Source organism: Pteronotus mesoamericanus, unplaced genomic scaffold (genome assembly GCF_021234165.1).
Source record: "Pteronotus mesoamericanus isolate MK-2021 breed Mesoamerican mustached bat unplaced genomic scaffold, CSHL_Meso_final contig_2, whole genome shotgun sequence".
Taxonomy (NCBI): Eukaryota; Metazoa; Chordata; class Mammalia; order Chiroptera; family Mormoopidae; genus Pteronotus; species Pteronotus mesoamericanus.
Genome location: NW_026555084.1, coordinates 28,767,979 through 28,837,883, shown reverse-complemented (window position 1 = coordinate 28,837,883; position 69,905 = coordinate 28,767,979). Strand labels below are relative to the sequence as shown.

General features: G+C 53.2%; 1 protein-coding gene and 1 pseudogene across 2 annotated transcripts; one reads left to right on the top strand and one right to left on the bottom strand.

Annotated features, from left to right (window-relative positions):
• Positions 1 to 39,593: 39,593 nt before the first annotated feature.
• Positions 39,594 to 46,549, bottom strand: IRF1 (interferon regulatory factor 1). 2 transcript variants are annotated; one of them, XM_054567996.1, is made up of 10 exons: positions 46,349 to 46,549; positions 45,212 to 45,303; positions 43,893 to 43,992; positions 42,977 to 43,153; positions 42,801 to 42,850; positions 42,568 to 42,700; positions 42,261 to 42,383; positions 41,780 to 41,829; positions 40,836 to 40,971; positions 39,594 to 40,564 (listed from the first exon to the last, which is right to left on the bottom strand). In XM_054567996.1, exons 2-10 carry the CDS (start codon positions 45,296 to 45,298, stop codon positions 40,440 to 40,442), a joined length of 981 nt encoding a protein of 326 aa, XP_054423971.1. In that variant the 5' UTR covers positions 45,299 to 45,303; positions 46,349 to 46,549; the 3' UTR covers positions 39,594 to 40,439. The 2 variants fall into 2 exon arrangements, with proteins under 2 accessions (XP_054423971.1, XP_054423970.1); XM_054567995.1 differs by lacking the exon at positions 46,349 to 46,549 and adding an exon at positions 46,030 to 46,092.
• A 19,569-nt stretch (positions 46,550 to 66,118) lies between these two features.
• On the top strand, positions 66,119 to 69,495 carry LOC129066328 (cell cycle progression protein 1-like; annotated as a pseudogene).
• The last annotated feature ends 410 nt before the right edge of the window (positions 69,496 to 69,905 follow it).

The following is a 69,905-nucleotide window of genomic DNA, read 5'->3' as shown; positions in this document are numbered from 1 at the left end:
GTTGGCCCTGGCAGGCATGGAATGCCTATGAGAATAGAATATTCCTAGGCTTTTAGATTAATTCCAGCACAGTCATTTTAAAACCCTCTAAATACCAAGTTCTGGGTAGATTCTGGTCTCTATTTCAGGAAGACAGATCTGATGTTTCCAGACACTGTCAGAAGTGTATGGTGCACAGGAATGGACAACGAAGGAAAAGAAAACCAGAAAGAGGGGGAAAGTGCATAAAAAGAAATGTCTCAAATTAGAGTACAACACTGAACTGGGTTACTAAAGCTGAACTTGAACGTGACAACCTCTCTGATTTTGACAACCTTCTACTTCTATTTTTTTTTTTTTTTAAGTTCTGGCCACAATTATAAGTAGGGAACCATGTCTGTTGACACTTCCCAGGGGTTACATAAATAGTTTAGATGGTTTTTTTTTTCTTTTTTTTTAAACAACAGTTTCTGAAAGCACCAAAAAAAAAAAAAAATCCCACACATTTAACAGTCGGATGCCTGAGCCAGCCCTGGGAGTCCCTGGGAGGCTTGAAGAATCACTTCCTCCTGCCTGCGGCGGGGCAGGGCCCCCGGCTCGTCAGGACGCCCGGGGAGTCTGGGAGGAAGAGCTGTGCGCCTGGGGAGGGAGGAGGAGCCCTGGATCCCGCTGGCTGCCGAGGGCAGCCGCCTCCCGTCCCCAGCAGGGGGAGGGGCCCAGGAGGCAGCAGGCACAGGTCTTCTGAGGGCTTGACCCTCGCTGGAGGGAGCCTGTGCTCCAGGCAGGCTCTTCCAACCTGAGATTTGATAGGACAGCAGAAACCGCATTCCTGGGCCCCAGCGTCACGGTGCAAATCGCCTGACTTTTTTTTTAAATGCTCCCCTGAGGTTATGTTTATTGATTTTAGAGAGAGGGGAAGGGCAGGGAGAGAGAGAGAGAAACACTGACATTTGAGACACACATCCATCAGTTGCCTCCCACACGCGTGCCGACCCGGGATCGAACCTGTCACCTAGGTGTGTGCCCTGACCGGGAATCACAACCAACCAGCTGAGCCTCCACCGGCCAGGGCTCCGTCTTTCACAAGGTCTTAGCAGCCTCAGTAGCCTTGAGGGTTTCTCAAACCTGAGGGCCTGGGCTTTGTGGGAAGAATGCGTCTGTCTCTTTTGACCCATTCTAGTCACCAACCCTTGTCCCCACTCCAGTGGCCTCTGAAAAACCATCCAGACGGAAAATCCGACCTTCGGCACCAGTGGGAGGGGCTTCAAGGAGAGAGAGCAAAAAGACTCCCTGGCTTCAAAGTCACCCTCCCCGCAGGTTTCAACAGCAGCTCCGCTTTGCCACTGGGAATATATTTTCAGTTAAGCATTCACCTTCCCCAGGTGTTATTTTGGGAATGAGCGTAGCTAAAGATGCATGACTCACTAGTGTAAATTAGCTTTATCAAACTGATACACACTATATAAAAAGGGCTTGGTTCCTAGCCTCTTTGAGGTCACACATTCCTTCTAGAATCTAAAAAACCTAGATGGACCCATTCCCCAGAAAAATGCCCAAACAAACAGAATGGTGCATACCACGTGTGGATTTCAAGGACTCCTTTGACCCTACCCTGGAGTTCTGAATTCTTCTTAGGAGAGGATGGTAAATGGGAAAAAGTGGTACTGACGGGTGGGGAACAGAGGCAGACCAGGAACCTGGGGGCTGCGAGAGATCACTTTGTGGTTTTCCCCAAGACCTGTAATGTGAACATGTCAGAAGCGAATGAGTCACCCAGCCGTCATCACTGCCCTGCCCTGGAGAGAGGTGAGCCCCGTCAGCAGTGATGCTGGGGACTCGTGCGCCACACTTCGGAGCCGCTGGGGCCACGCGCAGGCATCTCCATGAGCCGGAGGGACGGGGAGAAACACACTGGGGCTGCGGCAGCTGGCTTTCTGCTGGAGGAAGCAGAAGACTATATGTATCGTTTAATGGGTTGGGGTCCTCTTGGCAAGGTGACAGGGGCCAGCATCCGGCTATCACTGCCCCCCAGCAGGAGAGGTGGGGGCTTGTTCATTTCAAACTGTATATTCATAACCTGGAGTCTGAGACCTCTCGTATTTTCTTTGGGGAAGTCAAGTTTAAGAGGCAGTCTGTGATTCCCTGGGTATTCAAACTGGGGGAAACGTGGGGGAAGTTTTTGGATCTCAGCCTCACCCAGCAGCCTCGCGGGGATTTTGGAAGCGAGGCGGCAGAGTGAAACAAGTGCCGCAATCAGCTGGAGTCCCGTGCTCACTCCACAAAGCTCCTCCTGTCTGCGGTGACTCAGGGAGGGGAGAATTTCCCCTTCTTGAGCCAGCTGGACCCACATTAACACTGTTCTCTCTGCAGGCGCTGGCGCAGGGCAGCAGGGGCAGGCCTCGACTAGGGGTGCCTGCAGGGTTTGGGGGGCTGGACCCAGTTTATTTAACACACATGGAGAGAGGTGGTCCCTCTCTTGACCCGTCAGCCAGAGGCTCCCTCCCGCACAGACCATCTCCAGCAGTCCGCGTGGCACCCGTTCCAGCTGGGCGCCACGCTTGCTTGTCGAGCTGGCCAGAGGCTCACCTAGCACCTACATCACGTCACAGGACAAAGCCCAGGCTTTTCACGTCGTACTCAAGCGGGCACGCTGTCCCGATCAGAGGCCCTCCTTCTCGGATGCCATCAAACTTTCTCCTTCACTTCTTTGTGCTTTTAATATTGGGTGGGTTTTGTTGTTACTTCTATTGTCGCTGGATTTCTTGATGTTAAAATAAAGATTTCTTAAACAGGCTACTAAAAGCACTAGTCATAGATGGAAAGATAGATAAATTGTTCTTTCATGAACTTTTGTTCATCAAAAGGATCATTAAGAGAGTGAAAAAGGCAAGCCACAGACTGATATTTTCAGTGAGAAACCACGGCAGAGGACTTGCATGCAGAATGTTCAACGAACTCTTACAAGTTAGTAAAAAGAAGACAGACAAAAATGAGTAAGAGTCTTGAACAGAAACATCTTAAAGTGGAGAGTAAATTAAACTTAGAAGATACCACTATACACCCACCTAAAGGACAAAAACTTTAAAGATTGGTCATACCAAATCTTGGCAAATCCTTACATGGCGCGATGGGAGTGTAAATTGGTATAAACACTTTGGAAAACTGTTTAGCAGTATCTACTAAAGCTAAGGGGCTACCCATGCCAGTTCCCATCAATTCCACTTCTAGGTATAAACTCAAGAGCCATGAGAAAAAATGTCCACCAGTATTGGCAGTATTGTTATTTGTAGAAACCCCAAAGTGGAAACAGCCCACATACCCATTGATAAATTGTATCATAGCCATACAACAGGACACCACACAGCAGTTTTGAAGAAGAACAAATCATGGCAACACCTAACAACATCGATGAATCTCACAGAGATGTTGAGTGAAAGAAAGCAGAGCCCAGGAAGTGCCTATTCCACGATTCCGTGCCGCTGGAGGACAGGACCACACGCTTCTCTCTGAAGCCTCAGGGCCCAGCACAGGCCCTGCCGTGTTCAGCGGGCCCTCAGTGGCTGTTTGTTGACTGGGTGAAGCGAAGCGTGGGCTTTACTCCTAACCGTGTCTTCCGAGTAGTGTGTGTGTGTTAGAGCAGAATCGGCCTGGGAGACCGTTAACAAATGAGCCCAGTTCACTGCAAAATGAAGCAGAAAACTCATGCTGCAAAGAGAAGCAGAAATGAAGTCCTTTCACCAGAATGGGGCTGCGGGTTCCAGGAAGAGGCACTCGCAGGTGCCTGGTGGATGACACAGGGCTTCCTGAAAGGGAGCCTGCTGAGCTGAGCTTTGAAAGGTGGTTGAGACAGCAACAGGCAGCCCGGTGCAGGCCACGGCACAGCCAGGTGGCTGTCAAGCTTTGGTGCGTGTCTGAACTGCCTGGAGGATTGGTGAGACCACAGATGGCATGGCGGGACCCCGCCCTGGACACTCCCGGATTCCATGGGTCTGGGGGAGGGCCTGAGAATCTGCATTTCTAACGAGCCCCCGGTGGTGCTGATGCTGCTGGTCTGGGAGCCACACTTAAGAGGAGCACTGGCTTCAGCCTCAGCCAGCTAGTCCAGGCGGTGGCATCTCACCTGAGCCACAGTGCTAGGGAAGAAAGCTGCAAGGTGTGGAGGGTGGGAGGACAGGTGGACCGGGCTGTGGCCTGGAGGCCTTTGGCTGCTGATGAGGAGTTTAGACCTAATTCTATAGGCTTGATTTAGGGCCACACGGATGGATGTGTGATAACTGAGCTCCGGGATATCCCCCTCCAGGCTCTGGGTACCCTAAGCCTGAAGCTTAAGGATGCACAGATGTGCAGGTGAGAACGCAGAATGAGTCTGGCTTTGTAGAGACAAGCCCGGTGCACAGCCTACCTGCAGAGGAAGCCACGGTTTACCCTGATGGACAAACAAGGATTGAAAAGAGGCATTCTTTCAACGCGCCCTCAGGACTCTTGCAGGCACATGATACCTGCATGCTGTGGGGGTGGCAGCCTCGACAAGACTCCGCTGGCTGACCATTCAGGCTAAAGCAGCAGCTTTGCTCTCAATAAAGAGACAATTGCTCTGAATTCTTCTTCCTCGTGGCCACAATGCTCCCAGATTCTCAAGGACAAGGAGGTCACACCGCACGCCCTGTCCATTTCTGCCGCCAGAGAGACACGCAGAGCCAGGACACTTCCCCACATGGTCTGTGTTTGGCTCCAAAAGGGGAGACAGTCTCCCGAGTGGGCTTTGGGAGGAGGGGTGAGCCCTGTGAATGCCACAGGTCAAGAGTCCCCACTCCTCCCCGGGGCCATTCTGGTGAGGACACTGGACCAGCAGGCCTGGCCCTTCCCGCATGACGCAGGCATGGAAAGCAGATGCCGTCTTTCATCCAGAGGCTGCCTCCAAGGACTTCTCCCATGAGCTACACTTATGAGTGCGCACTGTCTGCAAAGTCACCTAGTGGAGAGAGAGATGCATCCGCCACAGAGCTGCCCGCCAGAACCTGCCCTGCGGGGTGGGGGAGGGCTGGCCGAGCCACTCCTGCTCTCTCAGGGCCCTCCTGCCCGAAGCCTTGTTCCCTCCTCTGCATCCTGGGCTTAGGTCTGGCTGCCTCCTCTCTCCTCCCCACCGCCTCCGCCCCGCTCCCCCCCCCTCCCCCCCCCCGCCGCCTTACTCAGCAGGAATTTGGGGTCATGGAGATGAGTAAATCAAATGCTTGTGGTCTGGTGAGAAGCCCTTCCTGTCCCATAGCTGGAGACAGGTCAGCCCTGAGCAGGCCCCTTCAGCCCACTACCTCTGCGGCTGGGACGGAGACTGTCAGCTTTGGGCTGCGGAAACCCGAGTCTGCCTTCTGGTCGGGCTGCACAGTGACAGAGGGAGCCTGAGGGCCGGCCTTTGCAGCAGCCTGTCCCAGGCCAGCCAAACCACAGGCCTTCGGGGGCCGCGGCTGCTGCATGCTTGACGGTCTGCAGGAAGATGAAATGGGGCTCGGGAGACCGCCTGTGTCCATCCGCTGACTCCCCGAGGGCCTCCCTCCCCCTTGGAATTCTGCCTGCCTGCCTTTTCCGTTAGGGACGCGAGACTGGCTTGCTTCCTCCTCACCACCCACCCCCTGCCCCACCACTGCCAGTTGCAAGAGAATCACCTACAAGAGAACAGGAGAGAAGAAATCAGAGCCGGGTTTACACCTTGTTCTGCTGCTCCTCAGCTGTGTGACTTAGGACCAGGCATCTAACCTTTCTGATCTGCGTCCCCATCTGCAGAGTGGAGATAAGGACCTCGCTGACTTCATGGTATTGTTCAGAAGCACAGAGGACACTAGGCAAAGTTCCTGTCTCTAAACTGCCCTGAAGACACGCAGTGTGATGTGCTACCATACCAGAGGCCCATCTGGGGTGTGAGAGCGGGCAGAGTGGGGCCAGACTAATTCTGTCTAAGGAGGGGAAACTGCAGAGCTTCCTGCCCAGGCTGTGGGCGTGTGGCAGGGTAGAAGCAACTCTTCAGGGCTTTGTTGCACACCAGACACTGTGTTAAGCATTTCACCCGTTTCCCTGAGTCCTCAGAATGAGCCCACAAGATAGGTGTTATTGTCCCCATTTTACAGATGAAACTAAGGCTCAGAAAGGATCATGCACTGACCTGGCATAGTAGACACTTATTGAGCACCTACTATGGGCTAAGTGTTGCAGGTACAACAGTAGACAAAACAGACCCAAGTCCCTCCCTTCATGGAACTTAATCCCATGAAGCCACTTGCCCAAGATAAGCCTGGAATGTGCCAGAGCTGAGATTCAAACTCGAGTCTCGTGGACTCCTGGGCCTGTGCTCTTCCTGCCTCACCCTGGAACTCACTGCCTCTGGGGACACTGCTCCCAGCGGGGAGACCGGCTCAGGCTTTGGGAGCAAGGCTGGCCTGGGGCCAGGAGAGGAGCTGCCGTTCTTCCAGAGCCCTGCCCCAAAGGCAGGCTGAACCCCTGACCCCTCCGGCATTTTCCCCAGGGAGGGGGAAGGCGGAGCTTCCCCGAAGGGGTATCAGAGGAGATGGGGCACAGCCTGCGTGTGCTCGTGTGTGCTCGTGTGCTCGGTCAGAGAGTGACATCCTCTTCCTGGCTGAGGTGGGGAATCCCTTTGGATTTCACTGGGTTGATGGGAGGGGCCTACTGTTTGTCTACTGCTCAAGCCCTCCAGGGAGAAAAACAGGACAAGGGTAAATCAAAGGATTAAATTAGCCTCTGGCATCTGAGGACCTCTGGGCTCCGCTCTGCTCTGCTCTACTCTGCTCTGCCCTCGGCCTGGGCTGCCCCTTGATCTCTGCGACCCAGGGAAACAATCGGAGATTTGCAAGCTTCCCCCACTAAGAAAAAAAGATACAGAATTGTTTAGTATAGCATTTACTCAGAGTAGCAGTCACTTGGAAGCAATCTAAATGTCCAGTGTTTGAGTATTAAATAAAATATGATAAAAGCATACATTCAAGCCCTGACTGGTATGACTCAGTTGGTTGGGCTTTGTTCCACAAAGCGAAAGGTCACCAGTTCAATTCCCAGTCAAGGCACAGGCCTGGGCTTTGGGTTCAGTCCCCAGTCAGGCACATACTGTCGGGGCAGAGACAGAGGCAACTGCTTGATATTTCTCTCTCACATTGATATTTCTCTCTCTCCTTCCCTTCCCCTTCTCTAAGAAGAAATAAAATCTTTTTTTAAAGTATTCATTCAATGAAATACCATGAAGCCATTGAAAATCATCATGCTGGAGAAAAATTCCATGAGAAGGGTACTCATAAAGGCTTAATCCAAGTTCATGACTCAGACAATACACACAAATCAGAATGTACAGCTGGATCTCGTTTTTTAAAATATGTGTCTATATATGCATAGACAATGTCTAAAAGGGTGCATACCAAACGTGAACATGCTTATCTCTAGTCAGTAGAATTATAAGTGACTTGTTTTCTTCTGTGTTCAATTTTTTCCCTTTCCTCCAGTGAAAATTCATGTCTTTTGTAATCTGGAGGGAAAAAAATCCCCACAGTGTATTTTAGAGATAAAAGAGAAAGAAAATGTCATCTTTTGGCCCTGTACTTGGATGCCCCAGGCCCCACCCAGCCTTGGGAGATTTGGAAGCCCCAGAGTCACAGGGGAAGGACCAGCTTGAGGAGAATTAGCCGGCCACCATCATCCAGGCCTCATCTTATGCCATCTCCCAGAGAGGCCACCTGACCACACGACCTGGCTGAAGGAGGCCCTTCCCACACCTCTCCCTCCTTCACCCCATTTGATTGTCTTCATTGCACTTTTCTGCATCTGAAGTGACCTGCCTGCTCACCTGCTTCCTGGGCGATTATTTGTCTCCTCCATCAGAAGGCAAGCTCCCAAGGGCAGGACCCGCCTCTCTTGCTCCCTCTGACTTACCGTCTGGACAAGGCCCCAGTGAGATCTTGGCTTGTGAGGAACACACAGAGCAGCCCCAAGCTGTGGGCCGTGATCCCAAAGCTGCATGTGACAGTGAGAACATGCGCATAACCTCGTGGGAGCCCAGAAACGGGCAGGGAGCCAGCTCCAGGGGCCAGAGCTGCACGGAGCTCGGCTACCCGCGGCACCTGGTCTGAGCGTGGTAACAATGGCTGCCATTGACAGGTGTTGTGAAAGTGCCAGCGTTGTGCTTCACGTTTTGTAACTGGGTGGAAGGAAGGTAGAAGCAACTTACCTTCTCACCCCTTTCCCCTTTGCTTCCAGCACCTCTGCTGCGGCCAGAACCTGCCCTCCAGCTCACGATGTCAGCCCCTGTTCCAGTCGGGTTCTCATCCGAGCCATTCCGCTGAATCTGCCCTTGACCAGGATCACTTGTGACTCTAAGATGCTAAATCCAATCATTTACACTCTGTCGTTGTATGAGTTGACCTATCACAGAGGATGGCCCTGTTCTCCTTGAAGCCTTTGCTCCTGGTTTCCCTCCTATTGTACTTGCTACTCCTTATTCTTTTTGGGTTTGTTTTTTTTTAATCCTTACTTGAGGACATTTTTTTTCATTGCTTTTAGAGAGAGAGAGGAAGGGAGAGAGAAATCCATGCAAGAAAGAAGCATCGATTGGTTGCTTCCTGTGCGCACCAAGACCAGGGATCATAAGCCAGGACTGGGGATAAAACCCGAAACCTTTTGGGTCATGGGGTGCCACACCAGCCAGAGCCCTGCTCCTTCCTAGTCTCCCTGGCTGAGCAATTGAATGGGGCTTAGTCCTTGGACAGCTCCTCTGCTGACAGTCAGCCCCTTGGTGCTCTCATCCGAAACAGCTACCTGCTGGCTCTGGCTGGTGTGGCTCAGTTGGTGGGAGCGTCATCCCAGAACCAAATTGTTGTGGGCTTTCTCCCCAGCCCGGCACGACGGGAGGCAGCCAATGGATGTTCCTTTGTCACATGGTTCTCTTTCTTCCTTCCTACCTTTCTAAAAGCAATGAAAAAATGTGCTTGGGTAAGGATTATTTAAAAAACAAAAACAAACAAACAAACAAACAAAACCCTACCAACTGAACACTCGAAAAATCTTCATTTCCATCCTGGACTTCTTCCCGGAACCCAAGACTCAGATATCTGCCTGCCTACAGGCCTCTCTACTTGAAACATCAAAAAGATATCTCCTACTTCACATGCCTGAGACTGATTTCCTTATCTTCCCCCAAACATGCTCCATCAGCAGCTTCTGCAGTTCAGTAACGGCAAGTCCATCCTCCCATTTGCTCAGGCCAAACATCTCAGAGTTCCCCTTGATTCCCTTCGTTCACACCCTACTTCCAATCCCTCGGCAGACCCTGTTGGCTCTGCTTTCTAGAACCTGACGGATCTCGGCCCCGCCATTCTATCCCTGGAGCCCAAGCCGCCTTTGCCCCTTGCCAGGATTTCTGCCTGTGTTCTACCTCTGCTCTCCAATTTATTCTCCTTGAAGCATCCAGACCGATTTTGTTAAAATGTGAGTCACAGCCTGTCACTTCTCTGCAGCACTTCCCAGTGGCTCCAAGCTGTTTCAAAGCTCAAGCTCGCACAGGGCCTTCTTTCAATGCGCTGCCCACTCCGGAACCTCCCACTGCCTCTCTGATTCCCTGCCTTCCTTCCCTTCGTTCGCTCCGCTCTGGCCACACCGCCCTCCCCACCCACCTTTACCGCGTGAGGCAGGCCCCCGCCTCCGGGCCTTGGCGCGTCCTGTTCCCTTCACCTGGAAAGCTCCTTTCCCATTAATTCTCAGGGTTTGTGTCCTCCTTTCTTTCAGGCCTTTATTCGTAATTCACCTTCCCAGCCGTGTGCGCTCTGTCCCCTGGCCTCCCTGTTTAGAATTTTGGCACTTCTCACCTCCTGCTCCAAACTCCCTCGCCCCACCCCCTGCCTCTCCCCTACTTTATTTTCCCTGCAGAGCACCTACCTCCTCTGACCACTAAATATTTCATTTATTTATTTACCTGGTTGTTGGTCTTTCCCAGTGGACTGTAAGCTCCATGAGGGCAGTGGGTTTTGTGTGCTTTGCTGCTGTACCCTCAGAAGCGAGGACAGTGCCTGGCCTATGGAAGGTGCCCAGTAAATATCTGACGAGCGGCTCCACGGGTACAAATGTATGGAAGGACCACGCAACGTGTATAGAAGGCCTTGAAACAAGATGGAAAGAGCGCTGGGCTTCCTGCCAGCGCGGCAGCATTAACAGGCTAGTGAGAAAGAAATGCCCCGAGTAGAGAGGTCCCCTGTGTGGCAGTCACGGTGCCCGTGTCTGCCCTGGGCCAGCGTGCAGCCAGCTCCTACCTCGGTGGCTTCTGAAGATCTCGCCACGGGTGCGCACGCATCGCGCACTCCCCACCCAGCTTGCTTTGGCCACAGGGCCCCCCTCAGTTCTCTGCCTCGGTCATTTACTCGCCCTCCCCCGCTTTTTTCTAGGTGCCCGAGTTTGCGACCTATTGAAGGAAAACAACGCCGAGGTAAGAGAACAATAAGACTGTGTCTAGTTCGGGACTTCTCAAGCTAAAAGGCCTTGGAAGGGATTCAGGGAAGACCAGAGGGCTGAAGTTTGGCAACTGGATAAAGTGAAGGTCTCAGAGACTTTTGTTGACTTCCTGGATAGAGTGCGGGCACCAGAGACAGTGGGGACAGCTCGTATGGAGGAGTGGATCATACTCCAGGGGTGGCTGCGAGGTTGGGAGGCCCTGGGAAAATAGGGCAGTCCCCCCGAACCAGCCTGCTGTGGGCCTCGCCTGGCCTCGCGCCCTGCCCTGCTCCCGGCCCTTCTTCTCGCCAGCGCACTCTGGAGGTTCTGCCCTGCCTGCTGAGGGCAGGGCAGGCCTCTGCCGAGTGTCTGGGCCTTTTTTAAAAGAAACCAACAAACATATTGATTTGGTTCTAGATCTAGAGGGATATACTAGGATGCTTCCAGCATAGAAGTTCTCTAAATCTGTGTTAAATCACAGTCCAAATTTCAAAAACTGAAAATACTCAGTAAATAATGGATACCGGGGAATGTGCGCTGCTGTGTACTGCTGATGTGATTGGAAAGGGGCAGCTTTTTACATACAATGTGTCCAGCCCTGACCAGTGTGACTCAGTGAGTTAGTTGGGCGTCATCCCTCAGAGTGAAAGGTTGCCGGTTCAATTCCCGGCCAGGGCACATGCCTGGGATGTGGGGTCTCCAGTTGGGGCGTATGGGAGAGGCAACTGAGCGATGTTTCTCTCCCTCTCTTTCTTCGTCCCTTCTCCTCTCTCTAAAAATAAATAAATAAAAGTTTTTTAAAAATAAATAAAAATGTGTCTAGATTTTGACCAAGCAATTTCACCCTCCAAAGTTGGTCCTAGGAAAATAATCACATTTGTGTGAAGGTGTGTGTACAAAGATATTTATAACTGCATTGTTTGTGATGGGGAAAAAAGGAAACAGCGGAAAGTCCAACAAAATGGAATTGGTTGTTTAAAATCTGGCATAGCCCCAAAGGGCATGTCATGCAGCAGAATGACCTAGGTGTATGTTTATTGACAAGAAGGATGTTAGCACATACTGCTAAGTTCAAAAAAAGGAAAAAAAATAGAAAAAGCTTGAAAAGAAAATAGCTTTGGGCTCAGCCCGCAGGGTAGAAATCCAAATCAGTCTCTTAACCAATTTGGGAACTCAGGCAAGTGACACGATCTCCTCAAGTCTCTGCTCCCTGCTTGTAAAAAGGGCACAACCACCCCAGCTTCACAGAGTGGTGAGGATTCGGTGGGGTTCACTCAGCTGAAGGCCTGGGCACAAGGTCTGGGCACATGGTGAGTGCTTAGCAGATGGGTACCCAGGTGAGATGTAAACCAATAAGAGTCTATCTACCTGTGCATAGACCTAGAAACATTCTGGAAATTTGTAAACAAATAGTGGTTTTATTTGGCTGATAGAATTATGGGTGATTTTCAATTTTTTCTTATTTTTCTACACAGAATACATGTTCCTTATATAACCATGAAGTAATTTTAAAAAGGAAGTAACAATTGAAAAGGCTAAAAAAATAAAAACACTGCACTGCAACTGGCAGGCAGGCGGGCCAAGCAGCCCAGGGCCGAGCCCTGCAGGCCTGGAGCAGAGGCGGGAGGCGGGGGCAACAGGAAAAGCAGCGGGTGAGGAAAAGAACAACGAAAAGTTCTGTTAGGCCCCAAGGCTGGTGCCCGGGGGGGGCACCTCAGAGGTGAGGCTCGGGCCCCTACAGGCATGGTACCCACTTCTGTCCTCCTGGGTAGGGGAGCCCCTGGTAGGAGATTTAGTGACTCAAGGCCCACCTGTCCCATCAGTGACGCTGAGCGTGTGCAGTCACCTTCGGCTGCCGAGGTGGCCTGCTTCCAGCACATCCCAGAGGGGCCCCGAGGCTGCAACCCTGCACTGGGGCCCTCACCCACCTCTAGAAGCCCAGTATCTTGTCCACGCCCAGAGTAGGAAGGGCACGGAATCCTAGTTGTTTGGTTTCGAGGAGTAAAATTATGCTCAAGGACTGGATTCTCTGCTAATAGTTTATTTAACACCGGTTCACTGAGGGAATTGCACAAACCAATAGCATACAGGTTAATATCTCTTAATAAGTCAATAAAAATAACATAATCAAAAGCAATGATGATTAATTACACTCATGTTCCAGGCAAGGGGAGATAAAAGGGGAAAAGTCCAAGTTTAATTGCGGCGTACCTTTATGCTTAGCCAACCAAGAGCTGATGTACAGCTGCCAGAGCAGAAAATAAGAGTCCCTTGTTGCTGGGGCACGCTGCTAGGAGACAGCGGTGCCAGTTCCGGGGGCGGGGTGATCTCCTTCTTGGCTGCTGCATGGCTTTTGTCACTGTCACTAAGAGTCACCTTCAAAGAGGCAAGCACTTGTGCTTCAGAGGTCTTCAAGGAGGTTTTAAGTCCGCAAAGGATTGCCGTGCCCAGATCACAGCGCTCAGACGCTCCTCAGAAACGCGCAGCTCTCAGTCTGAGCGCCCACTGGCCGCTGTGGCTGCTCCACGTGTTCCTATGGCGGAGCCGCAGGCAGGGCTTCCCAGCAGCCGAGCTACTCTCCTGCGCTGATCGCCGACGACAGACGACGGCATTCTGATGGGGACGGACCGGACCCCACTTACTTCATTCGTGTATTCAAACAACTTTTTTCCCTTTTGCCGTCAACAGGCGAATTGAAACAACTTCAGTCGAGTCATAAACAAGTGGGTTTGAAATCACATCAGACCAACATACGACCCTAGTGAATTCCCAGAAGCCACCCTTGAAGGGAACACCAGCTCCCCTCTTTCCCTGGCAGCCTGGCAGGATCCACGATCAAGAGCAGAGTCCCCCAAGCGAATACAACCTGCGGAGAAGGCGAGCCGGTGACCACCCAAGGGCGGCCGTGCGGCGGGCCCCGCCCCCACCCCGACCCCTGCCCTCCCGCCGCCTTAGGGCTCCGGCTCCGCGCGCGGGGAGGAGCACCACAGGGACGAGGTCCGTGCGGCCGGCCGTGCCAGCTCGTGGAGCGTTCTCAGGGCGTGGCTTACCCGAGTGAATTTTCCAAACAAATTTAATTTTATCACGTGCTAATTTTTTATTGTCTTCATTTCAACTAATTTGTTTGATCGAATGTATTAAAATAACACTTTCATATGGTTTAAATATCAATAGGACGGACAGGCTCGTAATCAAAGTCACCTCCCCGCCTTTTTCATTCCCACACTCTGAGAGGCATCTCTTTCAACCCTCTACTAAGTTTCTATTTCTGTTTTTATTGTTATTTCTTGATTCATCAATTTTAGACAGCTGTTGGCTGCTTACGGTTAGATGGGAATTGGGCTTTTTTGCAAACCCCCTCTAACCTCTACTCCCCATCCTCCCAATGAGAATATAACATGAGTTTTGGTTAAATCAATAGTGAGTGTAGACATACGCTTCACAGTTGAGCTAGGTAGTGCATTATGTGTCCTTGTATCTTGTAATGTAAATTTTACATTAGTTCTTTGATAATTCCCCTCTGTTTTATCTGTTGAGCTACTGGATTAACCTTCTAACTTTTAACAAATATTTTTCTCTTATATTTCCTCCCTTTGCCTTCTGCGTTTACTTTCTTGGGAAACCTGACTTGACTTTATCCTCCAACTCTTCTGTTGATTTTTTTTTTTAATTTTGACTTTCCTATTTTTAATATAGAAATACTCATCCTTGTTTTCTGACTGTTCCTTTTTCATAATATCACACTCTTATTATATGGATCTCCTAGCTCCCTCTTACCCCTCTGAAGGCGTTATTTATTTTTTATTTATCTATTTGTTTTGTTTTAATAGTCTTCCACTCTATATTGTCTTTGTTTCCCCTTTTTGTTTTTTCTCTCTCTCATGTTCAAAGCTTTCCTCAGATGTCTGACGTCCTGGCTCTTTTATTTATGAATGAAGCAATACAACGCCGAATTAAACTGTGTGTTTGGGGAGAACTTATCAGCGGAGGTCTCACTGTGGGCAGCAAGCCCGCCTTTTGGGTAGCAAGCCTCTAAACGTGAGACTCTTTTCTCTAGGGCTAGGTTTTCAACCTTGGCGCTACTAATACGTGGGACCAAGTGATTTCCCTGCGTCAGGGGTCCTGTGCATTAGAGAATGCTTGGTAGCATCGCAGAGCTCTGCCCACCGGGTGCCAGGAGCAGCCCCCTCCGGGGGCTGGGATAACCAAAATTGTCCATAAATTTCGCCAAATGTCCTGTTCCCAGAGGGGGTGTGCAGGTCTGCCCATTAAGAACTATGAGTCATTCAGCTTCTCAAGAAAAGCATCCCAGCTCCTTGCTGGACTTTCTGTGACTGCAGGACCGACCCCAGAACCTGGCAGCATAAACATGAGGCTGCACATCAGGAATTCGGAAAAGGCATAACTCTTCTCTGCGCCCCAGGGCCTGGGGCCGGGGCCGGGGCCTAGGCCAGGAGGACTGGCGCGGCTGAGGGTGGCTCAAGCAGCTGGGAGGTAGAGCTGGCGTTGAAGGATCCACCCCCAAGACGGTTCTTCCCTTGGCTGGGAGAGCTGGAAGGCTGGGCTCCTCTGGGCCTGGCAACCAGAAAGGCGGCACGTGGCCTCCCCAGCACCCGGCCTGGGAGGCGGACCTCTTAACGGGGTGGCTCAGGGCTTCCAAGCGAACGTCCCAGCCAGCCATATGGGGGCCGCGCGGCCAGTTCTGGCCTGGCCTTGGGCATCACACGGCACCGCTTCTGCTTCAGTCGCAAGCCTGCCCAGGTTCTGGGAAGGAGACAGAGCCACACCTTTTGGTGGAATAAATGTCAAAAAAACTTTCGCAGCCGTGTATTAAACTCACCATATTCCAGCACAGGGTGATCAACGTCTGCCGGGGCCAGTGTGTGCCTTGGCCTCTCCCCTGCCTGAGTCTCCCCCACCTGGTGTCCTCAGGCTCCCTCTGTGCCGCACAGAGTGTGGGCGGAGGCCCGGGAGGGTTCCGACCGGCTTCCCCAGTGCTTCACCCCACCCCTCCCATACCTGACCATCCTCATACCTGGCCTCCCCGAGGTCTGAGCCCTTCCGGGGTGGGGGCTGCAGCGGCTTGCCTCCCTCCTGCCCGCAGCGCCCCCGCAGGCCCTTGAGGGACCAGCCCCCCTCAGGGCGGCCGCCTTTCCTCCGTCTGCTTCCCAGCCCCCCAGGGTTTGCTGAAATCTCTCCGACGTCTCCTTTATAGTTCTCTTTGCTCTGGGGGGTTCATACCGTTTTATTTCTTGACTGGTGTGTTAATGGCACTTCAGAGGGAAAGGAGATGGGGACGTGAATGACCTGCCATGTTTCATGGAGGCCCCATTGCACTTCTTTTGGATGGAGATAACTCTGAGGTATGTTATAATCTCCCCTGCCCTGTTGGAGCTTTGTTCAGTAGTACAGTGACCACCTTTAACTTTTTTTTTTTTTTTTGAACATACATGTTTACCTTGAAATTATTAAGCTAAGTAGAGCTATTTGTCCCTCCGTGGTGGGGACCCAGATCGCTGTGATAAAATCCCTTCAATCTTTCCTCGCGGTCTCCTCTGTCTCTGGCTGTACCCTGTCGCCTTTGTGTGTGATGAGGTGCCACACTCTAGCACATCAGCTTCTTCTGAGTTACTCCTCTGAAATGGTTAAGCCAGACGACTGTGCGGCAGCCCCCAGCCCTGCCCCTGCCCCTCCCCATTTCCTACCCTTCCTTCCCCACCCCTCCCAGCGTTTGACCCTTGTGGGCTGCAGCCACCAGACCCCATGTCCTTGTGCTTCCAGGTACATTTGGCCCATTAAAGACCCTGCCGGAGATCGCAGAGTAATATCGGGGTGCTTTATCCCCCAGCTCCCTCCCTCTTCAGGCCTCAGGTCAGCAGGGTCAGTGCCTGCCACCCTGAAGCCGCAGCGCCTCCCAGCAGCCCTCTTCTTCAGCTCCCTGTAGTTCTAGTAACCACCCCGCCCGCCCTCAGGCTGCGCCGTGGCCTGGCCGCTGCCGGCCCCGGCCCCAGGCACCTCTCGTCCCAGGTGGTCCTGGTCCCAGGCCTTCCTCCTTAGGCTCTCCTCGTCACCTGTGGAGTGTGCATCTGTCCCCTCTGAGACTCTGACCATACACAGAAACTCATTCTAATTTGCATCTAAAACAAGAATAGTCCCTGAGTGAGCCTGAGAGCTCCTCCTGGGTGTCCCGTGTCAGAGCTTTGTGACATCTCTGGGTTACTCGGGGGTTTTTTAAAATTCACTTTCTGGTTTTTTAAAGATAATACATCATAGAGGGCAATGGACTAGTGACTTCTATATGGGGAAGTATGACTTACTGGGGTGTTCTGAGAAGGAGAGTAAGCAGGTAAGTAAAAGGAAGCCCGGAGAGAATTTATGACATTTAAACTGGGAAACATCAACAGTTTTAGTTGTCCTTCCTGGATAACGGATCCTCACTGGGTCTTAAGGTAAAGTGCGTGTTTGGGGGACGTCCAGGCTGTGTGTGGGTGGGATTCCCCCAAATGCGACCTTAGTTGTCCCTCAGGTCAGACCCACTAGCCAGGCCTCTGTGCTTTCAAGCCAGCAACTTCCCTGACACCTTTGCTCTGACAAGTGCGGCGCGTTCGTCTGCGATGAGGACCCGCCGGCTCCCAGAGAGGCCACGGCCTTCCTGCGTCGCACCTCGTGCCCAAGGAGCCGCCGAGGCCCAGGGGCCCTGGGTCACCTCTGAGGTCCTCCTGATCACTCCCCGCATTCTCCTGCCTCCGCCAGCCCACAGGCCCGCGGTTGTGTTTAATTTGTGTACCCCTTAGAAGCACGTGTTACGTACCTCTAGGGAAAAAATAGAATCAAGAATTCTTTCTGGCCACCCATTTCCTGAAGCACAAAAAGGAAATATTTTATAAACGCTTCTTAAAATAGACTACAGGAAGGGGCAGTGCCCCTCTGGCTGGCGGGGGCTGCCATGTGGTAGTTCACAGACAAGGGAGGCGACATCCCGGCCAGGGGCAGCCCAGGCACGACCTTCAGGGCCTGGTCCCCCAGGCCCCTCCGGCGGAGCCAGGGCCCCTCAGGCTGCCTGGGCAGGAGGGAAGGCCTGAGGGCCCCGCCCCTATTCCACGGGGAGGAGACCGAAGCCAGGGAAGGGGTGGGGAGGCTCTCTTACACCCCGGCTTCCCTATTCCTCATTCTTTCACTTTTAGGGATTTTTTTTTTTCAATTTGGGGAGTGGGGGCTGGGCAGTTGGAGACAGAGTTGTCAGTGTTTAAAGGGTGGTGGCTTCCGCGCGTGAGGCAGCCTTCATCAGTTCAGCTTGTCCTCCTCCAGCCCACGCCACTCTGTGAGGCCCCACAAGCGTCCCTCCCAGCGGAGGCGCATGAGCCCTGGGCCCTTTCCTGTCCACTCTTGCCTTGCAGACGCGGTGCCGGGAGGCAGACGCGCAGGGACACAGCCCGGGGAGCCAGCCCGCAGCTCAGGTGGAGGGCCTTGGCGGGCTGGGGGTGGCTTCAGAGGCCTCTCTGCACTCTCCCCTCCCACCCCCCAGCACAAAGTGGGTGCACTCCTGGGAGAATGGCCAGGACCCAGGGAGGCAGGACACCTGTGCAGCATGCAAGCCCGCATCCTGTCCTGTTCTGCCCAAGCTGCGTGTGTTTGACCGAAGTGTGCTGAAGGCTGGCCATGGCTGGGTGGCTGCCACTAGTCGCGCGAAGAGGAAAGAATAGTCTCAGCCCAGGCACTTGAGCCAAGGCCAGTGCGGTCCTCAGCACGATGTTGCAAGTTCCTAATCTGGACCTGGAGGCCTGAGAGTCTGGGCATCATTTGGAACCCAGAGTTGTCTGTTACCCACAGACAGAGACACCGTGAGTGAGTTCTACACCTGCCCCTCCCCTCACCAGGTGTCAGAGCCTCAGCAGTGCCTCTGGCTCCAGTAGCCCCCCTGGGAAGCCCAGTTGCCACTTCTCTATAAATGACCCTGTAGCAGCTGTGCTGAGTGAGCCACTTCCCTGGGGTGGGGCTGGGGCCCACCTTGTTCCTATTATACACCCAACTGATGCAACCAGCTTTCAACAGCCACCGGCAGAGAAGAAACACATTACAACAGCAGGCTCCAGTATTTCCTCTGCCCGCCCAGGAGGCTTGCTCACATCAGCAAACGCGGCCTCTTACCGCTCCCCTCCCCAGTATCTCATTCCGCGGGGCTGGAGGTGCCTTTTGTCAGGACCCTTTGATGCCTTCGAGTGGATCTGCTTTACCCGAGAATGAAACCAGTGGCTTTCTTGGCTGCATATTACAATCATCTATTATATTAAAAAATAATGCCCTGGCTGATGTGGCTCAGTGGATTGAGCACCGGCCTGCGAACTGAAGGGTCGCCAGTTCGATTCCTGTTTGGGACACATGCCTGGGTTGTGGGCCAGGTCCCTGGTTGGGTGAACACGAGGGGCAACCGATCCATGTTTCGATGTTTCTCTCTCATATCTGCACATCGATGTTCCTCCCCTTCTCGTTCTCCCTCTCTTCCCTTCCCTCTGAAAATAAAATAAATAAAATCTTTTTTATTTTTTTAAATCTTAATGCCTGGGCCTTCCCCTCACCCTAAAGATACTGACTGAAATGATCTGCGTTTACAATGTATATATATATTTATTGAAGGATAACATAAATGCAAAAAAAAAAAAAAAAAGGAAAGGAAAGAAAGAAGAAAGCACAAGCCATTAAGTGTGAAGCTCAGTAAATTTTCAGAAAGTGGACTTACCTCGAGAATCTAGCCACCACATCAAGAAACAGAACAGAGCCAGCATTCCCTCATGCACTGAAGAGTGATCGCCATTCTCACTGCTGACGGTATAAGTTCGGTTCAGCTGTTTTTACGCTTGATATCACAGAAATGGAATCATACAGCAGGGATGCTTTGGGGCCCAGCTTCTACTACGCAGCCTTGTGTTTGTGAGATTTGTCCAAGGTGTTGCTTATGTGTGTCATTACTTCATTCTCATTGCCATAGGGTATCCAGCTGTACGGCATGTTCCTCAGTTTACCTGTCTGCTCTACTGCTGGTGGACACGGGGCGGTGGGGGGGGGGAGTTTGGATTGCAGTTTGCCGTGGGGGTTGTTCCAACCACTGCCGCTACGGGTGTCCCTGCGGTGATCGTGGCAGCACTTCCGCCGGCCCATCTGCGGAAGTGGAATTGCTGGGCAGGTGTGGATATGAGTGCTTTCAGCTTTAATACCTTAGCCAAGTAATTTCCCAAAGTGACTGTACCAATTTACACTCCCACCAGCGATGTGTAACAGTGCTGGCTGTCTCACATCTTTGCCAACAATTGCTATTTTCTGTCTTTTTCATGTGAGCTGTTCTGGTGAAATGAATGCCATGACAATGTGGTTTTCATTTGCATTTCCCTGATGACTAATACAGTCAAGCAGCTTTTCATATGTTTATTAGCCATTTAGATCCCCTCTTTGCAAAATGTCTGTTGAAGTACGTGGACAGGAGTACTTTTAAGAAGTTCCGTAGGAGGCTGTGATGGGCGGCTGAGGTGGAAAAGCCTTGAACTAATCCACAAGTTAGCATCCGCTGCTCTGTTTCTCAATGCCCTGCCCTTGAACTTAGTGGATTTTGGATCTGAGGACACCTCATGGACTAGGGGAAGACAGCCTTCATCCCCTCAACACACACATATCCCAAGACGAGCCTACCAGGAAGAAGCAAGAGATTGGAGCTGGAGTTTAGGCAGTTGAGAATCATTGGGAATGTGGCCTGCACTTCAGAAGGGTCTAGGGAAGGCCTGTGGTGTCCACAGCTGCCACAGACATTTCCTGACCACAAAAATGACCCCTTACTGGTCTCCTGGGAGCCCCAGGCCGTCATGTGGAGGAAGTGGAGGGCCCCATGCCAGGTACTTCCCAGTTTCGAAGCCGGTCTGAACAGGACGTAGCTCACGTGGGGCTTGTGGCTAGGCTGGGGACAGAGGAGCATGTGCTCTGGGGACCTGGGTGGGGCTGCAGGAGGCCTGCTGCCTGTGGGTGAAAGGGCAGCCGGCGGGGCTCCCCGACACGGGCCCGGGCCCGGGCCCAGCCCCCTTTTGCATCCTGATGGGTTTGCGTGCAGGTTCTAGTTGTTTTCCTCGCCTGTGCTGGCCTCCTCCATCCTGTGCTCCCTACCTGGGGGCCCTGCTCCAGGGTCTTCCCTGCCCGCCGCGCCCCTGCGTGGCCCCCTCACGTCTGAGCTCCTGCAGCACCCAGCGTGAGGGCACAGCCTGGGACTCCTGAGAGGGCACCGCCCGGTGCGAGGTCCTCTGTGGCCCCCATGTTCAGCTCATCCTTGCCTCCGGCCTGTACCTGCATCAGGGACTGCTCAGCGCTCGTACGTGCTCCCCCACTGTGAGCAAAGTGGCATTTCGTAACTCAGTGACAACGTCCTTGAACTTGAGAAGGAAGATGCAATAAAAATACAAACCACACACAGTCAGCATTTTCCTGCCCGCAGACTTGAGCTGTGCAAGTGTCGAGCACAGCCTCCCTGTGTGGGCTCCGAGGGGCACGCGTGCCGCACGCTTGGTGGGCAAGGGGCCGAGTGCGAGCCTTGGGCTGGTAGCTGGAGGCTAGGATGCCGGTGCCGGGCTGGGAGCACAGGAAGGCCCCTCCAGCAGAGGGGCGGTCAGCACCCTGACGGGCAGACTTCACCACAGTGCTCGGGGTGGGGGTGGAGGGAGCTGGGCACTGCCCGTCCGATGTGCTCTTTGAAAAGAGCAGGGTCCACCCTCTGTTGACAGGAGTCCTGCCAGCTTCATGACCTGAGGTGAGGGGCAAGGGGGCATGTAGGCAGAGTTGACGTTTTGGAGGCCGGTGAGCCCAGAGGCAGCGCTGGGCTCTTGACTGGGCCAGGTCCCATGAACTCAGGCCCTTTTGGGAGCTTGCTCTGGCCATGGGACATTTCGTGTCTGAGAGCCTAAGTGCAGATGTTGGGGCTCCCTTGATTGGCCCAAACGGTAGTCTGGACCAGCCGGTGACCAGAGGGCCGTCTGAAGCCCGGAGTAATGGCAGGAGGAACACTCTCCGTCGGCCTATGAGAGTTCCAGGCGCTTCGCACCCTTGTCAACAGCTGGCATTTCCTGTCTTTTTCATAGTGACCACCTGAATCTCACAGAAAGAGAGACCCCTCTCCTCCCCCCTGGGCCTGCATCCCAACCTCTCCCCTTTCTCCAGGGCCCCTACCCAGCGACCATGGCCTTCTGTGTCCTCAAACCTGGGTCTTCAAACCCTCCCCTGCCCGGGCCCCTGTGGTGGGCGTCCGGCCTGCTCCTCATGGAGGGGGCATCCCCCATGCGACGCTTCCCTCCAGCCCCTTCCCCCTGGGGCACCGCCTCGGGGCCTGCCTCTGGCGGCTGAGATTCTAGAAGGAGACATCTCTCCTCTCCTCCTCAACCCTTCACTTACTTAGCAAGTGTTCGTTTTCTCCTGCCGGCGCTGTGGTCCCACAGAGAACAGGACCACCTGGCCCTGCTCTCATGAAGCTTATTGTTGAAGAGGGAACACAGACATAAACAGAGAAATGCTTATGTAACGGCAGTTGTGGTCGCTGTTGCCACAGCCCAGTTCCTTTCTGCACTTGTAAACATCTGACCCCTTGAGGCCCAGTCCTGTGTCACCTCATCTGCACTGCCTCTCCCAACCCTGCACCCGCAGGACAGAGTGACCCTCTGGGCCCGCAACAGCCTTGGGCTCAACCGCTCCCGACAGAGGCTGAAACCCGAGGGCAGAGGCCAGGGTGCGCCCCCTGCCCCGCCCCAACCCTGCCTGGCACCCCGGAGGGGCTCGGCCGGTGGGCGCAAGTCCCTGGCTGGACTGAGCCAAAGTGTGCGAGCACCGCAGGGGCTGAGAAGCCACCGCTTGCTTTCTTTTTAAGTAGCCTTTTGTTTCTTTTTATTATTATAAAGGTAATTTATGTTAAGTCACAATGATGTGAATTTGCTTAACAATATGTAACGAATGATTAAGGTGGTCAATTTTATCTTATGTGTATTTTAACATAATTTAAAAAACAATGTAGTGAATAAGTATGAAAAAGGGAGAGAGTTCCATATCATCAGGAAGTAAAGGGCAAAGGATTTGATTCAGATAGAATTGGGTTAAAAAATAAGTTGTTTGGGTTAGGGAAACGCAAATCAAAACCACAGTGAGATACTTCTTCACACTCTTTAGGATAGCTATTATCAAAAACAAAAACAAAAACAAAATCTAAGTGTTGGCAAGGACATGGAAAAATTAGAACCCTTGTTCATGGCTGGTGGGCATGTAAAATGATGGTCCCTGTGGAAAACAGTTTTGGCAGTTTCTAAAAAAAAATTAAACATGGAATGACCACACGATCCAGCAATTCCAATCCTGGGCATATGCACAAAAGAATTGAAAGCAGGGTCTCTAAGAGACACTTGTACACTCTTGCTCACGTCAGCATCAGTCACACCAGCCAAAAGGCAGAAACAACCCCGATGTCCACTGACCGGTGGATAGAATCCACACGCACAGTGGAATATTATTCAGCCTTAAAAAGGGATGAAATTCTGCCACATGCTACCACACAGGTGAACTTTGAAAATATCATGCCAAGGCGCGAAATAAGCCAGACAGAAAAGGACAAATATTGTATGATTCCACTTGTGTGAGGCACCTGCAGTAGTCAAAGCCATAGAGACAGAAGGTAGAAAGAACCGTGGCTGCAAGGACGGTGGCAGCATGTTGTGGGGAATTAGCGCGGCGAGCTTGGAGTTTATGTTGGGGGAGATGAAAAACCCTGAAGCAGCGTAATGATGTGAGTATGAAACATCATGCCCCTGTGGCCTGTGTGCTTCAGTTGGTTGAAGCATCATCCCATAACCCTGTGGCTGTGGGTTCAGTTCCTGGTCCGGGCACATACAATCCCTGGTCCGGGCGCTTATGGGAGGCAACCAATTGATGCTTCTCTCTCTCTCTTCCTCTCTCTTTAAAAAGCAATGAAAAAATGTCCTCCCGGGAGAATTAAAAAAAATTTTTTTAACTTAAATGAAAAAAACGTAATGCCATTAACTCGCACACCTAAAAATGGTTAAAATGGTAAATTTTATGTTATATATATTTTACCACAATTTAAAAAATAATAATTTGGGTATATTATGGACATTCTAGAAACTATTGGTAAGCAAAAAGGGAAAAAATTTAAATTGTTATCTTAGCAGCCAGAGACAGCTGCTGTTAAAATTTTGTGCCTAACTTTCCATTCATTTCCCATTCTCTTTCAAAAAAAAAACAAAAAAAAGTGTGCATGTGTGTGTATCTGTCTATCTTTGGAGACCACACTGGACTGGTAGGAAGTCTCTTCCTCACATCCTGCTCTCCACTCTCCCACCAAGGCTGCTCCCTCCCCTTGGGCCTCTCACGACAAGGCCAGCCCAGTTCTGCACACGAATCCTTTGAACAATTCCTGACGCCGCATGTCGCTACGCCGCACCTCCAGGGTTGGACTTCCCTGAAAATGGCCATGTCTTCCTTGTGTCTGGAGATGTGGTACCAGCGTGGGCCTGGTAGAGGCTGGGAGATGCATAGGGACGTGAGCGCCTCTCTCGCCTTTCCAGACACCGCACGTCTTAGCTGTGTCCACGTGAGCAGGCGGGCCCCCTTGGACAACGCCAGCAGTGTTGCGGCTGCAGTGAAGCTTAAGGGCAGCTGAGCCCCCGTGTCTGTTGGTCTCGGTTGCACTTGGCCCAGGTCCCCGTGCCCTGCCTTGACGTTCTCGCTTCTTGGAACAGCTGCCGGGCCTCCATCACCCCCGATAACGACTGACTCTACCGAGCGCCCGCTTCCGAGGCCTGGCAACGCGGGCCTCCGGCCCCTGAGAGCTGGCCCAGCGTCCCCTCGGGGAGAGAGTCTGGAGAGGAGCGGGGGGCCCCACAGCCCTGACCCTGACCCTGCCGCGCCCTGGGAGGGGCAGCCACTTCCTTTCTGCTGCCAGGAGAAGTGGGCCTCCTCCCTGTCCCAGGCACCGCTCTGCCCTGTGCTGCACAAGCCGGCGGGCGGGAGCCACGCTGCCTGCGACAGGGGCTTTCTCCATCACGTGGGCTCTGCGGACCTCAGGGGCTGCCCTGCCTCCTCCGCTGCCATCAGGCCTGGCCCCGAGAGTCACGCCACAGCTGTCACACCCTCGGGAGGCGCCCCAGACCCTCCATTTGAGCCCAGCTACAGCCTCCTTCCCCGCCTTTGCCACTTGGCCCAGGAGCTAGGGCATAGCCAGCTTTACCGGCAACGAGCGGTGAGGCAAAAGGCCACAGCCAGTCAGGTTACTAAAGTTCACGTCTGTTCCCACTGATTAGGAAGGGATGGTGCCTTCATTTGCCTCCAACTCCAGCTACAGACACAAGACCCTTCTCTCTTGGCTTTGAGGCCTCCACAGAAGGGTTTATCTGAGACACTTTATAGCCCAGTACCAAGAAGATTATCTTTTTATTGCAACTTTGATTAATGATTGATCAGACACTGATACTAGAAACACTGAAGAACAAATTTGCCCTAGAGATTAGGAAAGGTCTACACCTGCCAGGCTTGGGGACCTGCCCACCTGCTCTCTCCAAGGTTAGACCAGGACAAGGGTACAGTGAGAGGCACCCCTCACCTGCAGCCACACACACGCACACACACACCCCGAAAAACAGATATTCATGCCCTTAAATTAGGCAGGCTATGAATTACAAGTAAACAGGGCAAGGGAGAAGCGATAGATACCCTGAGGGCTCTTAGCAGAAATTTCCTTTCTTGTTTTGTTTCTATTAGTAACTCTTATAAGTAAGCACCCTAAAGGGAAACTTAGAGTGTGGGGAAGAGAGGAGCTGTGTGAGGGCTGTAGCCTGGGCTGCCTACAGACCTCCGATGCCAAAGAGCTGACAACAGAAACGTGCCCAGTGCCAGGGGGAAGGGGCAAGGGTGCCAGACAGGCGTCGGCAGTGGGAAGAGCCTGGGCGAGGGGTTGGGCTGGGCTCAGCTGGGCTCTGCCTGTTCTGGTAGCTCCAAGACTGTGACTGCCATGGTGGGGTCAGAAGTTGTCTCAGAATCACTGAAGGGCACCAACCCACCACCTCAGAGACTGGGGGACTGGCAACCTGCATACTACCAGCTGTGCCCACCGGGGGTTCGGCCAGTCCCCACACTCTGGGAGCCCCCGGGAGCAGGGTGCTGGCCGGGACACTCTTTTCTTGCCCCTCAGCTATTCTGCGGTGACTTGTGGGAGTAGAGAGCTGGCAGAGATGCTTCTAAATGGAAACTGGAAAATGAAACTGGAAATCACAGACTCAAAACCTGAAGTGCCAAGGGTTCCTTTTCTACAGGGAGAGTCCCGGGGAGGGGCAGGGGAGAAAGGAGCAGAAGCAGAGTTAGCGAAGGCCACGGGGCATTCCCGGTGTTCCGCACGCAGCCCGGCGCGGGGCGAGGACCGGGGCCAGGCCCAGCGGCCCCTCGCTGTCCCAGCTTCCTCTGAGGCTGTCCAACTCTCTGATGCCCCAGGCGGGCTTCCTCTCTAAGAGACGCGAATTTCACACTTTAGTTTGAAAAACTTTTCAGAGGTACTTAAGGAAGGGCCCTCACTCTCACTTAGTGTGAAAATGTTTCTCAGAAGTAGGCATTTCTTCCCAGCAGCTTCTCCGGCTATGGGCTGCCTTCACCTCCCCACCCCTACCTCCCCACCCTCCACCCCCCTGGGCAGGCCAGGGTTCCCTCACAGGCACGGGCAGGGCTGTGATGAGGAATGGAGGTGCCTGAGTTCAGCTGAGGATCAAAGATCAAAACGGCCCGCTCTTTCCCCTCTGGCCTCCCCGGCGGGCGCAGTCTGCTCGCTCAGACAGAAACACCAGGGGCGGCTGCCCGCAGCGCACAGCGATTTTAACACCAGCAGAGCAGCTTTCACGGCAGTTTCCAGAAGGGACTGGAATGCGGGGGAGAGGAGGACAGTGGGGGAAGGGGCCAAGAACTGTCCCTACCTCCTAACTCCACACCACCTCCCTGTTCTGCAAGGAAGGGCCGCCCCGGGCCCCAGCCCCATACACTCCTTAGACGAAGGCAGGGCCGTCGCACGTCCAGGGCGCCCGGTGTCTCCCTCCCTGGAACGAAACCTGTGAGGCCTGGAGCCCCGTCCGTGTCGTTCACTCTTGCATCCCCAGTGCTTGGAATAGTGCCTGACACTTGGTGGGTGCCCAAAAAAATACGCATTCAAGGCATGAGGGCGGCCTGAAGGGTCCAGGAGAAGGACAGTGCTCCGGCAAGGGACCTGCGCGGGCCTTCCTCGGGGCCCAGTCCCCACCCCTGCCCCCGGAGCACCTCCGGCTGAGGGAGCTGTGGACAGGTGCTCTGCGGCCCACCGTCCCGGCCCCCAGCCCATGGAATATTTTGTCCTGGTGGGCGCAGGGGTTTCCGAGGCCCACAGGCTTTGCAGGGGAAGGTGGCGGGCACGGGGAAGGGTGTCCTATGGCACATTCTCCGTGGCCCTGGCTTTGTCCCCCCTTATCTGATAGATGGGCCCACATAGCCTCTCCCAAACAGGCCAGGCCACTCAGCTCCCTGGGCTGCCCAGGAAAGAAAGGCCACTTTTAGCCTAAGGGTCAGGAGACAAGCTGGGGGTGGGGGCGACAGGGATGCTAAAGGAGGGGGACAGAGAAGGAAAGTCCTCCGGAGGAGACATGGACAAGGAGAGCAGCCCTGAGTTCAGGCCCCACAGCGCCCTTCGGTCTTCTCAGCCTTACCTTGTCACCCGTGAATGACATTTGTTCTGGTGTCTGTGCCTCAAAAGGCAACGTAGCGGAAGAGACTAGGGCAAGCTTTGGAACTGAGCCACTAAGGTACAATCCCAGCTTTGTCATTCACGAGCCACGTGACTTTGGAGACAATTATTGACTCTCTCTTTGCCTCGTTTCTCCCTCCTGCCAAGTGGGGACGATGATGGCAGGTCTGTGAGTTATTTCGTGCTTCTGACATGCGGTGAGGCCGTTACCGCCTCAGCTGGGCTCGTGAGGAGCCAACGAGACCGCGAACGTGAGCACAGTTCCAGGGTCGAAGGTGCCGTACGAACGTGAGGAAATTGTACTATTTTGGAGATAGCGAAGACACAGCTTCCCTCCCACATTTGGGAACGGGGTAGGGGGCGGAGGGGGCAACAGTTTTAAGTATTTAATGTTAAGTTAGAAGATGCACCAAAAGGAGGTGAAAGACTGAAACCGCCGACCGTTTGAGCCGTAGGGTGCGCCGGGGCAGTGTGGCCGGCGCAGATGGCAGGGCCTGGGCAGGCCCACTTCCTCCCTGCGCGTCGCAGGTCTTCCTCATACCAGCCACTTCCCAAGGCTGCAGGAAACGGGGCCAGGAACACTTCGGGGCGTGACCCGGAGGCCTGGGCAGGGGCCCGCAGCCTCCTGGGGGAGAGCGGGAGCCTTCGCGGGGCCCTGCCCCCTGTCCCTGCCCAGGCCGCCCTGGCTTCTCTCCCTCGAGACTGCAGGCTGTGGTACAAACGGCGTCCGGCCCGAGAGAGGCCGGCTGGAGAGAAGAGCCAAATCTTTCTCAAAGGAAATGAAGCTGTGGTTTTGAGACGTTCATTTCTCATCTGTGGTTGGCGTTTCCCAGGGTTCTCAGAGGTGAATGCAGGGTCAGCTGGATGTCACCAAATAAGGTTCACCAGTGACCTTAGCAACAGGCTGGCTGCCTATTGGCTGCCTCTGCTGCCGCCTGCCAATGCGGCCGCCGGGAGGTCGGCACTGGAGCTGGATGGGAGCCCCCACAGGAGCAGGGATCCAGCTGCTCCCTGTCACAAATCACTGCCCTTTGAAGCAGCCACAGCTAGGCAGGGAGCCCCGGCAAAGGTGCTGGAGGCGGGCAGGACTGCCTGGGTGCTGGCGTTTCAAAGTCCACCTGGCCAGCACGCCTCTGATGGAGTCCTCACACAGCCCCGGATCAGCTCCCTCAGTTTGCCAGGCCCAGCTTACCAGGATGAACTGTGCACTGCCACCCCCAGCCACTGTGTCCCAGCTGTCCCCCTTGGAGCCCCATAGTTCCCATGTCGTAGTTCCGCTCGTTCCTCCTTGGCAGGCACTCCGCTAAGCTCTTTCTACACATTATCTCTTTCAACTCTCTCTACAGCTCTGTGAGCCAGTTAGCTCATTCTACAGATGAGGGAACTGAGGCCGAAGGAAGTCAACTAACTAGTCTCCAGTTGCACCAGAAAGTAGGGAAGCCACAATTTAAACTCAGTTTAAACAGGGCCAGATCCCACACTATTAACTGATGTACTCTATTGCCGGTCACTCAGTATCTCTGGGCTTCAGTGTCTTCGCCTGTGAAGTGAGGATGATAACACCTACCTCGCAGGGGTGGGGTGAGGTTCGCACGAGTGCCTTATGCACAGGAACCTAGTGCAAAGTGGCGGCTTGGCCAGTAGCGCGCCTCGGCCCGGGGGGGCCTGGCCCCTGGGAGGCGCGCTCCGTGGGGAGCCTGCACGTTCCTCTCCCACGGAGCATGCTGCCGAAACACCGAGGTCTGGGGACCATGCTTCTCTGTGGCCCTCGTATTTGGTTTCCACTTCCTCATTCTCAGCCTCTCCACCCCCACGCAGCTGCATCACCGAGGGACGGAGGCCAGAGAAGAGCTCGCTGCCGAGGGGCCCCAGCCTATGGTGCCAGAGGAGGGGAGAGGGTTCTGAGGGCAGAGGGTGGGCCAGTCAGACTGTAAGGGCAGACGTACCCGTATTTTGCTGTGTGTAATGCATGCCTTTTTGCCCGAATTTTTGAGGGGAAAATAAGGATGCGCATTATTCATGGGTATAACAGTTACATACCATGGGTATAATAATCCCGTGTATAATACACAATAAAATGCGGGTGTGTGTTATATGCAGCAAAATACGGTACCTTGTTTTCTTTACCTCAAGCAATGCTGGCATATTACAGCACCATTTCCCTGAGAACCATTTTCAGAATTAAAAAACGCATAAGTGATCTGGTAGAGATGAAAACACACATACCCTCTAACCCAGCAGCCCTACTCCTCAGAATGTTCTCTAACCAAACTCTTACCCAGACATCCACGCAGCACCGGGAAAAGCCCAAATGCTCACCACCACTAGAGAACACAGGTAACCTGTGCAACGTGCCAACAATGGAAATGAATGAGCCGGAGCGACTTGCAGAGCTGTAGTATTGTGTAATAATACTGTCACAATGGCTGGCTCTCACCAGCGTAGTGTTAAGTGAAACACACAAAAGAATACATGAATAATTCCTTTCGTGAAAAATTTAACAAGCGGCAAAACTGGACTGTATTGTTTAAGGATACATGCAGAGGAGGCAAAACATAAAAAACAGAAATTTTTGTTGCAGACGTTGAGGTAGCCGTGACCACAAGGGAGGGTTTGGGCTGTGATTAGGAGGCCGCACAGTGGTCTTGGAGGACATTGGCCTTGTTTTGTCTCTGGACCTGGTGGTGATTATACACATATTTGCTTTATAGTTCATACTTATTAAACTGAACACATGTTTTGTGCATTTTTTGCATAATTATTTTTTCACAATAAAAGGTGTAGTATGTCCGGTCCGGCGCGGAGCAGCGCAGCGAGTTGCCGGGGTGTGGCATGAACCCCCTTTCGGGGCAGCTCTCAAGGGCACCACACTGCTGGCCGGATCCCAGCCGGCACTGTGGCCTCAGGAGCCTTGCAGGGAATGGACGGTAAGGACTGGTATGCAGCTTAGGACTGAAGGACATCCTTTGACATGTCCCTGCAGCCAGCAAAGGTCAATCAGTGCGCGCAGAGACAGGAGGCTGGAAGCCGCCATGGTCCATGGATGTCTGGACTTGCAGGGATCTGAAGGGATAGAGGATACGTGCAAATGACCACACCTGAGACCCAGCCCCGCCAGGCCACCTTAGAGCGTTGATTCGCTGGAGTTCCCACCTCAGGATCCCCTCCGCAGGGGGGCCTGTGTTTGTTGATTGTCTGCCACTATGCCCGGCCCCTTCAGCACACCAGGAAGAAGACGGCCTTCAGCAGTGGCTGGGACAGGACCAATGGGAGGCATAAGAAGGAGTCTAAGGCCACAGGATGAGGCTTTCCTAACCCTGTCCCCTAGGGCCCTGGTGTTTCCTGAGGGTGCAAGCTTGTTTTATTCATCCTATTTCCCTGGCCTGGAGTAGGCCGCGCATGACGGTTCATGAGCGTCTGCTGCGTGGACAAAGGTGCGGAGTGTGTGCTGTAGCCAGTAAGGCCTCATCGGGTCCCGGAGAGGCAGCCCCCCAGGCCCCCTGCTTTTCTGGTCCATCTCCAGAGCATGCTCTTCCTCAGCTGTTAAAGATGCGCCCCTGCTTTCTTCCCCAAGCTAAACATCACCAGTTTCCTGATTGTCTCATAGCCCTCAGCACTCTGGCTTTCTAGTGGGGAGAGGCCGCAAAAGCACCCAGATGCCTTCCGAGTAGGGGCAACCGTGGAAGTAGGTGGGAAGTTAGGGTTGGGTGCTTCGGCAGTGAGGGCGTTTGAGACATAAAGGGGCCAGCGGCTGGCATGGCCCCCAACGTGGGAGGAAGGCCTCTGATCATCTTCTCTCTCTGGTGTTCTCACGGCCTTTACACAGGTACTTCCGTTTGTCACCAGTGGGACGTCCCTTCTCAGCTCTCCTGGAGACTCCCTGAGAGCTGGCTTGTGGTAGGCACTCCGTAGGTGTTAGCTCATGTTATTTACTTTGTTGTTTTCATTATTTGATGAACAACAGTTAATTCAGCGTCATCTATTGAGCAAATACTATGTGTCAGGCGCTGCCAGGTGCCAGAATACAGCAGTGAACAGAGTAGGCCCGTGCCTGCTGCCCAGGGCTCCCAGACGCTCTGGGAAAGCTTGTGGATTGAATGGTAAACGCTGGCTGAACTCGTTGAGATCCACACCACCACCACCGACAGTCGCCGGGTGTTCTCTGTGCACTGAGCTCAGAACACACTGTCCCTGCCTTCCAGCGCTGGAAGATGGGAGCTGAGGGAGACCTGCGTGAGAGTGAAAAACACTGGACTGGGACTGAGCTGACTAGAGAGCAAGCCCGGGCTCTGCCACAAACGAACGGGCTGTGTGACCATGGACGAGCCAACATGACCTTGCTGAGCTTCAGGTATCAGTGAAATGGGGAGGACAGTACAAACCTCAGAGGCAAGAGAGGATCAAATAGGGCCCACCCTAAGATATGCACACTGTTCATATCTTAGTCTGTGCAGTTGCTGGTGCACAGAACTAAAGGAGAGCACTTCTGTCCCTGCGACCTGAAGTTGACAATAAATGGTAGCTATTGTTATGCACGAGCAAGAGGGAAGCAGGGGTCACAGCAGGCCAGCGGGCTGCTCAGGACTTGGCCAGGCTTTGTTCTTCAAGGAAGGGCAGGGCTTTGAGAAGGGCAGACTGTGGTGCAGGCAAATGCCAGGGGCTTCTCTCAGGGCAGGTCTGGGAGCAGCCAGGCTGATAAGGGAGGGGGTCTCCACCTCGTGGCTAGAGCAAGGCCTTCTCTAAGATCGGAGAAGCTGGAGAAACCGCTGGGAGGGGAGCAGGGGCAGGGATGGATGAGACTCAGGTGAGTCCTTTCTCGAGCTGCCAAAGGTCCTAGAGAGTGTCTTATCCAGCACCTGGCCTCCCAGGTTGGCAGAGGCCGGAAGGGAGAGTGGTGAGTCTCCAAGGTCCCACAGCAAGGACCCGGCCCGGGACCCCCGTCTCTGCAGCACCAGCTCAAACAACTCCTCGAGCCCACAAAGGAAGTCCCTGGTACTTTTCATGTATACATTCTTTTTACTGTAAACATAATTATAGGCCTTTATAGAGCATTTTTAAATTATGGAAATACAAAGAAGAAAATACAGTCCCCTCATCTCACCACCAAAGGCAATCCCAGTTAGTGTTCAGATGCATTTCTTCCAGGAGGTATTCCACACAAAATTATACATTGTGCATTTATTAGATTGGAGCTGTGTTGTGTATAGTTTCATGTGCCACCTCTCTCCTCTAAAACTGTGTCTGTGAACAGAGGGATGATTTCAATGCAAAAAGAAAAAAAGAAAAGAGAAAGAAAAAAAAAAAACAAAGAAAAACTCTAGAAAAATGTTTTCCTTAGCAAAAAATAAAAAATAAAAAAAGGTGCAAAGCCACAGCTGTGGTGCTTGGGAGGACATCCTGCAGGCTGCAGGGTGGCTCCCGCTCACATCCGGTGTGAGCTCCTCCGCGGCTCAGAAAGACAGGTCTTCCTCTCCTCCCCGACCAGGCTGCAGCCTCCTGCCCACGGGCGCCCGGTGGGTCGGAGCTGATGAGCCTGCGCTCGCCGTCCCTCGCCGTCCCTTGCTGTCCCTTGCCGCCCCAGGATCTGCCATCACCCGCTGCCTCCAGAGGCACATGGGGTTGTGATCCTTACTGTTTATTAACCACAGCACCTCAATCTGTGCAGCACAGTGTTTTTCTGGTGTTTTGTCATCTGAGACACACCCCCGTGAGGCAGGTAAGACAGAAGCTGTTGTACCCTTTGTACAAAAGAAGAAACCGAGGCTACAAGAATTGGTGGCTTCTTTGGCCAGAGCCTAGCCTCTGAGGACTCCGATATGGAAGTCTAAGGGTCACTCCAAGGCTGGGCGCAGGCGGCCAAGTACTGGAGCCCCTCCGCCTCTGCGTGCCTTGTTGCCCTTGACAGCCAGATTCCACCTGGCCCTGTTCAGGTGATGACTGGCCGCCTGCCTTACTCCTTCCCTCCCTCCTCTCCTTCCTTGGCTGCTCCGTGAAGGTCTGGGGCATCCAGGTCCCAGCAGGAGGCCTGTGGGCAGCACAGGGCAGGAGGGGCGGGACAAGGCCTTTGGCCCTTCAAGCAGGCTGACCAACTTGTCCCCATTTGTCCAGGACTTTCTCAGTTTTAGCACTGAAAGCTCCACATCCCAGGAGACACCTTGTCCTGAGTAAGGTCTCTTGCACCTCCTAATCTACCCTAGATTACCCCTGCAGCCTGGACGGCGGGCCCTTTGGACTTGCGGTGCCAACCTCTGCACAGCATCTGGGCACAGAGAAACCTGGGGCTGAGGAAGGGCCCCCCCTCACCCCCTACCAGTGGCAGGGGAGTGCGGACTCCTGCCTACAGGACTCCCACACAGGCGTTGCTTTTGGAGAGCACGCCTGTGTCTGTCTGTCCGGGACTCCTGCACATTCGCACAGGGGAGTGAAAAGTCATATTTGCACCTGAGTCTCTAAAAATGTAACAGCCTGATTACTTCTGGGTTATGGCCTTCAGGTGGCTCCATTAATGTCTATTTACTCATTGTATTTCTTACTCGGTACAATAAAACCATGTTCCTTTTACTTGTGTACATTTTTAATAAAAGAAAGTAATTGATGACTCAGCCTTCCATCCCCAGCAGTGCTGCCGAGGGACACAGGTGGGCTGTGCTGTGTGTCAGGGGACACAGAGGTCCTTGTTCTGGGGCCTTGGCTCTGGCTGCTGGTTGGTTGCGACCCCTCCTGCCTGAGGCTCTGCTGCAGGGACAGAGCCGGTTACCACCCTGTGCCCTCCCTGCCTCTCAGCCCAGCCGGCCTTGTCCCCCAGGGAAAGACTCAGAGAAGCCAGGTGGGCCGCGGGCAGAGCAGGGGAGCGGGGGCTGCCCACAGGGCTTGGCTGCCCCGGGGCTTGCCGGGGGTGCTCTCCAGGGCTGGCCCTGCCCGAGTGCTTGGAGAACGTGGAGGGGGTGACTCTCGTGCCTGCGGAGCCCCCAGTCTGGCTGGAAAGATTGGACACCTTCATGTGGGGAATAGCAGACAGGAAGGGGACGGGCACCAGATGGTGACGCTTTACCTGGATGGGCTGTCAGGTAAGGGAGGGCCCGGGGCCGCACTGCATGTGTCTTAGTATGGCCGGAGACAAAACCAGGATCCTCCCAAGTGACCTGGAGCAGGTCCCCCAAGACAGGGCAGACGGCCTCTTGGCTGCCTCCAGGTCACGACGGAAGGGGGATGATGAGCGGTCACCGGGCTACTCTGAGTCCTGGAAAATGCACACCCCTCTGGGCCCCCCTCTCTGCCCCACCCCACCCCCGGCCCCTCGGTGGGAATGCCTGTCCCCCGCACCTACCTGCCCAGGCCTCGCCATGGCTCTCAGCGCCCTGGCCGGCCGCGCCTCTCCCCGGCCTGGCAAGCCGAGAAGGGGCGGCGCTCTCCCTCCGAGTGGAGGCGGCCACACTTCACCTCCGCCAGGCAGACCAGCCTCCCCACCCCGCCCGCCCTGGCACCAGTGTGGCCAGCGGGACAGGACTCCTTGACTTGTTCTTAGTTTTAGAAAAGTAATAGCTCTTTGGCGTAATGACTTCCTCCCTGTCTACCCCAGATTCCCAAACGCCACCGCTGTGTGCACACGACTCCCGCGTCCCATGAAGCTGGCTTTCTCAGAGAAGCCTGGCACGCCACCTCGCAGCCCAGCCCACCCCAGGACCCCTGGGGCCTGGGCCACCCACTTCACTCCTGAGCTAACATCCAGGCACGTCCCTTCTGCTCTCTGAGCAAGCGCGTGGCTGAGTAGTCCCACGGGGCGGCAGGGCCCACAGCCCCTTCTTAGTGCTGAGCAGGGCCGGGGTTGAGAGGGCGACGAGAAGGCATAGCGGAACCACACTCCCCAGAGCCACCTGGCGTTTAAGGAAAAGTGGGGGGCAGAGACCAAGAAGGGGGCCCAGGTGAATGCGTGGCATCGGGCCAGAAATAGAAGTGAGGGCCCCCCAGGCTGCCTCCCTCCCGGCAGCCAGGAGGGCAGGGCAGGGAGGCTGCTGGAGGAAGCCGGCCTGTGAGTGGGGCGCCCGCCTGACGCAGGGCCGCAACCAGCCACCTGCTGGAAGTGCTGGGTTTTCTCAGGGGCCAGGAAGCTGGAATTAGACTCGGGACAGCCACAGGGTGACCCCCCAGCCACGTGGCTGGGAGCCAGGATGCACCCGCAAGTGGTCCTGGCTGGTACAGCCACCAGCCCTGCGAGGACCCCAGGACCCCACAAAAGGTCTGGTTTTGAGCAGAACTGGAGAACCCTGGTCACATGGTTCAGACAGACACCCAGACTCTGGAAAAGTCCTCTTTGATCCCTAGAGCCAAGATAAGGGCTAACAAGCCAGAGTCTTGTTCACAAACAGACTTGTGTGGCAGAGCTCCCTGCACTGAGACCAAGTTACAGGCGGCCTGTGTCCCACTCCCCACCCGGGGCCCCCACCCCTCCAAGCTGCAAGCGGCCTCCAGGGCATAGGTGGGGCATTGGCCCCAGGAGAACCAAGACTAACCCTCCCCTCCTGGGGCCCTGGGGACCTTCGCAGCAGAGCCCTGCCACCTGCAGGGAGGGGAGGTCACAAGGCAGGGGCGGCGCCCATGCAATGCCCAGAGCAACTGCAGTTTTTGCTGCCTTCTCTTGGTGTCTACAAAGGCTTTCTTGCATGAGGTGCTAGGCCCCTGCTCCTGGGCAAGCTCTGCCAAACTTCCTCGCCAGGCTTCTGTTTCCACCTCAGCAGACAGCCTGGTAACGTGGAAGCAGTCTGGGTGCGGGCTCAGACAAATGTGGGTTGGAATCCAGGCACACCGATTAGCTGAGTCATCTTGGGCAAGCGCCTTATGCCAGTTGAGCTTTGGTTTCCTGGTCTGTGAACAAGGTGCTGTGGTGAATGCCAGTGTTATGGTGCGTATGGGGTGCTTGGCATAGCGCCTGGTGCAACGGGAACACTCGAGGACCGTGTTGTCATTGCCCAGCCAGACTGTGAGGTCCTTTCCAGTTCCACCCATTTCTGAGCTCGCAGAGCTGCATAAGGGACTGTGGCTGGACGTCTGCCTCTCCTCTTGCTCTGTCCCCGTGTCCTTGCTTTATTACCTTCGGTGTCACCTCTGCTGAAAGTAAACTCTTGGCAGAGACTCTAGATCTGCCTTATCCCAGAGCGTGCAGAAGTAGGGGCTCCTTCCCCTACTCCCCAGCCCCAGAAAACCAGCAAAGGGGGGGTGCCTGGGAGCTGTCTGGAGTTAAGGAAACCACGTGGCAAACCAGCCCTTCCCTTGTGCTGCCCTCTGCTTGGCCTCGCCAGGGTGTCAGGCTGACAAAGGCAAATCTCACTCTGCCCAGAGCCTCTCCCTCCTGGAAAAGAGAGCACACCAGCTGCCCATTGTCCCGCCCCAGGCCCCTGGCCGTGGGACCACGGGGACAAACAGGAAAGGTTAGCGTAGTGACCTGGTGAATTTCAGACTTCCTTACAATGGAAGGTTAGTCATGCCCAAGTTAAGAAAAAGCATTACATCTGACAGAGACAAAAGCTTCCTGGATGTTCCAACAGGGCTTCTGGTTCCCCGCTAGGACAAGACAAGGATTTGGCGGGGGGGGGGGGGGTTGTGAAATCAGTGTGAAAGAAGACCAAATGGCCACAGAGAATGACAGCTTGGGCGTGACCAGCTCCACCAGCCCGGGGGCGTCACTCCCAGAGGCAAGCGCCGGGGCTAGGCCAGGGGTTTCCCTAGGGCTTCAGTTTTATCTCTGGCGGTCTCCACCTGAGACTTCCAGAGAGATCCGAGGAAGCGCTTGCTCTGCACACAGCGCACGGAGAAGTGCTGAAAGCCAATACACCAAGAAGGAACAGTTTGCACCTGTCTTCCCTGAAGATCTCTGTATGGGTGGCCCGCATGTTAGCCTATAGCTCTCCTCCTATTGCCAAGTGAGCTGGATGAATAAACCAGCCCAATTTCAGGGGCACCTTCGGAGTAAGGCGAGCGACGCCTGCAACGACCCAGAAGCGCCTTTGAACACCTGTGGACTCGGCGGGCTTTCGAGCTGGTGCAGCTGAGCCCCACTTTGCCAGTTTACCCCATTGGAAAGTGGCCCTTGATGGCAATAACATCATCACAGCCCCAACAAAATAGGGATTTGAATGACCTCCCAGCTCCCTCAGCCCAGAGCCTCCCTCCAAGAGCATCCACCTGTCATGCTCAGACTGAAACTCTTGGAATGACTCACAAAGGTACTGGCAGGTCCTGAGGATGACCTAAGATTAGCACGCCCAAATTTGGCTCAGACTGTACTGATTTGTCCCACTGATGGGGCTCCTTTTAACTACTGAGCGGCGGTGGCCATCACCCTCAGGCGAGTGGTCAGGCTCGGCTGTTTCTCCTGTTAGGCGCAGGCTGAGGCGGGCAGGGAGGGACAGCTCCCTGTCCCGGGAGGTCTGGCTCTCCCACCCCACTCCTCCAGGCCTGGCCCCAGGACCTCGCTCCACCGTGATGGGGAGTGGGTACCGGACATTCTGAGGAGATGGGCCCTGTTGTTTGGGGCTCCTGGGGTAGGAAGAGCTGCGGGAGCTCAGGACTCCCGCTGGGCTCTGGAGCCCGGGAGCTGGTGGCTGGGATTCCTCTCCCTTTTTGGTAACATACAAAGTGATAAACGTTACATATTAGAACTTGAGGTTTCCACAGCTACCAGGGACTTCAACATATCCACTTCAACATATTGCCTGTCGGGGATGAGGTTGAAGGGCGAGGGGGAAGTAGAGAAGTCAGAAGCAGCCTCTGCTAGCTCGGGATTGCATTGCTTCCCTTCTCTCCCTCCTCAGTCTGCTCCACCTGGCTTCACACCCCGTCAGCCATCTTTTCCTGGAAAAGCCACCCACCAGAAGACCTTGCCAGGCCCCCCGTTAGAAGCCACAGGAAGCTGGCTAGTTACCCCGATCCAATTCTTCTCAGCTAGGGCTGGGCTCTGGAGGAGCCGGGAAAGGGCGTCTTGGCCACCCCTCCGCCCGTAGGTAAGGCTCTTGAAAAAAGCCAGGTGGATCTTCTGATGGGCGGGGCTTGGGACTGGGGTTGGTCCAGGCCTCCCACGCAGGATAACCCCCCACCCCACAAGCAGGAGGCCATCTACCACTCCCCCCACTTCTCCCAGAGGGCTGGGTCCAAAGAGGGGATCACAGTGCAAGTGGTTTCTGGGACTAAGGATATGGAAGGTGTGTCAACAGGGCTTGGTTTCCCTGAGCAACCCTCTTACTGCTGCGGCTGCATCCCTAGACGAAGCTGGCAATTCCAGCAGGCTGCCCCTGGCCAGCCTGCCTGCTGCTGCGTGCTGGTTATGCTCCAGGGCCAGAGGCTGGGGAGGGAGTCGAGGAAAGCCCACATCCAGACCGCTCACGCTCAGTCCTCATTGAAAGAGGGTTTATCTGAAGGGGGCTTTCCCATAGGTCAATGGTTCCCAGCCTGTGGTTTCCAGAAACACTGTTCTAATCAAACACAGCCCTTCAAAGAGATTCTGAGCGCATTAGCCCAGCCAGACCCTGAGAAGACGTGGAAGAGGAAGCCTGCTCCCTGTGAGGTCACCCGAGGTTTTCCAAGCACATTTGTGCACGGACCTGTTTCGCAGCACAATGCAGGGCTGGCATTCAGCGCCGATGGTTATTCTTGGCTGGCAAAAGGGTAAAGAACTCTTGAATTGGCAGGTGAATAGCCCCAAGCCCGACCCCCATGTTCCCTTGCCACCCCACTCCGCCCACTCAGATCTGGCCCCAAGCCAGTATCCACCCTACTGCCCAATATGGTAGATAACGAGTCACATGGGACTATAAATCTTAACTCATGGAATTTAACACTCGGCTCCTCCACTGCATCGGCCACATTTCCTGCCGTCGGCCGGCACGTGCGACCGACCGACTCTGCCCCTGCCCGCTGTCCTGCACGGCACGGGGAGAGCACAGCGGGCCTCGGGGATGTTTTGCAGCTGGTGCCTATTCTGATCGTCCATGACCGTGCTGTGCTGGCTGTTAACTTTCAGGAGCGGCACTTGCGCTTGAGTTCAGCACGATGTGGGGTCAACGGCACATTTCCCCAAAGAATTCAGCACCTGATACTCCCCAGGCCCCAGGAGCCCAAATTCAACTCATAGCCTTGCCTCTAAAGCCAAGGCCACGGACTTTATTTACAGGAGCGCGTCCCTGTGCCCTGGCTGTCCCCTCCTCCTGCCATCTTCTCCGTGAACATAATTGAAAGGGTTCTGCAGTTCGGGCATGTCACCTCATTCTACAGCCAAGCTCAGGCAGGGCGCCAGGAATGAGTCCTCAGAGTGTCTCCACAGCAAGTAAAATCATCTACAATTTCTCTCTCAATAAAACGCCACACCTTCGAACAATGAACTTTTTATAAAAAGACAATATACATATTTACACACATGTATGTGATCATACATGACTTAGTGGTTAGAAAGCTTTTCTTATTTTAAAAGTCATACCAAGGTGCTCCCACTTCCCTCCCTGGGCCTGCTGAGGGCAGCCAGCGGGCGCAGGGCAAGGCACTGTATAAATAAATGCACAGGCTGGGAGCCTGGGGGGAACGTTAGTGTACACCTCTGACTGGGATGTGGCAAGTCCACAAGAAAAGTGCCATGTTTCTCCCTTGAGCCCCTCGGCCTGAGCAAGGAGCAGGGCAGAGCTCCTCTGAGGCTGAGGGGCGTTGTCCCGCGGGACCCCGTTTTTCCTTCACATTTCACTGGCTTTGGAACAGTCCCCAGGGCTCAGCTGGGAAGGGAGGTGTCTTTGGCAATAGGGTTCACTTAGTGCAATTGTCTCTTAGTGCAGAGCCAGCCCTGGGGTTGGTGCTGGGCTACTCCAAGGTCACTGGTCTGTTCCCTCAGACCAGCTCAGCGGCAGGGAGATCCTCTCCAGGCAGCTGGGCTCAGAGGGAAAACCTGGAGGGCTGACTCCTCGTTGAGGTCCCCGCCTGCCAGCAGTCTCTGAACCCCATCTTCCCGGGAAGTGGGACCAGATTTACCCCACCTGATGAGCCCAGACCCTGACCTGCCACACCCCGAGAAGCCACCGTCCCAAGGAAGGCGGCCCCATCCCCACTTGGTACTGGGGTCACACTTTGTATGTCAAGGGGCCCGCAGGAGTCCTGCTTCTCTGCACCACAGCCATCATGAGGCCAGATCCCGCTTGCCTAGGAGAGCAAAAGGGGCCCGGGGGCCCAGCTACGGTGCACAAGGAATGGCCTGGATGGAGGGGAGCCGGACAGGGGGCAGCAGGCTGTCCAGCCAGCTGGTGTCCATGTTCTTCAGGTCTGTGAAGACGCGGTGTAGGCTCAGCCCGATATCTCCTAGGAGAGGGGAAGAAGGTTGTGTGAGGATAAGGGGGTGCGGGAGCTGTGCTCTCCCCTCTCCCCACCCCAAAGGCCACAGGCACAGCAGTCTCTGCCATCCGCCCCGGCCGCAACACCCCTCACTTTAGGCAGACCTAGGAAAAGGGAGCAGCAGCCAATCTGCAAGCTGTCTGTCCCCAAGAAGGATGCTTTACCTCTGCTGCTCCCTGGCCCCACCCCCAAGCCACGGCCCACCCCGGCTCTCCCTGCTCCCTCAGGGGCTTCTTACCCCCAAGGCTGTCCGGCTCCTCCTTGCAGCTGAAGTCTCCGTAGACAGAGGTGGGCTGGGCCCCAGGTTCATTGAGGAGGTACCCCTTCCCATCCACATTTGTCGGCTGCCACTCTGACTGCTCCTGCTCAAGGAGCTGGGGACAGAGAGGAACAAGAGGCCATCAGCTCGCTTCCAGCGCAGACTCACCCTGGGGCCCCACCTGCAGGGAGCCAAAGCTTCCCAGCCAGGATCACGGCCTCGGCCGAAGGCCGCCGACGGTGAGGAGCTCCCTTAGGACTGGGCCCCGGACCCTCGCTCCCACATCAAGCCCTGGCACTGAGTCCCCAAGGCCCTCCTCTCGGCTGGGTAAAGGACATGGCAACTGGGAGGGAATGTGGCTTCAAGCAATGGCTAGCGTAGCAAGTCAAGAAAAGACACTTAGAGGAGCTAGAGATAAGGAACTGTGCCCATGTTTCCACTTTCTTTACAGCTACTGTAAAAACTTTTTTATATTCACCTTTAAAACTGAAGCAGGAAAAAACCCTAGAGGATTCATTTGCTTTTAAAAAAAAAAAAAAAAAAGGCCACCCGTATTACAGATCCCCAAGGCTGATTATTGAAACCTGATGCGCATTTCTCAGCCTCGCAGGGCTGGGGCATGTCTGGGCGGAGGACGGGGCAGGGGCCAGGGACCAGGAGGTCCTTGCGGCGGGGCTGACTCAGAGCTGAGGCCCTCGGGCTGCTTCCGGACAGTCTTTTGGAAACCAGGCCTCCCTCCTGTCCTCACTGCCACAATGTCTGCCCCGCCAGCCAGGGAGGGCAATGGTCCCTGCCACATGCAAGCAGCCAGCTCACAGCAGTAGCTGCCTACCCCGCGATGTGCAAGCTCTCGGTGGTTCTCTCTCTCTCCTCACTGAGCAGCAGCTACTTCTAAAGAGTGCCCAGGGAGGAAGGGGCTTTACCTTCATGATGTCCTCAGGTAATTTCCCTTCCTCGTCCTCGTCTGTTGTGGCTGTGGAGAGGGAACAGCAGAGAGGTTGGCTGACAGTCACCCAGGCTTGCCCTGCACGTCCAGCCCCAGTGGGTCCCCCTGCCCCTACGCCAACACGCATGCACTCACACTCACACACGCGTGCGCGCACACACAGGCCTCCTAGGGGACATCTGCCTGCCTGCCATGGAGATTCCAGAACAGAACACTGACCTAGTGACTCAGCCACCTCTCCCCTCCCCCTCACTTCCTTCCTCACGCTGGGCTGCAGAGGAGCCAGGAGAACCAGCAACCTTAGACCAACATGCAGCCCCGGGCCCCCTTCCTCTTCTCTGCAGCCCAGCGCAGTCAGCGCTGTGCCAGATGGAGTTCGGAGCATCTTTTCTCCCCCAGGAAACACCTCCCAAGACCCAAACAGCCAGGTGGGCAGGCTGGACCCCAGGGGAACAAACCTTCAGAGGTGGAAGGCATGGGCGACACCTGGAAGTTGTACAGGTCGCTGGTGCTGTCCGGCACAATTTCCACCGGTATGTGCCAGTCGGGGAGAGTGCTACTGACGGCGCACGGCGACAGCGCTTCAGGACGGCAGACATCACAGGTCAGAGCCGTGTGCTCCCTTGGTTTGCGACACCCAGCGTCCCCGACCCCGCAGCCACTCCCACAGGCCACCCCCCAAAAGCACGAAGCCTCCCAGACCCAGGAGAAAGGGGCGCCCCTCCCCCGACGTGCATGGTCCCTGCCAGGCCCCGCCCGTCTCACCTGGAGTGAGGGTCTGATCCACCTCCAGGTCCTGCCCCATGTAGCCCTGAGCCGTGTAGCTGCTGTGGTCATCAGGCAGGGTGGAGCTGCTGAGGCCATCGGAGAAGGTGTCAGGGCTGGAGTCCCCGTATGACTGCGGAGAGAGGGAAGCTCAGGCCGGGCTGCTGAGGCTCTTCTTCCACTGCCCAGCCTGACCCCCAGGGGGCCAAAGGCCGGCTGCTTGGGACACTTACCTTCCTCTTGGCCTTGCTCTTAGCATCTCGGCTGGACTTGGACTTCCTCTCTGTGGGATGATACGGGTTGTCAGCCTTGCTGCAGGCACACCAGCCCCAGCCGCCTGCCGCCCTTCCTCTCTCCTTCGGTTCCTCCCTCCCTGAGGGCTTCCTGAGCACCCACAGTCCTTGAATACCTTTCCTCTGGTTCTTGGTGAGGGGTGGGAGCATCCGGTACACCCGCACAGCTGAGCTGCCTTTGTTCCTGCTCTGGTCCTTCACTTCCTCGATGTCTGGCAGGGAGTTCATGGCACAGCGGAAGTTGGCCTTCCATGTCTTGGGATCCGGCTCTTTTTCCCCTGCTTTGTATCGGCCTAGCGGGCAGGAGAGTGAAGAGGATCGTCAGGGCCACAGGTGGGGATCCTCAGCTGCCCCCTGGCCCGGGACGAGGCAGGCAAGAGTTTCCTAAGGTCGCCTGCTGCCAGAGATCCTCGCTGACCAAACGAGCAGCATTCCTGCGTGACACTCTGCAGGCCCTGGACCCTGGGGCTTCCCAAATGCCCAGGCTTGTGTGCACACACGTCCAGCTGGCCTCACGCAAGGGCCGGCCAGAAGCACTAGAGGGCCCACACATCCACAAGTACCCTTGTCCTGGACGTTGGCCAGACTTGCTGCTTGAGCTGTCGGCAGCCAGAGGGTGGGTCGGGGCCAAACATGGGAGTGGGCACAGAGTAAACACCAAAGAACAGTTACTGACAGGTGGGCTGACTGGTGTGAGGTGGCCCGAGAGCCCCATCCCTCAAGAATAAAAGGAGGCCACCCACCAGACGGGCCTTGGGCCAAGGACCTCGGTCAACATCAAGAGAAGTTAGGCCTGAGTCTCTTTTAATGTCCCAGCTCATAGCTGCTTTCGCCAGGGAGACCTTGAATCCAGCCATAGACTCCCTGAAGCCATGGCCTCTCTCCCCAGAAATACAGGCAGGTCTGCCCGCCGCCCAGCCCCCAATCCAGCACGCCATCAAGGGAGGCAGAGCGCCCAGCGAAGAGCCTCCGCGTTCACAGAAGCGCTTCCCCTTTCCCTTCCCTGGCTCCTCCTGGGCAAGAGCCACACACCTGTGTGAATGGCCCAGCTCCGGAACAGACAGGCGTCCTTGTTGATGTCCCAGCCATGCTTGGCGGCGTGCTTCCATGGTATCTGGAAGATCATCTCCTCCTGGACAGCACACACGTGTACACAAGGTCGTGTCAGCTCAGAGACCACAGGCTTTCAGCCCAAGTCTCCCCAGCCCCCCCAGGCCTGGGAAAAGGCTGACTTCCCCTTTCCCCCCGACAGCTGGCTCGGGGTGACCTGTCCTGAGGCTGCTTAGACAGGCTGCCTAATCGCTCTGAGTCTCTCAGGAGGGGCTATGGGTTCTGATGGGCCGCGGCAGGACCAGCTCAGCAAGGGCCTCCGCCCACTGCCTGTTACAGGTGCCCTCGCGGGGATGCTTCCCGGGCTTGTCAGCAACATGGAAATGACAACTCTGTCCATTAGATGGGGCTGCTCAGGACAGCTGGGTGACCGGCTCCTGCACTGGGGGTTCTGGCCGTACACCTGAGGGGGCCCTGGGCCAGACCTGGATGCTGACTTCCTGTGTGACCCTGGGGCTGTCAATGTTCCGCTTTGTCCCTCACTGTTTTCTGTGAAGTGAGAAAACGCACTGACAAATATAAGGACTAAGGTCTCACTGTTGTCATTACTAGCGGTTAACAGTGTGGATTTCGGAATCAGACTGCTCAGGTTCAAGTCCTGGCCTCAAAGCCATTCTCTACCTCAGTTTCCTCAGTTTCCTTAGCTGAAAATGGAGGTATTAATAGGATCTACCTCCTAGGACTATTTCGAGGATTAAATGACACAATGCAAGTAACCTGCTTAGTTGGCAAGGAGCCACACTCACGTGTAGTGAGCGCACAGTGTGCAGGAGCTGTCCCTGTGAATGCTGCTGCTACTACGTCGGCAGGGTCTGTATTGCCCTTTGTGCACCAGCAAGAGGCTTCTTAGGCCTGGGCAACTGGTGCGAGGTTAACTCCTGGGTCACCTGGTAAGCCCGTCACCTTCCTGCCAGCAGTGCCATCTGCCTGACTGGAGCTCTGAGGGATGCTGTGTGTGTTCCCAGGACTCGCCCTCGGGAGGGACCAGAACTGCAGTTCTTCAGACGCTGGGGGGTCCAACTGCTGGAAACTGTCAAGGACCTCTGCCGGGCACCCTGTCCTTACCTCCAGGACAGAGGCGGGAGTCAGGCAAGCGGGGCCTGGGGCTGGGGCTCGCACACTCCCTGCCTGCAGGGCCCACTGGGAAACACATCTGCCTCCTCCCTACCACTTCCCTTTTTCAGCAGCATCTGAAGCTTTGGGTTAAAATGGAGCAGAAAACCCCAAAGAGTTACACTCACTTTATTAATCCAGATCAGCCCTGGGATTTGGTTGGAATTAATCTGCATCTCTAGCCAGGGTCTCATGCGCATCCGAGTGATGGGCATGTTGGCTGTAAAGAGAAGACAGAAGGCTCCTGTTGGGAGTCCGTTTGAGCAGGCCCTGGGCACGGCCCTGCCCCGCCCCGCCCCAGGTCATTCAGTGACCCGCCCCTGCCCTCAGCCAGGTAGCAGGTACTATCATCATGGGGGAGGAGGCTTTTACTGAAATAAAACTGTCCTCCAAATCTTTTCAGCATCTTGGGAAAAACCACTTCTGCCCCTTCCCTCACCCCCTTCTGGACAGTCCTGGCATGCAAGTGATAGTTGCAGGATGTATGTGGATGAAAAAGAGACAAAATACACAGGTATCTTAATACCAGAACTTTTGTCCCCAGATTCAGATCCTTTGGGAAGGGAGGGGCTTCCTTTGCTTGATGCCAAGAAATTTCCCTAGTTGAGTTCTTGCCCCTAGCTGTGCGCTTTCCCTACTGGGCAAGCCGTCGCCCTGCACGGGAGATATCCTCTTCCCCCACCCCTGCCCATCTATTCTCCGCCTCCCTGACAGCCACAGTGCAGAGGCCGAAAGGCTAACCCCTTCTCCCTTCTGGCCTGGCTCCTATCCTCGGCGAAAGGACCCAAAGGACACCTGTGGCGTCTCCTCCCGCTCCTCCGGCAGGTCCACCAGCCACCCACGGTAGCAAGTCTCAACCCCTGCCATCTGCATAAACAGCCTGAAACCTGGGGCCGGGGCGCGGAGCGCGAAGCACAGGGCATGGGGCACCCACGCACGGACGTACACTGGAGTGGCCCGCGCGGCTTGTGGATGCGCGCAACGGACATACCCGGCCAGCCAGAGGACCTCGGTGGCTACGCGCACACAGATCTGAGAAAGCTGCCGCGCGCTGCAACCGCGGCGGGTGGGCGGTCCACGCAGCGGCCCGCCCTCCCCGCGCTGCAATCCGCCGCTCCTCCAGCGCCCTCCCGAGTCCGCGCGGGGACCAGGCAACGCCGCGCGCCCGCGACTCTCCCGCCTGGGGTTTTCAGCCCCCACTTCCTGGTGCCCCGTGCGCCTTTGTTCAATGCCACCGGTCCCCCCAGCGGCGAAGGAGGGCTCACCTCTGCAGCTGGCGCGATTCGGTGGCTGTGTCCGAGGGTCCCGACGCGGCGAGCGCGATTCCGGGTGGGAACGGGGAGAAAGCAGAGGATGCCCGGGTCGCGGGGCCACTGAGTATGGCTGGTCTTGGCTGCACACGGCACCCGCTAGACTGCTCAGCCGAGCTCCTGCGTACGACCAGCCTCAGCGAAGGAGTGGCGCGTTATGCCGGGACGGTGGCGCCGGACAGCGCTCTAAACACTTAGCGGGATTCCCCAGCCCAGGCCCGGCCCCGCCTCCGAGAGGGCCGCGAGGGCGCCTATTGGCCGGCGCCGCCCCATCATTTCGGGGAAATCAGGCTGTTGTAGAGCTAGAAGCAAGGGGAAGTACAGGGCGGCTGTTACTCCCCACCCCCTCCGCCACCGCCCGCGGGCTCCCTCGCGACTCCTACTCCACCCCCACCCGCAGCTCGCCCGCGAGACAGGCCGTCCAGGAAAGCCGAGCGCTCCCCGCAACTACTCCTCTAGTCCGCACTCTCCCGCCTGCTAGCTCCAGAGGCCATCTCCTCACCCTCCTCTCCGGGGCGGGGCGGGGCGGGGGCCGGGAAGGCGTCTGTCTCCGGAGCGCAGGTGAGGGGCCCGCCGGGCACCTGCCGCTTCTTCGGAGTGGACACCGGGACTGAGTTCCTGAAAATCAGCCTGGGTCCTCAAGCCCGCGAGTGGGATGTCCAGAAGGGAGGTTTCAGCCCTTGCGCTTCTTGAGGGGTGACCCACCTGCAGGTCACTCACCTGCCCTGGGGAAGCAAAGGAAAGCCTGCTCTGCCTGGGGAGCCGCCTGGCGAAAGGAAACCCCAGACGAGCGCTCCTGGCGCTGCTGGCGCCGCTCGCCAAGGGACTCGCGACCTCACTGTCTTCAACTGCAAAATAATCACCCTACCTCGCTGGTTTACATCGACAGAGAGATGGTATCTGTTAAGCACTATGCCCCACTTGGACAGCAGATGCTGTGTGGTTTGCGAAATCCCTAGCCAGAGTCTCAGAGAGACCAGGGAGACGCCTCTCCCCGTTGTCGGTGTACTTCCTTGGGACTGTCCCACAGCGGGCCTCGGGGGAAAGGGAAAAGAAAGGACTGCTGAGTTGAGGGGGTAGCCTCGGGTTTGTCCTAGAACTCCTGCCTTAGGCCACCGCCACAGCCTCACGTGGCCCTTGCGTGGCCGCTCCTCAGTGGGCTGCGGGTCCTTGGGGCTTGGCCCACCGAGGTTCTGGGCAGCATGGGGGAATTTCTTAGGGCTGGCCGAGGCCCTAAGGGTCTAAGCCAAAGGGTTGGGGAGTCCAGGTCCCAGGCCCCTTGGGAAGGGCAGCTAGTTAACGTTTGCGCTTCCGACTCGACCTTGCCTTACCTGTGCACTGCTAGACGCTGGGTTGAGTGTTCATTTTCCACCCAGAACTCTGCCCCAGCAGGCTCCTTCCTTCACTTCCCTAAAGGTGCCGACTCAGAAGTAAACCCTCTTTTCTGGCAGGGATGGTGTGTCAGCCCTTCATCCCCGCAGTCCCTCCCGGCAGCGCCCTGATGCAACTGCGCGGGCCACAGGCACATGGATGCAGCAGCGTTCCCCCAGTCGCTCCGCCGCCTGCCCCCAGCCGAGGGAGATGGGCGGGCTAAGCCAATTCTGGTGGCGGGTGCAGGAGCTGGGAGAGGCAAGGAGGCGGGAGGAACTGTGAGGGGTGAACCCAGCTGGGTGTTAAGCAAAATGGAAGGTGCTGCAGGCCAGGAAAGGTTGGGGTGCTTTCAGTGACAGGTGAGAATGGGAACCTACTATGGAGACCAAGATCTTCAGAGCAAAAAGAGCAGAAGCAACTGGCTCCTGAGTTGGGAGGTCTATTCTCTGTACAGCAGGTGGATGCCTGGCCTCTCCCGGAGAACCTGACACAACTACCGAAAAATTCAGAATGAGATTAGGGGGAGGAAGTGTGCATGTCGTGTGGTCTGACGAATTGATCGGATGACCCTGTGAAGGCAACAGGAGACTGTACAATGTGCTTTACAACAGAAAATCATCAGTAGGTGTATATGTATATGTAACGAGCATCTTTCCATGTCACAAAATGTATTTCCGCAATACCATTTGCATTGGGTACATATTATTCTATCATAAGGATAAATAAAAATTTACCCAACTAATCCCCTATTGTAGGACATTTAGGTTATTTCCATTTTTTCATAATGCAAACAACACTGTGTAGCTAAATCTTTGCACACATCAATAATTTTTTGCTTAGGAGAAATTCCCCGATGTGAGGATTTACCAATGAAATTGTCATTTACATCTCTGAAGTGTTCTTTGACTTTTTTTAACTTTTAACTTTAGGGATTCTATAGTATCCAGAAGCCTATGAGAGAATCTGCTTATTGGGATTGGGGGTGCAATACTCCAAACTGGCAAAATAAAGCTATACTTCGTTGAAGTACCTCAGATTTTTTTTAACATTTTTAAAAAATTTCCTTTATTTATTTTTAGAGAGAGGGGGAGGGAGGGAGAAGGAGAGGGAGAGAAACGTCAATGTGTGGTTGCCTCTGAGGCACCCCACACCAGGGACCTGGCCTGCAACCCAGGCACATGCTCTGACTGGGAACCGAACCAGTGACCGTTTGGTTCACAGGCTGGTGCTCAATCCACTGAGCCACACCAGCCAGGGCTGATGTACCTCACATTTTTTATTGTAACTGCTCTTGATGAATCCTATTCTAAAATGTATCCCATATTCCCTGTAATGCTAAGCAGAACACAGAGCCTTCCCTAGGTTTTTCTTAGTCATTCAGGGCTGGACCTTTCTCATCTCTGACTCAAAATACTCATCCTCTGTGATTGCAGGCATCCCCTCTGGGTAGGTGATGTCCAAACTCAAGCTCTGGTGGACTTGCAGACACTTCCCTGCAACCCTATCCACAGATTCACACACATACAAGCAAACTCCTAGCCTCCCCTCCCATATGGGCCCCAGCAGCTCTCTCTTGGCCTACTTCCAGCTCCCTCTCTCCTGAAGCCTTTGCCATCCTCCCTCTACCCCTCTTTGCCTCACCTGGACTTCCGGGGCTTCCTTCTCCTATGCCAAGTTGTGTTGTGACCTCCAGGAACAGACAGTGCTGCCACAGCCTCCCGGGGGCCCGCCCCTCCGGGTGCCTCTGCACCAGGGCCACCTCCCTAACTTGGACCACCCCCATAACATTCAGGTTCCCCCTGGAGCCTTCGGAGTTCTCCCAGCCTCCTCAGCCCCACATTCAAATTGCTGCTTACACTGGTCCCGAGAGTCTCCTTCCCACTTTCTCCCCACAGCTCCCCTACCCCTGGCAGTAACGAGAGGGCAGTGGAAGAGAACACAGAATTTGAGTCGAACAGCCTGGGTTCTTGTGCCACTGCTATTTGCCGTGTGACCTTGGGCAGGCCCTTACGGAGCCTCAGTGTTCTCATCTGTAAAACAGAGATACTCTAGTCCATCTCCCCCTTGTGAAAATGAAATTCTATAGACTGTCAAACTCTTTTCTACACTATAAAACATTAGTCACATGACATTGTAGTATTAACAGAGATGCATGACTCTTTCACTGCATTTCCATTCTGTTTGCTGTATTCCCCCTCCCCCCGCCACGTCTTTGTTCCTTCCATTTTCTCCTCAACCCTGACTTGGCAACACTCTTCCTTGCCGCCCCCACCCCCAATTTCAGTTCTCCCCTCTCTCTACCCCTCCCCACACTTCAATTTCAGCCCCGGTTTTAGGGCCCAGAGCAAATGCCTGGTCTCTGAAGTACCCCCAAAGCAGCCAGCTAGAAGTCATTCCCCTCCTCAGGACCCCCTCGCCCTTAACTTTCTTTCATGTTGTCTTGTCTCCACTTATCACATTCTGGGTGGTGCTTCTGGAGAACTCTGCATTTTTCTGCCAGAGACCTGAGTTGCTCACACCTGCGGCTGGAGTCGGCCGGGGCTTAGCTCTGGAGCCGGGGCTCCCAGGATGCCTCCCGTCTACGGGGTCATTCCCGGAACATCGCGTGGCCGCTCTGTACCAGGCCCTGGGCTGTCCCCAGCTGGCTGGCGGACGCACCGACTGGCTGCCAGTCACGTTGCTGGAGGCAAGATGAGCCCTGTGGGAGCCTCCTTCTCAATGGACCAAAGTCTGTCCCCTCCTTCAGCCTCTCGGAACACACTGTTCTCCCCGAGGTGGGTCCAGTTAGTCCTGAGGTGCAGGACCCATGAGGCTTTACTGAGTTTCTGAGAGGAGGGCTGCCCGGGGTCCCTGAGCGGCCTGCTGCCCAGAGAAGAGGTCACAGTACCCAAAGCAGATGAACCCCCAGCAGGCGTTCCAGCCTCGCAGGTCCAGATGGTGGGCTGTCTTAGATGCTCGAAGTTCCTCCCAGCCACCATCTCCATTTTCTTCTCTTCTCTTTTTAAGATTTCGCTTATTCATTTTTAGAGAGAGGGGAAGAGAGGGAGAAAAACACCGATGTGAGAGAGAACTGTGGATCAGCTGGCCCTCGTACACACCCTGACCCCTCCAGCTGGGGACAGAACCCACAACCCAGGCATGTACCCCAACTGGGAATGGAACCAGCGACCCCTTGGCCGCTGAAGGACGCCCAAGCAACTGAGCGACACCAGTCAGGGCCATCATCTCTACTTTCACAGTAAACCTGGGAAGCAGGCAGAGCACAAGTCAGAGGCAAAATCATCTAAAAGCATCCAAAATCTTGACGATAGAATCCAGGTGGCTTCACCTTGCCTGCAAGTTCAAGTTCAAGAGAAAGGACAAAGTTTCTTCATTCATTCAACAAATACAAATCACACTCCTGCTTGCGGTCAGCTCCAGGTTTGGTCCTGGGGATATGCTGGGGCACGAGTCTATCCCCTCCCCTCTCACAGCTCTGGCAAAAATGCTATATGACACAGCAGAATAAACGTTGTGCAGTTATAAAAATCCTAAATGCGGAGTGGGAGGTTGCAGCTGGCTGGGAAAGCACTAGGGGGCCCTGCCATTGTGAGCGGCCGAGGACTCACTGCAGAGCCCGGGGCTGTTCCGGAACCCCGGAGGGGGAATAGGGTGTCAATGTGGGCTGCCGCTGATGCCTTGTGCAGTTTCATTTCTCATAAACACTGCGTTGGGAGGAAAGAGGCCTTCGCTCCCCATCCACCCCGTGGGGGGCCCCTGCGAGGCGGGATAGGAGGGCGGACTCCGTGCCCCCGCGGCAGCTGCGACCCGGAATGGACCTGGACGAGAGCCGCACCTCCCCCCTTCCCCTCCCCCCCGGCTCGCGAATGGGTTCTGCAAGACGGCCTGCGCCCACTGTCATTCGCCCAGAGCGCCCCTAGCAGGCTTCTTGGCCCCGATGGGGGTAGCTGTACCCCTACTTTGCCCTGGGGCATCCCAGTCCAGGTCTGGAGCCCCTCGCCTCTCCGCCCCACCCCGTGACCCTCGCTCGCGCTGCCCGGGCTGGAGCTGGGTGTGTGTGTATTTGGAGGGGAGGGGGCCCCGGCTCTTCGGGCCAACTTCCACATTCCTGCTCAGCCGGGCCTGGGGGTGAGTTAGGGTGAGCGGCCGGCTCCGGGCTGGCTGGCTTCCTGGAAAGGGAGGGAAGGCGGGAGCAAAGGAAAGCCTGCCAGCCTCGCCGCCCTGTGGCCGCCCCTCCTCCCCCACAGCTGGCTGCCCTGCCCGGGCCTGGCGGCTCACCTGCCGGTGCCCAAGCCACTTCCTCCTCTTTCCCCGTCCAGCCTCCCGCTGCGGGCCTGGGTCGGCAGCCTGTGCCGCAGCGACAGGCCGTGTGACCTCAGGCAAGTTACTCAATATCTCTGAGTGCATTATCCCCACCCTCCCACCCCGGCAAGATGAAGCCAGGACCACTTGGGGTGCGGACCCCTTTGTAAATGCTCCTGCCCTCCCTGTGCCTCCCGGGGGCGGCAGACACACAGTAGGCGCACAGAAATGGCGCCCACCTCCGTGGCGGCAGGGGAAGGCCCGATGGCTGTCCCCGATGGCGCACTCTCGTCCGCCGCGGCCAGAGCGACTCGGATTAAATCGCAGCCATGCCAGCGAGGGGTCGGTGCGCGGCCAGCCGGGACACTCAGGCCGGCTCCCACCTCCGCTCGGCCCTGAGGGCGGGGGCGCAGCGGGACAGGGCCGGCCGGCCACCCAGTTCTGCTCGGGCCGCGCGCCGAGGGGCGGAGCCTGGGTTTCTGTTTCTTGCAAACGCCGGGGCGACAGGGAAATCGAGGAGTTTCCGGGAACCGCGCCGGGAGTGCTGAGGTTCGCGCGGCGCCCGGGGACAGGGGATGGGCAAGCGTCCAGTCGCGGGCCACTGGCCCTCTGGAAGTTCCAGCAGGAGCTGGGGAAAACCGGTCCCGGAAAAGCCCCACCCGAATGCAGCTGCCCCCAAGGAAGAGGGCGTGGGGGGCGGGGAGGTGAAGGGGCTGGGTACGCAGGGGCGGAGGGGACTGCGCAGGCAGGTGGAATTTGAGGAACGGAGCGGCCCCCTCAAACCGCTGAAGTCCCCAGTGTTGCCACTCACTGTCACATACAGTTTTATTGTCTTCATAGCTCTTATGACTGCTGATGTTATCCCATTTGTATACATAATTTGTTGGGGGATTTCTCCTGCACGACTTGGAGCCCCTTAGGGCACAGCTATGCCTGCCTAGCCCTGCCTGCTGGGTCCCCAGGGCCTAGAACGCATCTAATTACCAGGAGGGTCTCAGTGAGGCCTTACTGAATGAGAACAGAAATGAGGTGCATTAGAGGCATCTAGAGTGGGCCTTGTGGCCTTCTGACCTGCTCCCAGGGGGGCCCAGGCCCAGCTCTCCTGGCCTTGTAGCCCAATCAGGACCTCCCCCCTTACCCTCAGTGGAAGGAGCCTCAGCCCCTTGGGGGGAGTCCTCCGTGGCTCCTTGAGAGCGGCCCTCCAGATGGAGTGGGTTGGGCAGTGAGCAGGCTGCAGTCATGGCTCAGGAATGCTGCCTGTGGGGGTCAGCCACTTCCTCCCCTCCCCAGGGCTTGCAGCTCAGGCCAGAGATGTTTGTGGGTTGAGCCTGGATTTGAGCCAGAGAGGCTGGGAGATTGGGATGGTGAGGCAGAGTCCAGGACCCTCCCTGACCTCTTCGGAACAGAGCAGTAGCTGGGGTCAAGGTGGGCAGGGTCACCTGCAAGCCCGTGTCTCCTAAATTCTTGCATTTAAGGCCCCAAGTCTGTGATGGGGAGGTCTCTTTCCCAATAGCCCTGAGACAACGGCTCTTAGAAAGACAAACAAGTAGAACTTCCCTAGTCCAGAAGAGCTGGGAGAGGGGCAAGTAGCCGTGGTAACTCTGGAAGCAGCCAGCTAGCCAGCGGAGGGACAGGCCGACAGACCCTCAAGCATTCCCTATCCAGGCAAGCACTGACTTCCTCTGGCCCAGGCTCAGGATCAGGTGGCCAGCCAGGGAAACTCCAAATGCTGTAAGAGTGGAGCTTGTGCTGTGAGCACAGCCCCTGGTGACCCTGGTGACTCAGCCTGGGAATCCCGATTCCAGGGGCTGCCCTGGGATGGGGATCAGGACAATGAAGGAGGACCTTTGAGTGGCCCAGTAACTGTGACAGCAGTTTAGTAGAAGCCCCAGACCAAATAGGTTATTGCCCCCTCCTTCTGTGGCCAAGGATAGGCCCACTGATGCTGGCCGTCCGCCTAGTCCGAATAACGCCTTTGAGGCAGGGAGCCTAATCATGATCCGAGCCCATACATTTGACTTGGGAAAGCACCTGGTCTTCAGAGTCTGTTTGGCTCCGTTTGAAGTCATACTTCAGAAACAGTAGATGTAGCTTAAGCTAAAAAACATCAACAGGAATATGCCTTTGTAGCTTGGACTCCGCAAGAGCTGAGTTATAGGTATTCATGGAAGGAAAGTAGGGCGAGAGGCGGGAGAACAGGATGGCCCAGCGGGTCCTCTGTCCTGAGTACTGCACTCTGGCTGAGCACAGCAGGCCCTGTGAGCCAGGGTGGCGTGTATGCGGATGGATGGGTGGGTGACAGGTTCCAATTGTCTCGGCAGTGTGCACATTTTCCCTGAGGTGGTCTTGGCAACAAGGCAGTTTCCACAGAAACACATGGATGCGCCCAAGGGCAGGGCGAGAGCCCTGCCGTCCCTGAGCAGCACTGTAATCATGTCTGCCTGGTTCTGTCCCTCCAAGGGGACCTCTGCTCCCTTTCTGATTGCCCCGTTCACACGTGTGGCTCCCCTAAGTCCTACAAAGAGACTGGGAGTATAGTGACAAGGGCCAGCCAGCTACAGGACAATGTGAAGCGTGTGTTAATATCAGGTGGGTGCTGTCTTCTCTCCTGAAAGGCAGGTCCACAAAGGGGCTCACTTTAAGCAGGACCTCAGCCAGGAGTGAGAGCTTTCAGCCTTCCTCTGCATTTGTGTCTTCAGAGAAATGTTTGTTGACTGATTGATAGGAGGGGTGAAGTGTCAACAGAGACCCACTGGTTTGGATGATCTGGGAAAAAGCGTGACTGTGTGCCCTCCAGCCTGGCAGGTGATAAGCCCCAGCAAGTGTGTCTCCATGTCAGATAGCCAATGTGAAATTGGCTGCTCTGGGAGTTTTTCAGAAGGCTGGGTCCATATTGGGGGACAGAATGGACCAGGGTGTGTGGGGAGGAGCCCTGGGCCAGTGGGTTCTCTGGTGACTGGTCACCACCAGGAATCAAAAGCCACTCTCTCTTCTTCAAGAGCCTTCGTGAATGTTGGAGAGGGCTTCCCTCAGCCTCATGTATGAATCTGCTTTTAGTCCAGCAGTCACTGTGGAGGGCTGAAGACTTGGGGCCAGCCGATGTTCACGGAATGCTGCTCAGCCCTGTGCCCATCCCGGCCGTGAGCAGCCAAAGTCCCCACTGCAAACATGGGCGTGAGCTCTCTGAATATCGCATTCACACAGCCACCTCCCTGGCACCTAGCACGCACCTTGAAATCAGTAGGTACGTAATGCGCTCTGATTGCAGAATAGCAGCCGTGTGTCATACCTGGCGCATGGGGCAAAGGCACAGAGATGCTGGGGTGTGGGGACAGGAGCAGTTTATCTCAGCCAACATTCACAGATGGTTTCTCTGAGGACAAAGCATTCAGCAGGATCATGATGGAGTCAAAGTTTAATAGGTTAGCAGTAGGAGGGGGCATTCCAGGATGTGGGAACAGCCCAGGGGAAAGCTTGGAGGCAAAAGTGCAGGACAGATCCTGCTTGTGGTACCGCTGCTGGGGAGCCGAGGTGGGACCAGCCAAAGGGGGACATGAGAAGAAATCTGAATGCTGTTCTCTGGGCTCTGAACTTGATCCAGGCAGGCAGAGAGCTCTTCGGGACAGGAAACAGGGTTCTTCCTCTTCCAGAAAACCAGGGTCTGTCCTCAAGTATTTTTTGAAGTAAATTCTAGGGCGGGCCTTGTGAGGATAACTGGGAGCCTGACCTGGGCTTTAGAACTTCCTGCGGCTGCCGGGGGAGACAGTCTCATAGGCCCCGAAACCTGAGCAGACATCCTTGGAGGCCAGCCCTGCACCTGCGTGACCCTGAGAGTGAGCGCCTGCCTCAGTCTTGCACCCAACACACCTACTTGCCTAACCGTACTCTGGGGCCCCGCTGCATCCTGGAAACAGGGTGACGTTCGGGAGGCGGCTCAGGTGGTCCAGGCGGACTAGAGCCATGGCGTAGCGGATCGGGAGAACGGGGCCCACCTGACAGCAGGACCGGAGGACGGAATTTGGGGACGGCCAGGGTGTGGGGTGGGTTGGAGCAGGACTCTTCTGAGGCCCTCTCTAGGTTCCCCATTCTGGGAGCAGTGTAGGGAGACCAACCTCGACTCTGCCAAAGGGGCCTGTACATCTACAGCCAAGGCCAAGGCAACACTCGGAGCCTTGGCTTCCATCCTAGCTTATGAACGCGGGGAACAGGGCATTAACCTGATGAAAACAGGGCAGGAGGTGGAAGGTCACAGCCTATCTCAGGAATGCCCAGGTCACTGATGGCTGCAGCTAGGACCTGAAACAGGGCACCAAGACCGCTCTGTCGTGCTCTTTGGACACTGGCTTTGTGGGCACGGCAACATGGAAGGATGGATAAGAGTGTTCCCGCTGCTGGGTGGGGCCTGTCAGTTCACCATTCTTCTGCTGTCCAGCAGGGCCAGAGGGCCATCCCAGGGGCTCAGCAGTTTGGCAGCTTCCGACTCCCGGGAGCTCCGACCCTTTGGCAGCAGCGCCCCCTGCTGGCTAACAGAGACACCCCCCTCACACTCGGGCTAGAGGGTGTAAGGGGTCTAGGGGAGGGAGAAGTGTGCAGGGACAATGCTGGTCCTAAGGGTGGGGGTGGGAGTTGAGACTGGACTTTGGTTAAGATAGATAGGCAGGTACCACCTGGTAAATAGAGCACCTGTTTCCTGGTCAGTAGTCTTTGAACAGGTGCCAGACAGTAGGGACCCAAGCAAAGGCAGGCAGAGATGGGTTTTCTAAAGTGATTTCTGAGGGAGGCCAAACGAGGACCCTGTCCTCCCCGCTGCCATCCTGGCCAGGAAGACCTGCATCCTAGGCTGAATACACGTCTCCTCAGGTGGGCTCACATGCCCCCTGAGTTCCCCCAGAGCAAGCCCCCCAGGTCCCACAGAGGATTTGGCTTGGGATTCAAGGCCAAGGGATAGGCCTGTGAAGGGGCAGTGCCCTAGGCATTCTAAAAAGACGGAGAGTCAGCCCTGGCCGGGCGGCTCAGTTGGTTGGCGTCCAGTACACCGAAAGGTTGCCAGTTCGACTCCTGGTCAGGACACCTATGGGAAGCAACCGATCAGTGTTTCCCCCTCACATCAGTTTCTGTCTCCCCACCCCCCCACACTCTCTCTCAAATAAATAAACATATCCTCAAGTGAGGATTAAAAAAAAAAGAGGACAGTCACCCCCAGACAGAATTCCTGCCCCAACTATTCAATCCAGGCTGGGAATGGAGGCAGGGACACGTCAGGAGAACAAAATCAGAGAGTCGATGAGCAGCTGCCTGGTTCCTCAGTCGAACCTCCTCAGGACTCACCTGCCCACCCCGCCCCCCAACCCCGGGCCAGGGCTTCGAGGCACAGGATGGATTCGGAGTGCCGGGTGAGCTGGCCAGAACAGTGACCGGACTCCCTGAGTGCAGCCTCAGTCCCTTACTTCCCAGCCAGGAAGCCCACAACAGGGCCACATCCCAGAAATTTCTGCCACAAAAAAAATATGGCTTTCCCTGATAAGCCCTGCCCAACCGTGGTCCTGCCAGCTGGAGTCCCCACCTCAGATAAGAGGCTTCGGGGAGTGTGTTTACACCCCGACCCTAAGTTAACAGCGAAGGCTGGGGCCTCCCCTGGCTCTGGGAGCCTGCCAGAGGTTGTGGCCACAGGGAAACGTCTCTCCCGGGCCAAGGCCAAGTGAGGGGTCCCTGTTCTCTTTAGGGCTCAGGGAAGCAGTGCCTCACCCTGCCCCAGGTGTGGCCCTCATCATCCTGACTCACCAGGTCAGGGAGCGCTCCTCACAGATACTCCTCAGGCCACTCACCCACCGGGCCCTCAGAGAGAGGTAAGGCCCACGGGAAGTCCGTGAAGAGAAGACGCTGGTGCCAAGTGACAAAACTGTCCAGGAACCATAGGGGCCACGCTCAGCCAGCAGGCCTGGTGCCACATGACCTGAGAGAGGGTGGGAGCCACGGGAGCACCAAGCTGGCACTAGTTCCAGGGAGGCGACCCGCAGTGCTGAGATTGTGGGAGGGGAAATCACCTTGCAGACACCAGGATGTATGGGAGCAGGGTGAGCGGCAGGTGAGGCCAAGGGGTTTCACTTCCTAACAGGCAGGCCTCTCCTGCCAGCTGTGCGTTGCCTTGTGCGCATCCCTCGAGGGCCTGACAGCCCCAGCAACCAAGGAAGGCTGTCCCTCGGATAGGAACGCATGCCAGAGCCAGGGACGTGGCAACTCTGTCACAGAGTCCCAAAACGCTTCTGGAATAATTCGGTCTTCTCTTTTAGGCTTCTCTGCGAACTTTCTCTTGTCATTTTCCTGTATGTGTGTCTTTACTTTTCCTCTTCTAGCCCAGGGATGCTTTTCTGACCAATGTGACCATGGAGATGGGTTACTTGATAAATTCAGACGGCAAACATTTACTGTGTGGCCAGGTGCCGAGCACAGAGGCAGGCGCTGTGGACACAGACATTCGCCAAGGATTTATTGAGCCTGTGCGGGGTGCTAGGAACAGCTCTGCACACGGGGGCTGTAGAAATGAAGGTTAAGTCCCTGCTTTCATGAAACTTGCTCTGGTGGAGGCAGGCAATGAACAACAGGGACAGTGTCATTTTGTGATAACTATTCTGCAAAGAAATAAAATAGCATGATGTCATGTCTGTCTGAAGTGGTGACATTTTAACTTTCTAAATGACAGAAGAACGGGGCAAGGAGTGCTCCAGGCAGAGGGCACAGCTGGAGCAAAGTCCTTAGGAAGATAAGCTGGCGTGTCAGAGGAAAAAGATCGCTGTGGCAGCTGCACAGAGGGCAAGCGGGAGGCTGGCAGGCAGATGGCAGGGGACGGGTCCGGGAAGACAGGGATGGATTGGGGGGTGGTTTTATGCCGAGGGAAATGGAGAGCTTCTGAAGGGCGTTAGGCATGGAGCTGAAATGGTGCAGTGTGCGTGTTTTGGACAACGCTCGCGGGCTGCTGTTTTTAGACTTCAGTGTAGGCTGGTCCAGGCGCCGGGTGGTGGGCAAAGGGGGAACGGGCACCATGATGAGAAGGTATTTTAAGACTGACAAATGAAGCAGACAACTCCGCAGATTATAACAATTTGTTGTAGGGTAACTTACCGGAAGATTGGGTCGGGGCAGAAAAGACAACCCAGCGGTCTGCACAGGTTATTCTCCGCTAACAGACCTCTCTCACAGTACTCTTTTACTAGTATGTCTTGAGTGCTAATGATTGACATGACAAAGGGACAGGAAGGCAGTCGTGCCGGGGACCGTAACTCCTGGTAGAGGTATGGTAGATGATTGCTTATAATCGATACTGTTACCAGTTTGATTTTTTTTTTTTTTGGTTGTCATGCTATTCAGCTGCTACTGAAAACTTATTTATAGCTACATTTTAAGGCACGTGGGTGATCAACAACTAGAAAGCTTCAATATGCGTGCTGAGGAGAATGAAGCTGAGACAAAAAAAGTGGAATGAAATCCAGACACAGACACGGAGTTCATTTTGTTCACATCTACATCTACACACCAAGTCTTTCTGCAAGTGTGGAAGCAAGGAGACCACAGCGGAGGCCACAGTAGGAGAATGATCCAGAAGAGGGGGCCAGGGGGTGGCAGAGTTTGGAGGGGAAGCCAAACAGAGATAAATGAAATGCGGTGGCTATAGATTTGGAGAAAATATTTGCAAATCATATATCCAATAAAGAACTTGTATGTAGAATCTATATAAAGAATACTTACAACTCAGTAATAAAACACTGCATTTTTTTTAATGGCCCAAAGATTCATATGGATATTTCACCAAAGAAAATATACAGGTATATAGGCAAATATGCAGTTGAAAAAATGCTGAATATCATTAGTCATTAAGGACGTGCAAATTAAAACTGCAGTGAAATACCACTACCCGTCCACCGGGAAGACTAAACGAAAAAGACTACGCCAAGTGCCGGTGATGGCGTGGAGCCGTGTGGCCCCTAAGCTCTTGGCAGGAATGTAAAATGATACGACTGTTCTGGAAACGTTTTGGCAGTTTCTATATAATCTATTGTCCTTTATATATTATATATATTTTATATATATGCCATATAACCTAGCCTTTCCATTTCTAGATACTTATCCAAAACAAACAAAAGTATGTGTCCACACAAAGACTTGTGCTTGAATGTCCATATGTTCACAGCAGCGTAATTAGTAATAAACAAGAACTGGAAACAACAAAAATGGCCATCAACAAGAGAATGGGTAGATTGTAGCATATTCTGTACTTGGCAATAAAACGGAATGAATGGGATAACATGGAGTAAACATATTCCACTCTGTCTCATCCACTAAATGCAGCAATAAAATCTGGACAGGATGCATGAAGGACTCTGAACAGAGTAAATAGTAGCAGGTGAACTGGGGAAGAAAATCAGAATTTGGAATCCTGTTGAACTGGGGAGGAGTTTCCTATTTCCCCTCCAACACCCTCTGGGCGGGCATAAGGCAGTCTGAAACCTGAAAGTGAGCGAGGCACAGACAGGGGAAACTCCAGAAACCCTTGAGCTCCGGTTCGAAGAATGGGAAAGGAACTCCTAATGCCTAAAGAGTGAGGAAACTTCCCTGTCCTTATAAGCTGCCTTCATTCTCTCCTGCTCTAGCCTCCTAGCTTTCCTGCTGCGGTGCTATCTGAGGCTTGCAGGCATGTCGGACTCAAAGGGAGGGAAACTCGGATTGAAGGTGTCCCACGGGAGTGGGACCAACCCTGTTGCTTGCTCTTGCTCTGGCTCTCTTAGTCCCCATCCTTTTGCCACTTGGCCCTGAAAGAGGGCACCGTTCAAGAAGTATGCTGCAGAACAAAGTAACAAAAACTCCACCTTTTTAACCAAAAAGAGGGGCGCCAGGGATATTGTGGAGGAGGAACTCAGGAAACCGACTCCGTAAAGTAGTTTATGAACTCCTGGGCCCACCTCCAGGCTGAGCAGACAAGGACTTGACCCTAAGCAGCACACCAAGTACTGAGAAGTGAACTCAAGGGAAAACCGCCGTCCAGTTCTCAGACTGACCACTGGAGGGTGAGCATGGGGACAAATCTAAACAGCACAGCAAAGGCTTTGAAAACGGGATGACGTTGAAATCACAGCCCCCAGAAGGCTGGTCAGAACCTGCGGCCTGAACCTAACAGTCAGTTGCCTGCTGAAATATAAATATCAGTATTCTCCATAGTATTCAAACAAGACTCAGTCTCATAAGATTCAAAATGTCTAGAATTTAAAACAAAATTGCTTGGCATATGAAGACCCAGGAGAATCTCAACTTGCATGCCAGAGACTATCAGAGGAGGCCAACAGTGAGATGCTGGACTTAAGTAGCAGACCTTAAGACACTGTAATGAAGCTCCAAGAAATAAGGACGACTACTCTTGAAATGAATACAGAAAGTCTCAGCAAAGGAAAAGAAGACATAAAAATAAAGAAATAAAAAAATTAGAACTTAAAAATACAAGATTTAAAAGTTAGATACTCACTAGATAAGCTCAAGGGCAAGATAGAAAATAGGACATAGGAGAGAGCCAGTCAGTAGACTTGCAGGTAGGCCCATATATAAATGATCCACTCTGAGGAACAGCGAGAAAAAGATTTATTTATTTATTTTTCTCTTGTATTTATTTTTTCTTGTGAAGGTTGAAGTTTTTCTAAATTTGTTTTTAATCATATTTTTCAACTACTATTGACATAGAATATTATATTAGTTTCAGGTATATACCCCAGTGATTAGACATTATATAACTAAATAACCATCCCAATAAATCTCATACTGACACCATACTCAACTGACACCATTTGTAGTTATTACAATATTACTGATTATAATCCCTATGCTGTACTTTACATCCCCCTGACTATTCTGTAACAACAAATTTGTACTTCTTAATCCCTTCACCATTTTCACCCATCCCCCAACCTCCCCCCACCTGGCAACCATCAAAATGTTCTCTGTATCTATGAGTCTATTTCTATACTGCCTGTTTATGTATTTTGTTTTTTAGATTTAGTTGTTGATAGGATGTATTTATTGCCATTTTATTGTTCGTATTTTTGGTCTTCTTAAAGGAGACCCTTTAACATTTAATGTAATATTGGTTTGGTAGTGATGAACTCCTTTAGCTATTTCTTGTCTGGGAAACTGTATATATGTCCTTCGATTCTCAATGATAGCTTTGCTGGGTAGAGTAATCTTGGTCATAGGACCTTGCTTTTCATCACTTTGAATATTTCTTGCCACTCCCTTCTGGCCTGCAAAGTTTCTGTTGAGGAATCAGCTGACAGTCTACTGGGAGCTCCCTTGTAGGTAACTAATTGCTTTTCTCTTACTACTTTTAAGATTTTTCTCTTTGTCTTTAACCTTTTGCATTTTAATTATGATGTGCCTTGGTGTGGGCCTCTTCGGGTTAATCTTGTTTGGGATTCTCCGTGCTTGCTGGACTTGTATGTCTATTTCCTCACCAGATTAGGGAAGTTTTCTGTCATTATTTTTTCAAATAGGTCTTCTCCTTCTGACATCCCCATGATGTGACTGTTGGTACGTTTGAAGCTTTCCCAAAGGCTCCTTACCCTATCTTCATTTTTTTTTCACATTACTTTTTCTTCTTGCTATTCTGATTGGATGCTTTTGCTTCTTTATATTCCAAATTGCTGATTTGATTCTCAGCTTCATCTACTCTCATGCTGATTCCCTGTAAATTGCTCTTCATTTCAATTAGTGGACCCTTCAATTCCAACTGGTTCTTTTTTTTTCTGACTGGGTTTCTATGTCTATTTTCATGGTATTGAAGTTCTCACTAAGTTCCCTGAGCATCATTATAACCATTGTTTTGAACTCTGTATCTGGTAGTTTTCTTGCCTCCATTTTATTTAGTTCTTTTTCTGGAGGTTTCTCCTTTTCTTTTATTTGGGATTTGTGTCTTTGTCTTTGCATTTTGGCTGCTTCCCTATGTTTGTTTCTATGTGTTAGGTTAGACCTGCTATGTCTCCCAGACTTGGTAGAATGGCCTTGTGTAGTCAGTGTTCTGTAGGGCTCAGTGACACAGCCTCCCCAGTCACCTGAGCTGGGTGCTCCAGGTGCACTTCTGTGCAGGCTGTGTGCACCATCCTGTTGTAGTTGAACCTTGATTTCTTTTGGCCTCACTGGAGGGATTAACCCCCAAACTGACTGGCTGAGAGAACTGGCTGTGACTACAGCTGAGAGGCTGGTATGATGAAGTAGACCCTCGAGAGCAGGACTTGCATCAGTGGGGCTTTGGTGCTCACTGAGTCCGTCTCTTGAGTGTGTGACTTGTGGTGGTGATAGGGTTGTAATCAGCATGGTCTGAAACTACCCACCAGGTACACGGGCTCTGGGACCTTCTGGGAAGTACAAAATCAGCCACCGCCTGTGCCCTGCCTGGGGCCACCTGGTATGAGCTACAGAGCGATCTGCAGATGGATGCTACTTGTGCTGGGCTTGGAGGTGCTCAGGAGAAGCCAAGCTGCAAACCAAGTGGTGCCAGGCCTGGCTGCCTCTAGTGCCAGGCCTGGCAACACTTAGCAAGAGATACAGGGCACACAGAGGCCAGATGCTGCTTGTTTGAGAGACTTCAGGAAAGTCCCTGAGAAATTTTAGGAAAGTCTGAAGCAAGAGCCAAGACAGGCCATTCATATGGGAAAGGCACTGGAAACAGTGTGGGTGGGCCTGCAAGTTTGGTGGGGAGAAGTCTCAGGGAATCACCCGGGTGGGACAAACAGTAATAGCCAGGTTGATGTAGAGACTCAGATATGGTGCTGGCCTGCCATGTTGTGGGGTAAGGGCTCATTAAAGGAACAATGCTCTCTGCCAACTCTTTTGTCTGGGAGAAAGCTGTCCCTTCCCCCAGCTCTTGCCCTTATGTCAGACAATTTAGTTCCTCCCTGTATGTCCCTGGTTTCTTTAGAGCTGCTGTCCCAGTGCTGGAGCTCAGAGGAAGTTAATCAGAGTAAGTCCTTGTGTGTGGGCCCTTTAAGAGGAACTGCAAGGGACTCCAGAGCCCTTTGCCTCAGCCTCAGTTCCTGCTGGTTCTTACAGCTTCAAGTTACGGGAATTTCTCTTCCCAGCACTGGAACCCTGGGCTTGGAGGCCTCGTGGGGTACTGAGACCCCTCACTCCTCAGGGGGAAACTCCACTGCTGAGATATGCCTCCTGGTTCTTATTTGACTCCTAGGTGTGGGATCATCCTGTTCTGCGTCTCCACCCTTCCTCCCCATCTGAAGTAGCTTCTTATTTAAATCCTAGTTATAGGACTTCCATTCAGCCAGATTTCAAGTGGTTCTGAATAATGATTGTTCTGTAGTTTAGTCATAATTTTGATGCAGTTGTGGGAGGAGGCAAGCACCACATTTGCCTATACCACCATCTTGACCAGAAGTTCAAGAAAAGGATTTTTTTTTTTAATGAATAAAGCCTCAAAAAAAAAAAACAAACAAAAAAAAAAAACAACAAACCCCAGAAGGTGTAGCTTTCACATTAGTGGACTTTCATTAGTTTATTAGTTTAATAAACTAATTAACAGATTAGTTTCATTATGATACATGTGGACATGGATTTATTCTGTTTGGATCTTGCTGAGCTTCTTAAAAAATCTTTTTCTCACTGTTATTCAGATTGGTTTTGTAAAAACTGGATAACCTAATAAAATTTGAACCCATCTTACACCACACACAAAAATTAACTCAGAATGGACCAAAGACTTAAACATAAAACTTCTAGAAGAAAACATAAGGAAGAAGCTCTTTGACATTGTCCTTGGCAATGATTTTTTTGGATATGGCGCCAAAAGAAAAAAAAAATCAAGTCAGGCTACATTGAACTTAAATCTGCATAGTAAAAGAAACAATCAATAAAATAAAAATGCTGCCTACAGAATGGGAGAAAACCTTTGCATGCTATGTATCAGATAAGGGGTAGATATTCCAAGTTTATAAATAATTCATACAATTGAAACAATCTAATTTAAAAACAGGCAGGAGAGCCCTTGTTGGTGTGGTTCAGTTGGTTGGAGTATCATCCTATACACCAAAAGGTTTGGGGTCCAGTTCCCAGTCAGGGCACCTACTTAGGTTGCGGGTTCAGTCCCGTCAGGGCACATGTGGGAGGCAACCAATCAATGTTTCTCTTTTGCACTGATGTTTCTCTCTCTCCCTTCCTCTCTTTCTAAAATCAATAAACATATTTTTTGAAAAATTTTAAAAATGGGCGGAGGAGCTAACTAGGTATTTCTCCAAGATGACATCTAAGTAGCTAACAGGTACATGAAAAGGAGCTCAAAATCACTAATCATCAGGGAAATGCAAATCAAAATCACCACGAGATCCCACCTCTAACCTATCAGAATTGCAATCATCAGGAAGACAAGAGATAACAAGGTCCGGGGAGGATGTGGAGAAAAGGGAATGGACTCGCGTGCACTATTGGTGGGGCTGTAAACTGGCGTAGCCACTATTGGGACCAGCATAGAAGTTCTTCAAAACATTAAAACTACAACTATCGTATGATCCAGCACTCCACCTTTTGGATATATATCCAAAGGAAATGAAAACAGGATCTCAAAAGATGTAGGCATACTGTGTTTTACTGTGCTTCACTTTACTGCTCTTCACAGATATTGTACTTCCACCAACATGGAGGCAAGACCCCCTCACCAGCAAAACGATTACAACTCACTGAGGCTCAGATGATGGTTAGCAACTTTTAGCAGTATCGTTAAATTAAGGTATGTACATTTCTTTAGACATAATGCTATTACACACTTAATAGACTACAGTAGACGACACTATACTGTATATGTACTGGGAAAATGAAAGATTGGTGTGACTCACTTTATTGAAACATTCACCTTATTGCTTTTGTCTGGAACCAAACCTGCCATATCTCTGAGTTATGTCTGTATCTGCACTCCCACGCTCACTGCGTGGTCATTCACAATAACCAAGATACAGAAATAACCTAAGCGTTCACCAATGGATGGCTTGGGGTGCGGGCCGCTGAGGTGCCGCGATGTCAGTAGGAGAAACTGCTTAGCCAGCTTCGGAGGAGACGGAGTCAGCACTTGAAGGAGGGGAAGAAAAGTCACCTGACGACAGTGCCTGTTTTGGAACTGCCAGTGACAATTCTGAGAGTGTTACCCTTGAGCCACCTAAGTTAGAAGAAAATGGAAGTCAAGGAGAAGCCATAATTGTTACCAAAGCACAGAGGCCAGAAGACTTTAACTTACACATTCTGTCAGCCAGGAGCTGTGTTTTCAACTCAGCCTAACGTCAATAAATCAAGTAGGGATGAAACCAGTCATCAGCCTCTAGGTGACACTGTGCCAGGAAGAAAACTGTTTCTAATTCAGAATCTAAAGAACGACTGCTCACAGAGCAAGAAACTGAACCCACTAAGGAGTTGCATAAGCACCATTTCAGTCGTGGCCTCAATGGGTGTGGTAGACTTGCCCTGGTGATTGTGATCCGCACAGGATTTGGGCATTTCTATGGCACAATTCAGGTTCAGAAGCATCAACGGTTAGTTGCAAAGATACATGAAGACGTATTGAACAATATAAGGCTGATCTTTCCCAGTGTCACCAGAAACAGGAAGCCGTTTCAGATTCTAAGTCATTGAAGGAAAACCTTGCAAAGTGCTGGGTCCTTACTGAAGCAGAGAAGATGCCTTTTAAGATTCAGAAGAAGAAACTTGATACAGAAAATCAGTATTAAAGAATATCTCTGGAGAAAGGAGAAAAAGCCTTATATTCATTACAGGAAGAGTTGGAAACTAAGAGGACAGATTAGGGTATGGGAAGATAGAGGGACAAGTACTGAATTAGTTACAGAACATCAGAAACTTAAGCAGCATTTGAAAGAAGAAAAACAGAAAACACATAGCTTCCTTAATCAAAGGGAGACTCTGTTGGCAGAAGTAAAGATGCTAAGGAGTGACAACGACTGAAAACCCTAAAAACCGTGGAACGTCAGCAGTTAAGCTCTCAGCAGTCAGAGGCAACCCAAGACTCTCCCAGTGTATGGACTGAAAAAGGGGAAGTAGGAATCTTACAGGAAAAACTCCCTGAGCTGGAGCGGAAGTTCAATTTTGAAAAGCAGCGTTCCGATTTGTGGGAAAGACTGTATATTGAGGCAAAAGTTCAAAATGGAAAACGAGAAACTGATGGCAAAAAGTAAGGGAACAGAGGAAACCACAGAGCTAAAAATAAGTCAGAGGAAACATTTGTGCATTCAGTTAAGGAAGCATTTGATGCCTTGAAGACTTCCACCAAGGAGTTTGTGAGGTGTCATGAAGAAAAAAATTAAGCAGGCTAAAGAAACTGAAAGAAAATCTGAAAAAATTCTTAGATTCAGTTAAATCCACTTTCAGACATTTCAAAGATACCACCAAGAACATCTTTGATGAAAAGGGCAACAAAAGATTTGATTCTGCAAAAGGAGTAGCAGCTAAAAAAAGCAAAAGTATTTTTTATATTTCTTTTTTTTATTGTTTAAATATATTTGTCTCCATTTTCCTGCCACCACTTTCCCCTGCCCCACCCACCCCCACCTCCCACCCTCAATCCTTCCCCACTTTGGCTTTGTCCATGGGTCCTTTATACATGTCCCTTGATTTGACCCTTCCCCTTCTTTGCCCTGTTACCTCTCTCCCTCCTTCCCTCCCTTTACTCTCAGTTTTTTTCTTTCAATGCTGCTGGTTATATTTTCTTTGCTTGTTTGTTTTGTTGATTAGGTTCCACTTACAGGTGAGATCATATGGTATTTGTCTTTCACCTCTGGCTTATTTCCCTTAGCATAATGCTCTCCAGTTCCATCCATGTTGTCATGAAGGGTAGTAGCTCGCTCTTTCCTTCTGCTGCGTAGTGTTCCATTGTGTAAATGTACCACAGTTTTTGATCCGCTCATTTATTGATGGGCACTTAGGCTGCTTCTAGTACCTGGCTATTATTGTGCTGCTATGAACATTGCGGGGTATAGGTTCTTTTGAATTGGTGTTTTGAGATTCTTAGGGTATAATCCCAGCAGTGGAATCGCTAGGTCAAAAGGCAGTTCCATTTTTAGGTTTTTGAGGAAACTCCATACTGTTTTCCACAGTTGCTGCGCCAGTCTGCATTCCTACCAACAGTGCACTAGGGTTCTCTTTTCTCCACAACCTCACCAGCACTTGTTTGTTGATTTTGTTATGATGGCCATTCTGACTGGTGTGAAGTAGTATCTCATTGTGGTTTTAACTTGCATTTCTCTGATGGCTAGTGATGCTGAGCATCCTTTCATATGTCTCTGGGCCCTGAGTATATCCTCCTTGGAGAAGTGTCTGTTCAGGTCCTTTGCCCATTTTTTAATTGGACCGTTTGTCTTTCTTGAGTGCAGTTGTGTGAGTTCTTTCTATATTTTGGAGATCGAACCCTTGTCTGAGGTATAATTGGCAAATATATTTTCCCATATGGTTGGTTCCCTTTTCATTTTGCTGATGCTTTCTATAGCCATGCAGAAGCTTCTTATTTTGATGAGGTCCCATTTGTTTATTATTTCCTTTATGTCCCTTGCTCTATGGGACATATCGGTGAGAATATTGCTGAATGGAATATCTGAGAGTTTCCTACCTATGTTCTCCTCTAGGACTTTTATGGTGTCATGACTTATATTTAAGTCTCTTATCCATCTTGAGTTTATTTTTGTATATGGTGTAAGCTGGGGTCGAATTTCAATTTTTTGCATGTAGCTGTCCAGCTCTCCCAATACCATTTGTTGAAGAGGCTATTTTTAATTCCACTTTATGCTTCTTCCCCCTGTGTCAAATAGTAATTGACCATAGAGACATGGGTTTATTTCTGGGCTTTCTATTCTGTTCCTTTAATCTATGTGTCTGTTCTTATAAACCAACAGTTTTTAGTGAATATTTACATCCATGGTATAAGGCACATACACAAAACCAGAATAATAGAGGCCCTACCACGCAAAGAGAGGGAAGGAAAGGGAAGCCATTTCACTTTGAAGAATTTAGAAAAAGTACAAATTCACAGAAATCTAGTGCTGAACATGGCTGTAGCGAAAATTCTAATTCTTTCCGAAAGGCTTGTTCCATTGTTTCTAAATGTGCTCCATAGGAATTCATTAACTTTTTAAACATGAAAGTGTCAAATTCTGTAAGAAGAGATGAATTTAGACAGTTAATTGAAAAGCACTTAATAGAGAAACTGGATAGTTTTCACCATTGGAAAGAATTCGATCAATTCATCAATAAGTGTTTTCATACCTGGTATCTACATACATGATCAGAGGCTCTTCACTGACTTTGCTAATGATGTTAAAGATTATCTTACAGACATGAAGGAGTATCAAGTAGACAATGATGGGGTGTTTGAGAAGCTGGATAGACATGTATAGACACTTCTTGGGTAACACTTCCCGCGTCCCCCGTATGGAGCTAGGTCAGTTCACGTAGCACCATGTTATAATAGTTTTTAGCATTTATAGATTGGATAGCATTTTATCATTTGATAAGTTTCTTGGGGTGTTACTCTTTGTAAAGTACTTTTTGTAAAAAAAAAAAAGTACTATTTGTAAAAGTACTTTATTGCCATGAGTTTAGAATCAATTGAATTGAAACATATAATTTCAAGTCAATAGCTATTACAAATGGAAAATTTCATGTGACCAATTGAACTTGAGCAAATCGTTTAATTTCTACCTTAAAAATCAGTTAGGGATATATAAATCCTCTTTCGTCTCTTTTTATTTTAGTCTATATGAAAAGGTAATCAGTCCCCTTAAGTGATATTATTTTCCTTTCATCT

Excerpts from the sequence above, each read along its gene's own strand:
- IRF1 (XM_054567995.1), bottom strand. The coding sequence starts at position 46,072 with ATGTCCGTTGCGCGCATCCACAAGCCGCGCGGGCCACTCCAGT. Across the intron at positions 43,154-43,892 it reads GAGCTGGGCCATTCACACAG|GCCGATACAAAGCAGGGGAA; the intron begins GTGTGTGGCTCT and ends CCTGCCCGCTAG. Across the intron at positions 40,972-41,779 it reads TACCTGAGGACATCATGAAG|CTCCTTGAGCAGGAGCAGTC; the intron begins GTAAAGCCCCTT and ends CTCTGTCCCCAG.